The 62,909-nt window shown below is 41.7% G+C and overlaps 3 protein-coding genes across 4 annotated transcripts in view; 1 reads left to right on the top strand and 2 right to left on the bottom strand.

Moving 5' to 3' along the window:
* Positions 1–2,358: 2,358 nt before the first annotated feature.
* Positions 2,359–13,066, bottom strand: LOC115137029 (cytochrome P450 2M1-like). Its single transcript, XM_029673019.2, has 9 exons — positions 12,647–13,066; positions 8,509–8,671; positions 8,208–8,357; positions 4,599–4,759; positions 4,257–4,433; positions 3,856–3,997; positions 3,475–3,659; positions 3,181–3,322; positions 2,359–2,959 (listed from the first exon to the last, which is right to left on the bottom strand). The coding sequence occupies exons 1-9, from the start codon at positions 12,854–12,856 to the stop codon at positions 2,769–2,771; spliced, it is 1,521 nt and encodes a 506-aa protein (XP_029528879.2). The 5' UTR covers positions 12,857–13,066; the 3' UTR covers positions 2,359–2,768.
* Positions 13,067–28,420: 15,354 nt separating this feature from the next.
* LOC115137028 (cytochrome P450 2M1) lies at positions 28,421–36,656 on the bottom strand. Its single transcript, XM_029673018.2, has 9 exons — positions 36,265–36,656; positions 33,428–33,590; positions 31,570–31,719; positions 31,182–31,342; positions 30,844–31,020; positions 30,443–30,584; positions 29,865–30,049; positions 29,581–29,722; positions 28,421–29,205 (listed from the first exon to the last, which is right to left on the bottom strand). Exons 1-9 carry the CDS (start codon positions 36,472–36,474, stop codon positions 29,015–29,017), a joined length of 1,521 nt encoding a protein of 506 aa, XP_029528878.1. The 5' UTR covers positions 36,475–36,656; the 3' UTR covers positions 28,421–29,014.
* Positions 36,657–50,410: 13,754 nt separating this feature from the next.
* The window catches only part of LOC115137026 (CAP-Gly domain-containing linker protein 3-like), a 25,240-nt gene continuing 12,741 nt past the window's right edge, over positions 50,411–62,909 (top strand). For both annotated transcript variants that reach the window (XM_065024616.1, XM_065024615.1), the window contains exons 1-6: positions 50,411–50,540; positions 54,908–55,060; positions 56,072–56,211; positions 59,071–59,164; positions 59,304–59,465; positions 59,864–59,982. In XM_065024616.1, the coding sequence (XP_064880688.1) occupies positions 54,928–55,060; positions 56,072–56,211; positions 59,071–59,164; positions 59,304–59,465; positions 59,864–59,982 (648 nt within the window). In that variant the 5' untranslated portion in view covers positions 50,411–50,540; positions 54,908–54,927. The remainder of the gene's footprint in view (positions 50,541–54,907; positions 55,061–56,071; positions 56,212–59,070; positions 59,165–59,303; positions 59,466–59,863; positions 59,983–62,909) is intronic.

Raw genomic sequence — 62,909 nt, 5'->3', positions numbered from 1 at the left:
TTCAGGGACATTAAAGAGAAGCTGCAAAATTTTCAATCTCTGCCTAGTAAACACTGAGCAATATTTCTTACTGATGATGAGAGCTGATACGAACCCATTGATTCTTGAAGAATATAACTTATAACTGCTTCATGAACTTACAACTTTATTATCCCCTTATAACCCCAAATTAGGCTGGGACTGGGTGACTACTCAGTATCGAGAGGAAGAGGAACGGAGCAAAGTACAGAGAGATCTTTGATAAAAACCTGCTCCAGAGTGCTCAGGACCTCAGACTGGGGAGACGGTTTACCTTCCAACAGGACAACGACCCTAAGCACACAGCCAAGACAACGCAGGATCGGCTTTGGGACATGTCTCTGAATGTCCTTGAGTGGCCCCAATTTGCTTACCGCCCCAATTGGTCCACAGACGACGCAATCGCCATCACACTGCACACTGCCCTAACCCATCTGGACAAGAGGAATACCTATGTAAGAATGCTGTTCTTCGATTAACAGCTCAGCATTTAACACCATAGTACCCTCCAAACTCGTCATTAAGCTCGAGACCCTGGGTCTCGACCCTGCCCTGTGCAACTGGGTCCTGGACTTCCTGACGGGCCACCCCCAGATGGTGAGGGTACGTAACAACATCTCCACCCTACTAATCCCCAACACTGGGTCTCCACAAGGGTGCGTTCTCAGCCCTCTCCTGTACTCCCTGTTCACCCACGACTACGTGGCCATGCACGCCTCCAACTCAATCTTCATCGTTTGCAGACGACACTACAGTGGTAGGCTTGATTACCAACAACGACGAGACGGCCTACAGGGAGGAGGTGAGGGCCCTCGGAGTGTGGTGTCAGGAAAATAACCTCACTCAATGTCAACAAAACAAAGGAGATGATCGTGGACTTCAGGAAACAGCAGAGGGAGCAGCCCCCTATCTACATTGACGGGACAGTAGTGGAGAGGGTGGAAAGTTTTAAGTTCCTTGGCATACACATCACGGACAAACTGAATTGGTACACCCACACAGACAGTGTGGTGAAGAAGGCGCAGCAGCGCCTCTTCAACCTCAGGAGGCTGAAGAAATTTGGCTTGTCACCAAAAACACTCACAAACCTTTACAGATGCACAATCGAGAGCATCCTGTCGAGCTGTATCACCGCCTGGTCCGGCAGCTGCTCAGCCCATAACCGCAAGGCTATCTAGAGGGTAGTGAGGTCTGCACAACACATCACCGGGTGCAAACTACCTGCCCTCCAGGACACCTACACCACCCGATGTCCCAGGAAGGCCAAAAAGATCATCAAGGACAACAACCACCCGAGCAACTGCCTGTTCACCCCGCTATCATCCAGAAGGCAAGGTCAGTACAGGTGAATCAAAGCGCGGACCAAGAAACTGAAAAACAGCTTCTATGTCAAGGCCATCACTAACATTGAGTGGCTGCTGCCAACATACTGACTCAACTTCAGCCACTAATAATGGAAAAATTGATGTAATCAATTTATCACTCGCCACTTTATATAATGCTTACATACCCTACATTACTCATCTGAAATGTATATACTGTACGCTATACCATCTACTGCATCTTGCCATCTTGATGTAATGAAATGTGTCACTAGCCACTTTAAACAATGCCACTTTACATAATGTTTTCATACCCTACATCACTCATCTCATATGTATATACTGTACTCTATACCATCTACTGCATCTTGCCTATGCCGTTTGGGCATCACTCATTCATATATTTTTTATGTAGATATTTGTATTCATTCCTTTACACTTGTGTGTATAAGGTAGTTGTTCAATTGTAAGGTTATATTACTTGTTAGATATTACTGCATGGTCGGAACTAGAAGCACAAGCATTTCGCTACACTCGCATTAACATCTGCTAACCATGTGTATGTGACAAAGACATTTTGATTTGATTTGAGGCTGTAATCGTTGCCAAAGGTGCTTCAACAAAGTACTGAGTAAAGGGTATGAATACTTAGGTAATGTGATAAATAGATTTGCAAAAATGTCTGAAAATCTGTTTTCACTTTGTCATTCTGGGTTATTGTGTGTAATCAATTTTAGAATGAGGCTGTTACGTAAACATTTTCAGAAAAAGTTAAGGGGTCTGAATACTTTCAGAAAGGTTACAAGTCACTATTTTCACAAGTTCGTTGATACATTTCTCTGGTAACCACTAACATTCCAGTAACAGCGTTCTTCTTCTGTCAAACAGATATTATATGTGTACATGGATATGGCTATACTTATGTGTCTACACTTAAGGCCAAAACAACAGTTATATGTGAGCAGGTAATCGGAACACAAAGCTTTCTTTTTAATGACAGGTCTGGACACACAATATATTGTTTGAATCTGGCTGAAGTGTGCAGTACTATTTATTAGTTGAAGCAAAAATGACAACCAAATGTTTTGTTACAACACATCAGCAGAATAGCAAAGTGACCCCCACAGTATACATAGTGTACAGTAACCCTAAGTACTTTGCCAGTATATATATATATAGTCCTAACCACGTAACAACCTACAAAACAAGACCAATTTCAGTTGCTTACAGTTGCTTATTAGCATTAAAATATCAACCTATACTTTAGAGATCCTACCTGAGGATGATAGCAAGAGGCATACAACTCACTAACGCTTATATAGTTGTCTACAAGAAAAAAAAAGGTGGTAAATGTAAGGCTATGGTTACTGTATAATGACAAGCAGCTGACTGTGAAGCTGAGCCTGTGACCTCTCCACAGTAAAGTGGTCACTCATCAGTCCTGAGTTTGATGTAGCAATCATAGGAATGCGGCACGCGGCCAAAGCTGGAGCACGCTGGCTCGATGTTGATCTCCTCTGGAGGTTTGGTGCCGGTGAAAGTGAAGCGCTGCAGGAGGGAGGTAAAGAAGAGAAAGAGCTCCACTCTGGCCAGAGCCTCTCCAGGACACGCCCGCTTCCCTGTTTTTTTTTGTGTGGATAGGATAGAGAGATACAGGAAAGTTATTAGGAGAGTGTGCTGAAAAGCAGCAGGTCAGATTCAAACCAAACCCATGCTGGCAGCGGAACATAGTACCTCCAGAGAGGCAGCAGCTTACTGTCGACTGCAAGACCACCCCAGGCCACTAGGTTTCTTGTTTTTAACTCACATAATCCACAAACTACTTGGACCATGATCTTACCCACTCCAAAAGCAAAGAATCCATCATTTTTCTTAAAGACTCCATTTTCATCCAGGAAGTTCTCTGGGTCAAACTCATCTGGGTTTTTAAACAGTTTGGGATCAACAAGCACAGAGGACAGCAGAGGCAGGACCATGGTACCCTGAAAGAATGACAAAATAACACCCATCACTTGCTATGAAAACTGCATGTTGATCCATAAAATGTAAATCAAAAACAACAGTTCCACCACGTCAAACAAGATACAGTGAGATTGAACATTCAGTGTTTGTACAGTTACACAATTGTGGTCACCTCTGGAATGTGGTAGTTGTAGAACTCTGTATCTCTCATCACTTTGTGGGGTACAGAGGTGGGACTGAGGTCCATGTATCGCTGGACTTCGTGAATGACAGCATCCGTGTAGGGCATTTGAACTCTGTTGTCAACCGTGGGCACTCTTGAGCCAATCACCTCGTCTATCTCCTTCTGAACACTCTCTTAGGATGATTTAAGTCACACTTTACATTTCACTGATACCATGATTTTGTTGTTGGAGTTATAACATGTCACGACATCATAAGAACACATTTGAAACAATTCATAGTCCAGAATGATACTTTTTTGTATTACAATGTTATCTAATAGGTCTAGGTGACTTGGACACAATCGATAAAGACTTGGGTAGTAGGGTACCTTGAATGTGAGGGTACTTTATCATCATCAGAAATGATTGTCTTAGGGTGGATGATGTGGTTTCTGTTCCAGCAGCAAACAGGCTCCATGCAGTCATCACCATATTATCATTGTTGAACTCAGTGTTGGGATCATCTTTCTCCTAAGAGAAGAGAATAAGTCACCATCAGTTATGTAAGTAAACAGCGACATCTGGTGGCTAGTTGTTGCCATCTCCACATACTTATTGCCTCTAAAAATGTTGGAAAACCAGAGTTTGGCCTCTCACTTGTCTATTCACTCATGATAGCCAAACTCACATAAGTGGACATGGAGAGTATCTTAATTCCAGCCACATTCCATATTTTCATAATGTGTAAGAGGTTCAACCTCCAATGTGAGGATCATGCTGTGTTTTCTACCTCCAGCATTTTAACCAGGAAGGCCTCGATGAAGTCCTGAGGTTCAGAGATGTTAAGGGTTTTAAGGCGGATTTCTGCTTGCCCTTGTATGTAATCTTTGGCCTTGTTTACGATAGCAAACATCTCATGGTGTTTGCCTGGAATGCACCAAACGATTCTAGGGAACATGTTGTACATCTTAAAGAAAGGGGATGGAAGGGGAGGGGGTTTTGTAAGTGAAAACAATGCCTTGGTCAGCCCAAGACCATTTTATGCAATTACTGTGATAGACCTTCAGTTTAGCAGGGCGTTGAGAGCAATGGAAGATTCTATGAAAAGAGATGAGCTGAAAAGTTACTGTACCGCTCCAATAGGGCTGCTGAGTACAAGGAAGTAGGCATCAACAGCCTTTTGGATGAGCTGAAACATTGGGTCGTCATTTTCAAACCTGTGCCCAAAGACTATGGAGCAGATCACATTGCCAACACAATTGCAAAGCAATTCTTTGGGATTGACAACTGAATCTAGATTAGAGAAGGAAGGCAAGAACACACAGATACTTTTAAAATACCGGATTGGTTATCCATATATAATATTGTGATGGTGAAACTTTTAGAAATATCTGTGAGAAGCAACAACTACGTTTGAATTAAACACTCGATTTTCCATGTATTTTAACGTAAAATGGTACCTTTCCAATGACATGTTTAGCGTAAAAACCTTGCTGAAGATAATATACTGAGAATAATGTATACAGTTACATGGATTACAGAATAATGTATCACAGTTACACTGATTAGAAAACAAACGTTACCCCTAGGGTCCTGGAGGGACAGGCAGGCCCTGGCAAAGTGCTCTGTCTGGTTTTGTAGTGTGGAGGTTTAACCAATGGTGGAATTACTATTAGGCTCACATCATCAAGGGGCCTCGCTCGTGAGCTGGGCAAAATATTTTTGTTGTTTTAAATAAATAATTTCAAAGCTTGATGCCCCCCCCCATGCGCCACTCGAGGCCCCCCCAACCCGCTGTTGTGTACTGCTCAGCTCGTCGCTCTCATTCTGTCTTGCATCATCAGGTTGGTTCAGAAGCAGGAAAATCTGCAGGAAGCTTTAAGGTTGCAAGGGAAATTGGGAGGGAGGGGGGGGTTTTGCCTGGCCACTGTGCCCAGGTTAATGAGGCCACATTGTTGGGGGGGGGGGGGGGAAGGCTTTGAAAAAAGTAAATTAATCCATCCAATAATAATTCATAGTACACAAATAACTTATTTCCATACATATATTTAATATCAATATAATCAAAGTTTCTCATAATAGTAGAAACTTTTATTAATTTATTTTACCTTTATTTAACTAGGCAAGACAGTTAAGAACAAATTCTTATTTTCAATGACGGCCTAGGAACAGTGGGTTAACTGCCTGTTCAGGGGCAGAATGACAGATTTGTACCTTGTCAGCTCAGGGATTTGAACTTGCAACCTTTCGGTTACTAGTCCAACACTCTACCCACTAGGCTGCCCTGCCGCCCCATTAAGCAACCACGGACAGGTTCATAATAATGGACCATTCCACCCTTACAGAGTTCCCGCAATATTATTGCAAAAGTAACTTATTGAAATTAAGCCGCAGCAAAATGAGGCACTTTCTGAGCAGGGCAGAGAAAAGAAAGGTAATTTCTTGTTCAAATTAAATCTCACATTTATTTGGTAAAAAGGACAGGTGCTGCTGACAATGCCATTGTGGTGGGGTCTGAGGACATGTATGTGTAGCCCATGTATCTGATGCTGTCTGGACAAAAAAGTATGGCATGTCATACCTTTCAGACCCCTTGACTTTTTCCACGTTATGTTATAGCCTTGTTCTAAAATTGATTCAATATTTTTCCCCCTCATCCATCGACACACAATAGCCCATAATGACAAAGCAAAAACAGGTTTAGAAATTTTAGCAAATTTATAAAAATAAAAAACAGAAATATGTAATTTACATACACTACTGTTCAAAGGTTTGAGGTCACTTAGAAATGTCCTTGTTTTTGAAAGAAAAGCAAAAAAGTGTCCATTAAAATAACATAAAATTGTTCAGAAATACAATGTAGACATTGTTAAGTTGTAAATGACTATTGTAGCTGGAAACGGCAGATTTTTTATGGAATATCTACATAGGCGTACAGAGGCCCATTATCAGCAACCATCACTCGTGTTCCAATGAAATCTTGAATTAGCTAACACATATCATTTTCAACGGCTAATTGATCATTAGAAATGTCACGCCCTGACCATAAAGAGCCCTTGCTTCTCTATGGTATAGTAGGTCAGGGCGTCACTAGGGGTTGTTCTAGGTTAATTATTTCTATGTTGGTGCTCTTGGTATGGTTCCCAATTAGAGGCAGCTGAGGTTCGTTGTCTCTAATTGGGGATCATACTTAACGGTTCCCTGTTTCCACCTGCTGTGTGGGATACTGTTTAGAGTTAGTGCATGTAGCACCTCTGATGTCACGGTTCATTGTTTGTTTCTTTTTGTTCGGAAGTTTCGCTTAAATAAATATGTGGAACTTTAATCACGCTGCGCCTTGGTCAGTCTCTCCACACAACCGTAACAAGAAAACCCTTTTGCAAATATGTTAGCACAGCTGAAAACTGTTGTTCTCATTAAAGAAGCAATACAACTGGCCATCTTTAAAGTATCTGGAGCATCAGCATTTGTGGGTTCAATTACAGGCTCAAAATGGCCAGAAACAAAGCACTTTCTTCTGAAACTTGTCAGTCTATTCTTGTTCTGAGAAATTTAGGCTATTCCATGTGAGAAATTGCCTTCACGGAGAGGAGTGGGAGGCCCCGGTGCACAACTGTGCAAGTGTACAAGTACATTAGAGTGTCTAGTATGAGTAATGGATGCCTCACAAGTCCAAAACGGGCAGCTTCATTAAATAGTACCAGCAAAACACCAGTCTCGACGTCAACAGTGAAGAGGCGACTCGGATGCTGGCCTTCTTGGAAGAATCTTGGTGGTTTCAAACTTCTTCAATTAAAACATTTGAGGCCACTGTGTTCTTGGTAAACTTCAATGTTGCAGAAATTATTTGGTACCCTTCCCCAGATCTGTGCCTCGACACAATCCTGTCTCGGAGCTCTACGGACAATTCCTTCGACCTCATGGCTTGATTTTTGCTCTGACATGCACTGTCAACTGTGGGGCCTTATATAGACAGGTGCGTGCCTTTCCAAATCATGTCCAATCAATTGAATTTACCACAGGTGGACTCCAATCAAGTTGTAGAAACATCAAGGATGATTAATGGAAACAGGATGCACCAGTGCTCAATTTTGGGTCTCATAGCAAAGGTGTCTTTTTTATTTGTATACATTTTTAACATTTTCTAAAAACCTGTTTACACTTTGTCATTATGGGGTATTGCGTGTAGACTGATGAGGGAAAAAAGTATTTTATCAATTTTAGAATAGTGCTGTAACGTAACAAAATGTGGAAAGTCAAGGGGTCTGAATAGTGTCCGTGAGACAGAGGGGTGTTGTTTCGCTCGAATGCTTTCTCCGATGAGATAAATTCGCAAGTGGCTGAAACTAAGGAAAGTAAAGTAATGTGAAGAAATGATGGGTTAATAAATGAATAACGGGCAAACATTTGTATTGATTGTTTCATTCTGGGTTATAACAACATTCAACCCACATAATGCATACTGCACTTGTTTAAAAAAATATTTAAACCGTGATTTCTAATCAAAACGACCTCAAACAGCAGCAATCCCTCAGAACTTAAAAAGGTACATGTTTACAGGTAAATTACATGTCTATACTATAAAAAACCTGTACACCCCATGGGTTTTACTGTTACTATATTCTGCAATAAACCATTTATCTTCAGTTTCTTACATTCCAACAACCTGAGTAATATTGCCCATAAAATTATTGTAAAATGTATTTCAAAGGCAAGAAAAATACTAAGAAAAAAAACCTACCTCCATATTCACCGAAGGCTTTCACCAGCATCTTAGCCTCTTCTTGGACACGTTCTTCGATGCTCCTGCGCCCCATCCCAAAGGTTTTAAGGGTCATCAGCGAGAACCTGCGAAGATCTTTTGATCTCTTCCCACTGCTCACCATCACCCCTACAGTAAACAGTATGACAGAAGCACAAAGAGGAAGAATTAGAATAGCATAACATAAACCTAATGTAACGTAATTTCCACACAGACTGACTTTGGCAAGGACAATGACACCTAACCACTCCCATTAAAAAAATATATATAAATCACCCACCATATCCTTTAGAGACTGTCATGATCACGGGGTAGTTGGCTCTGCCGCTGAACTCTTCTCCTTGTGTGACAAAAGCATCCTTGATAGCCTGAAAGCCAGAGATCACCACTACAGGTTTGGAGCCCAGCCATACAGTAAACACTGAGCCATACTTCTTACTGAGCTGAGGAGAGAAGAACCACAGGATTATAGTTAGGGAACCAGGACAGTGATGTCTCAGATCCCAGGTTTATATGGAGCACAGCTGACAGTCCTGGGATGTATGACATGGAAGTGAAATGATTGTGGCCTTGCTATTCCTTTGGAAAAGTGATGGAGAGACACAAGAGAGCAAAAGATGCAGTGGCAAATTGATAGTGTACATTATACTCACTTAGATATAGAAAATGTGTCAAAATAAGTGTATTTATAGCATGTCATTATATGTTCCCAACAGTAGCGGTGTGTGGGTAAAATCACTGAGGAAGTCGAACCCCCCCCAAGCCATATTACAACCTGTGTTGTGATAATTGAATTGTTTGCTGAGCCAATAAGAAGACCATGTCACGCACTGACCTTAGTTATCTTTGTTTTCTTTATTATTTTGGTTAGGGTGTGACAAGGGCTGGTTTGTTGTGTTTTTGTCCTGTCTAGGATTTTTGTATGTTTATGGGGTTGTTAACTAGTCTCGGTGTTTTGTATGTCTACCGTTGCCTAGATTGGTTCTCAATTAGAGGCAGCTGTTTATCGTTGTCTCTGATTGGGAACCATATTTAGACAGCCATATTCCTTGGGTAATTCCTGGGTGATTGTCTATGTATTAGTTGCCTGTACTTATTCTATATAGCTGTCACGGTCGTTTTGTAAGTTTGTTGAAGTGTTCTTTGTTTCATTAAAATAGAAGATGTATTCACATCACACTGTGCCTTGGTCTCATCCATACAACGAGCGTGACGGACCATTCAACCACACCTGAAAGTGAGGACTTGGTGGACTGTATATTCTTTAGGTTAGGTTTACTTTGTATTCCCTCCCGTGTGCTGGTTGTAACATCCACAGTTATTTAGATTGCTTATGTTTATAAGAACTGAGGTAGGGGCGTTTGTATACGTTAGTTTATCTTTACTCAGGAGTATGCTGGTATTACACAGTTCACATGGCATATCACTCCCGCTGTCTGGCTACTGTAAAACATGGAACCGGAATCCTACAGTACCAATACACGGACTGAATTATGGTTTAATGTTCACTACATTACACTGGTAAAGGCACAGATGACAGACAGGTAGGATTCCAGTTGAGGTGGTTTAATAACGGTTAAGATGCACAGAACAGCACCGCACAGTGTATGTAGTATGGATGGGATAAGGCCCTAAGTGGCCTGGCAACTTGCTTCAACCAAAGTGTGTGTGTGTGTGCATGCGTGGTCTGCAAGTAAAGAGATAAATAAAGATACAATAGTAAATGACAGAATACAGTCTCCAAATCACATCTCTTATAAACAATATGCATGGTTTAACCCTGCACTAATATAAATAACATGAGAATATCTACTTCTGCTAAACTTCCCAGTAAAGCAATGAAAACAAGCAAGCATCCAGAAAAGTGCTCAAAATAGCCCACGTTAACATTTGTAGCTTAAGAAACAAAGTTAATGAAATGAATGAAATTGAAACCTACTTGGATAATACCTTTGATACAGTGGTAGCAATACACGGTTATAACATTTACAGACCAGACAGAAATGCGAGTGGTGGAGGTGTTGCTGATTATATTCAGAACCACATTCCTGTAAAGATTAGAGAGGATCTCATGTTAAAGTAATATGGCTACAGGTTCATCTGCCTCACCTAAAGCCCATCCTTGTGAGAAGCTGCTATAGACCACCAAGTGCTAACAGTCAGTATCTGGATAACATTTGTGAAATGCATGTGATATGAACAGAGGTATATTTTCTGGGTGATTTAAATATTGACTGGCTTTCATCGAGCTGTGCACTAGTTCAGGATATCAGTCAACCTACCAGGGTAGTTACAAACAGCACAGGAATGAAATCAACATGTATTGATCAAATCATGACTAATGCTGCAGAAATAGGCTTGAAAGCAGTATCTAGGTCCATTGGATGTAGTGATCACAATATCGTAGCCATATCTAGGAAGATCAACGTTCCAAAGGCTGGGCCTAATATAGTGTATAAGATGTCACATAAAAAGTTGTAGTGATTCCTATGTTGATGTAAAGAATATTTGTTGGTCCGTGGTGTGTAATAAGGAGCAAACAGAAGCCTCACTTGACCAAAAATCTCAAATTTGGACTCATCAACTCTAATGAACTTATCATCTGCAGCAGAGGTAACTCTGGGTCTTCCTTTCCAGTGGCGGTCCTCATGAGAGACAGTTTCATCATAGCGCTTGATGGTTTTTGCGACTGCACTTGAAGAAACTTTCAAAGTTTTTCGGAATGACTGACCTTCATCTCTTAAAGTAATGATAGACTGTCATTTCTCTTGCTTATTTGAGCTGCTCTTGCCATAATATGGATTTTTACCAAATAGGGCTATATTCTGTGTACCACCCCTACCTTGTCACAACTGATTGTCTTAAATACATTAATTAAGAAGGAAATAAATTCCACAAATTAACTTTAAAAACAAGGCACACCTGTTAACTGAAATGCATTCCAGGTGACAACCTCATGAAGCTGGTTGAGAGACTGCCAATATTGTGCAAAGCTGTCATCAAGGCAAAGTGTGGCTTCTTTGAAGAATCTCATATAAAACATATTTAGTTTTGTTTAACACTTTTTTGTTGACTACATGATTCCATGTGTTATTTCATAGTTTTGGTGTCTTCTATTATTCATCAATGTAGAAAATAGTAAAAAATAAAATAAACCCCTGGAATGAGTAGGTGTGTCCAAACTTTTAACTGGTACTGTATATCTTAATTATGGAAGACAAGCATCATCATTTTGAATTCCGCAAAGTGAGGTTGGAACAATGTCATACTCGTTTGGACCAGATAGCATCAAACAGATGGCCAACAACTAGAGAGACAGAAAGTTTTTGGCAACCACAAATCTGTTCAACCAAAAGTTAATCTACAATATCATATATAATATCACATTATACAAAAAGTCCAAATTTGGCAAGGTGTGACGTTAATTGTTAGTATGTACTTCATTTTCATCACTGCATTTTACAGTAGTAGTAGAAAATGCACAAAGGCTGTGGGTTTGAGCATGCAAACCAACACATGCACAAACAAGCAAATACAGTACCAGTCAAAAGTGAACCCTTGAATGAGTAGGTATTTTTCTTTCTTTTTAATTATTTTCTACATAGTAGAATAATAGTGAAGACCTCAAAACTATGAAATAACACATATGGAATCATGTATTAACTAAAAAAGTGTTAAAATCAAAATATATTTCAGATTTTTCAAAGTAACCACCATTTGCCATGATGACAGCTTTGCACACTCTTGGCATTATCTTGACCAGCTTTATGAGATAGTCACCTGGAATGCATTTCAATTAACCGGTGTGCCTTCTTAAAAGATAAGAAGGAAAGAAAATCTACAAATGAATTTGTTTGAGCCAATCAGTTGTATTGTGAAAAGGTAGGGGTGGTATATAGAAGATAACCCTATTTGGTAAAAGACCTAGTCCATATTATGGCAAAATCAACTCAAATAATCAAAAAGAAACGACAGTCCATCATTACTTTAAGACATGAAGGTCAGTCAAAACAGAAAATGTCCTTGTCACAACACAACTGATTGGCTCAAAGAAGGAAAGAAATTCCACAAATTAATTTATGTAATCGGTATATATACACACACACACACACACATTTTTTCAGTTCTCAAATACATGCATGTAGTATACTTTGAATGAATATTGAACCAAGAGGGGCAATTCAATAAAAATGTACAGGCTGGTAACTAAGCAGAACTGCTTTGTTGCTACAGTAATCAACACAGAAAATATTGTAAAACAATAATAATCTAGCCTACATTTAGCTTGTATTAATGCAAATAATCCTTTTTTTGCCAAGTTCTGTGGAAAAGTAATTAAATGGATATCCCATTCTACACCTGATTCTGCATCTTTGACCTAACCTTGCCCACTGATCTAGCTCAAGTATTTGACTGACCTCCATGTAGAGCTTGTATGGCGCTTTCACATCCATTCGTAACAAGTTACCAAGCAGAGGAATCGGTGCAGGACCAGGAGGCAAACGTGAGTTGCTTTGTTTGCCTCGATTCATCCACAATAAAATAATAATGACAAATCCGATTACAATAGACACAAAGTTCGTCTGCAAAATATGAAGTACATCCATCTTCAGTAGAGTCGAGGACATTGATCGCCTACGGAGTTAACAGAACAGCTGATATCGGAAAGCTTTATGCTGTACCGGGTCAGAGCCTTCTACTGCAAAAAGTAGATAGAAGTTGAAGTTGTGCAATAGTTTGTACAGTTGTGAGTTTCATCAGTGATGATCCATTATATTGACAAGAAAGCCAAGTGACTGCGCAAATATTGTGCAGTGTTGCCAACTCCTCAGTAAGGAAAGTAGCTATTGGCTGTCCCAAAAGTCTCTAGTTATAAGTCGCTAAATTACGTCATTGCCTAATTTGCATAATTGCCCATGTGAATGTAATTGTGATGCTATCGGGGAGAGGAATAACATCGTGGGAGAGACTGAGTCAAAAACACCCTAAATATGTTTAGAACTACAAATGAACTTTCTATCGATTCTTGTTTTTTTTAATGTAACAATTCCAACCCTCCTCCTTTATCCGGTCTTGGGATCGGCAAAAGTGACCCAAAAGAGACACTCTGGCGGAGTTACATCGTTTTTCATTTTTTATTTCATTTGGTTTGGTTTTTAACCTTATGGTCCACTTAGGAGCCTACAACAAGTCACAGTAAAACATGAACATTTTTAACCATAACATTTGTTACATTTTTATTTGTATAAAATCTACATTAACAATCTAAATGGACCAAAAAGAGACAATAGAAAAAACTGTCAATGGCAATGTGAGAAAATTATGGTAACTAGTCTGGTCCTAATTCAGGTTAATTGTTTTTTTTAAATGTAAGCCAGGGCGGGATCAGCCAGCAGCAGCTTCCTTCATGCGAGATTCATTTGCATTCTGGACTCGGAGGGTTGAACATCTCCTGCTCTGACTGCAGCGCGAGGACTGGGGTGGGGCCCACGGCAGCACCCGCTGCTCGTTGAGAAGAGTAAGAACTTTCACATCAGTCTCCAATAACACCAGAAAATGTCACGGGCCAGGTGCACGGTGTTTCCTCCGACACATTGGTGCGGCTGGCTTCCGGGTTGGATGGCGCTGTGTTAAGAAGCAGTGTGGCTTGGTTGGGTTGTGTATCGGAGGACGCTAAACATTACCAAACTTCTAGTCTAGCAAAAAATATGAATTATAGACATTGTTCTTCTTGGATTAGGTTTTACGGCGGTTGGCATCCAAATACATAGACTGACCAGGTGAAAGCTATGATCCCTTATTGAAGTAACGTGTTAAATCCACTTCAATCATTGTAGATGAAGGGGAGGAGACAGGGTAAAGAACAATTGAGACATGGATTGTGCATATGTGTCATTGAGAGGGTGAATGGGCAAGACAAAATATTTAAGGGCCTTTGAACGGGCTATGGTAGTAGGTACAAGGCACACCAGATTGAGTGTGTCAAGTACTGCAACGCGGTTTGGTTTTTTACGCTCAACAGTTTCCGTGTATATGAAGAGTGGTCCACCACCAAAAATACATCCAGCCAATTTGACAACTGTGGGAAGCATTGGAGTCTGTAACGATATCCCTCATCTGAGGAAGAGTAAGAAGGATCCAATGTGCAGCGTGGTAAGTGTTCGTCATAATTTAATTGAAAAAACTGAACACTACACAAAATAACAACGAAGAGAAAACTAAACAGTTCTGCCAGGTGAACAGACACTAAACAGAAATTAAACACCCACAATCAAAAATGGGGAAAAACAGGCTACCTAAGTATGATGCTCAATCAGAGACAACGAACGACACCTGCCTCTGATTGAGAACCATACTAGGCCAAACACATAGAAATATAACAACCTAGAAAAAGGACATAAGACTACCCACCCCAACTCACGCCCTGACCAACCTAACACAAAAGACATAAAAAAGGAATTAAGGTCAGAACGTGACAGTCAACATGGGCCAGCATCCCTGTGGAGTTCATGCCCTGACAAAATGAAACTGTTCTGAGGGCAAAGGGGGTTTTGTTGTGGAAAAATATTGACTCAAATACTTCTCAGATACCAGAGCTTGTGAATTCAATTATACTTTATCACAGAGAGCAACAAAGCCGAGTTAGTTCATGAAACAACTGAATCTTTATTCTTAGTGCCTGGTTTTTATACAGTCTTACCCTTGTCATCACCCAATTTTACAAATCTTGTTGTCTTACTTAGTTTCCATTCTCTAATTGGCTCAGACATTGGGGCATATATTCTATTGGTGGCATGACATGCACACCACTTAGCTAATGTTCCTGCCCAAAGGTCTTTACAAGTTCAGACCTACATTATCAATGTATGCTTAACTTATGTGCGTGTCCAGTAGCCTTCACAAGATTAGATATGGCCCAGACCACTCAAGTCTTGTTGGTTTAGCTTGCTGCATCTACACAGATTCTGCTTATGTTCTGTTCTTTACATGTCAAATGGTCAATTCGATGTTGATCTAGCTTGGACACTCATAGGTTTAGCCTTCATTCTGCTTACATATCTCTAATATGTCAGCTTATATTGATTATTCTATCTACTTCAAAGAGAACAGTATAGGTTACTGAAACTCGTCAGATGACTGGAAAATCTCCAACATAACCCTCCCCCCTTTGAAACTCAGTGTCACACACAATTACATTTTCCAGTATAGATGAGAATGGGACCTTCTGAAACTCTATAGAGATAATCAACCTCACATCCATCTTAACAATTTGAGCTCCACTTTCCCATATACACTGGTGAGTCGGGACATACTGTATAGTGTTAAAGCATGTGCATTTCTTAGCCTTACCTGATGTTCTCAGTTGAATACAAGATAAATAAACAATCAAATCAATAAACTAAACATCCTAAACCCTTATATTGTCATTCTCAATATGACACCTAAGCATATTGCCCTTCCTCAAAGACACCTCTCTAACATCTATTTTTGACATAAGTGAAAAACCGGTTAGAAGATTGAGGACAAACCCTATGTCACATACATGTCTAGAACAGATATTCAGAAGGTCTAACAGCATTAATCATTCAGCAACTGTTACATTGAGTACATGGTAATACTTTTTTTCTGGCCCCACTGAGCCCACTTATGCCAGCCATTTGTTAATGCGTTTCTACATTTTTGGTCAATGTTTGATTCTGGGGTAGTTTCTTCATTATGGCTACACCAGTTGGTAACAGATGTCCAGATTTTCTGCATCAACCCACTTTCTTGTGGTTGTCATTGTCTTAGTTGGTGTACTAGTGCATGTGGGAGGTGAGTTTACAATTTCTTCTAGGTTGGTTGCTGTCAAGGCCATTCTACCGTTCTTCATCTGTCCTGGTTTTCACTCTGTTAGAAAGACGTGTGATGGCAGAGAAGTCGATGGTAAGAAAGTCTCCTTCCCATTCTCCTGTCGTTGTTTCTTCGTCCCCTTGAACAGTGCCTCCATCAGGGGTATCTGCCAGAGTAGATATGTCATTAGAAGCAACAGGCATGTCACTCCTCCCTATCCCTGGACACTCTGGATATTCAGAAGATGCTCCTTGATCCGCCTCCCCTTCGGCTTCTTCCTGGCGTGTCGACCTCCTCTGCTCCCGTTCCCTTCGGACACCCACCTGGTGTATCAGCATCCTCATGGCTTGGTGGTCGCCGCCTCCTCCCTGCTAGGACTCTGGTGCAGGGGTTTAGATGGTACCAGATGTTGCTTCCTTTCACCTGGACGACTGTTGGTTTTGCTAGGACCGCTCCGTAGGGACCCTCTCGCCTTGGCTTGTTCCACTTCCTCCGGAACACTCGGATGTAATTCTGGTCCCCTGGGATCACCGGACGTGGAACCTCTGGTCCTGGTTCAGGCTATTTGCTTGAGGTTTTCAAACTCAGAGACTTTATGGCCTCTGTTCTATGATTACACCATCTTATTTCTATCTCTCATCACACAACAAAATGCTATTTCCGGCTGAAGCTGGTGACTTCTTTCACTTCAGCTGAGCTGCTTTTAGTTTCTCCACTTTCTCCTGCTGGCTCCTAAGAGAGTGAGATAGCGTAGGACTTACAAAGCAACGATAAACACAAAACACAACAGTATCATTCATGTGATAAGTTATTCATAAGTATATTCATGAAACCCAAAGTCTGAGACCATGACAATTCCCACTCTCTCTTCACTGGATTCTATGCCTCCAGGATACTTTTCTGCTGGACTCCACAAAAATAAAAGCCCTAAAGTAGCTTACTCATGCTTTCGCCCAGTCTTCCCCTTTTGGCCCCAGGTTCTGAGAGGTGTTCCCAAGCCATGTCATTTAAACTTTTTTATTGCCACTTAATAGGCACATCTCCTGATAGGCAAGTGCGTATCCCTAATCAACGTTACCTCCTCTTGAGGTAACTCAGCACTGTATATGCTTTCACATTAATGCCTTCAACATGTTGTTTAGAGTACAATTACCCTAACATCTATCCTTTTCATATGATGTATTAACCAATAGAACAAGTAGCGCCTAGACTTAACCCATCTGTATGTATGTCTACAGTGGAATCTAGTCTCTCTCTCTTTAGCTCCGCTTCCTCTGTCATGGTGTTTTTAAGCTCACCCATTATGCAGCTGGACCTTACGTCTTGTGAGAATTATGCACCCACCGAAGAGAGACATGACTATCTTTACCACTGCTGTAAGGACTACCGTATGTGTGGACCAGACCAAATCTGTCACAACACCCCCTCCTGGTGTATGTGGATGTTCACTCAATCTCCGGAATTCAGCCCATGCCCTTGATTATTTCTGCTTTCACCTGAGGATATACACTGCAACACATGGGTTATTTTCTGGCACCATAATTTGTGACATTTGAATAACCGCATCCCCTGTACTCCTACCAGTCTCCCAGTTACCAATCCATGTGGGATGAGTCTTCATAAACTGATATCCCAACAATGCTATTTAAGTGACCCCTGCTACTACTAACATGGCCCATGCCTATAATCTCCTTCAATTGCAACTGCTTCAATTCGGCAACTGCTGTGAGAATAACTACTGCCTGTAATCTATCAAGTATTCGCCGGCTGTTAGAAATTGGGAAAGAGATGAATGAGTTGGAAGAATATTCAACCTACATATTGTGAGGATTTATGTCTATGCTCTAGAACCCACTACTATATCACGTAAGATTGAATTGTTTGAACAGCAGTTGTGAAGGACCGAGCAACATGCTGAGACTGCTGCATGTTGCAAAACTAAGAGATAACAGCCCAGCAGATGCTTTGTCCTTGTGTTTGTATGTGACAATATTGAGCACATGCTGTGACTTGCTTTATCTTACAAAGTTGTGATTAATCAGGTACAGGGAGGGGAGGCTCATCACAAGGTTTGATTGTATTAGAAAATACTGAATAACACAATAACAGATAACGGGAACTGAGTAGTTGCAGTAACTAGGGTATGGCACCAGAACAGTGAGAATCTATACATCGACAGAGGGTGGACTCCAAGAAGCGCCAAGAGATTAGGACTAGTCTGAGCGCCTGCGATAGGCTGAGCAAAGTCTAAACCACGCTCAGGATCTAGTGTGATAGACATAGTTCCAACCCGTCTGTTGGCCTATCACAGTATAAGAACAACTGTTTACGTAATCCTGTCAGTTCTCTGTTTGCCCTGCGAGGTGGGACAGAGAGCCCGTATATACGAAAATTGCATTTACCATTTATTGCTTGAATTTATTTAAAGATAATTAACGACAGATTGACTTTTATTCTTCCTGATACCGGATTCAAAAAACGCAACTCTACAATATCCTTCCATCTAACCCATAACACACGTCACTACTCCTAATTTACTACCACAGTTAGAAACATACTTAAAACATTCTCATATCAATTTAGTCAATATACATCAATCCCTCCTTTGGAACAAAGATCACTCTTATGTTCCACAAAACCTAAAAACATATTGACCTAACAAGAAAAGAGAAAAATAAATGTTAAAATAAATCCATGTTTAATAACTTCCCACTACTCGTAATGGAACTAAAACTGGGAAAAACATCATCCGTTACGTGCCCATGTTATGCTGGTCTCCATGTTGTCTCCATCTCCATCGTTGGGTGTCATTACAAAACAGACTATAAACCTTACATGCAATTACTTGTAATCTATCACCCAGACATCTCTATTTATCAATACAATGTAACTTATGACATAATTAAACAAAATAAACAAAAACCTTTTGTTAACCAAAGCTTTCACCCAATAAATTCTAACCCCCCTAGCAAAGGATACTTCGAGATAAGGTTTCCAGGGCTTCCATAGGCCTAATAAATCTAAACAGTTCTATAAGCAAAACATTTGATAAATTATCCAACCCAAATTTAGAATAAAAGTCCTTAGTGCTTATTATAACTCCCATTCAAACTTCTCAATTTAGCACACATCATCCCTATTAAATGTACATTTATAAAAAATGAAATAAGTAATAACTTATCACAGCCCCCTCAGTCCCTGTGATAAGTGGCCAACTAATGAAACACCAGTAACTCAATGCATACTTTAGTCCAAACTGTTGGCCGTGTGTAGACTCAGAAGTGCCAAAAAGTCACTGTTGAATTGCACGCCCTTATTGTCTTTTCTCCAGCCGGTTAGGGAGGGCTTTGAGGTTCACACACATTGTCTGTGGTATAAAAAAAAAATCTACCATGTGTCTTAATGCAATCTGACATCACCTTCTGAGATAACTTGTTTATTCTACTGGCGACCTCTCAGGACAAGTTACAGATCATGGAGTTATTGCCCTAACCCTTCCTAGAATCCCACACTCCATAAATCCCAATCTGGTGAAATCTGTATCAAAACAAAAAATGAAATCATCAATACATGTATCACAATCCATTTGGAGTAACTATCATCCCTTGTTAATATATATTTTCCCTTCTTTATGCAGACTGAACAAAGTACCTTTGCTTATTTACCCAAAGACCATGACCCCAGGGAACTGGTCATTTTCCCTTTGAACACGTGATTCAAAAACAACACGTTAAATAAAAAAGAAACATATTTGAATAACTAGTCAGCTTAGATTACAACTCCTTTATAATTTCATCACGAAATAATAGAATTTCAAAGTAATGGTACAATTTGCATAGACTGGTGTTTTTCATTCATGTTATTGTTTAATCCCACTTTTGATCACTTTCCAATGAGATTGATCAGGTCTCATGGGAAAGTAATCGGCACCATTAAAATATTTCCTCTCCCTCTTCTTTCCCTGACCTTCCCGAAACCATTTAAATACCTTTCAAAAACATTTCCATCCTTCTGTATACCCAATTTGAAACTGAATTGAAAAGACCCCATCCAAAATAAACAATCCCAGAGCCCCTTTTCCAGTAATCCTCTCAGTTTAAACGGTTGCATTAGTTTAGTAAAATACAAAACTGTTGTTTAACAAATGCAGAACCTTCAAAAAGTTGGTGCTGTTTTATCAGCTTGGCAGTTAATAGTTATTTCATTCTGCTTGAATTACTGGACACTGCTCCACGTAATGGAAACATATATTATAATTCCTGCTCAAATTTACTGGAGTTACCTAACTATAAAACCAAGCAACAATATTTAAAAACTGTTAAAGAATGTTTCTCATACTTCTACTTCAAATGTCCCATTACCTGCTTGCTTTCAACCGCAGCTAATCTTTTTTTACATTTCAGGTTCAATCCCTCTACCTACCCTTTAACCTTGTATTGAATTACAAACATATTGCATCGTTAGAGTGCTATAAAAAGATAATAATAACATATTGTAATGAAACAGCAGGGAGCAGGTCTCCAACCCTCGAACCTTCTAGCCCGAGGTCCGGCGCGCTTTCGACTGTGCCGCAAAAGCATGCTCGTGTAACAGTATAACTTTAGACCGTCCCCTCGCCCATACCCGGGGGCGAACCAGGGACCCTCTGCACACAACAACAGTCACCCACGAAGCATCGTTACCCATCGCTCCTCAAAAGCAACGGCTCTTGCAGAGCAAGGGGAACCACTACTTCAAGGTCTCAGAGCAAGTGACGTCACCGATTGAAACGCTATTTAGCACGCACCGCCGCTAACTAAGCTAGCTGTTTCACATCCGTTACAATCACCCCCCTTTTGACTTCCTCCTTTTCCGCAGCAACCAGTGATCCGGGTCACGGCACCAATGTAAGAGTATAACTTTAGACCATCCCCTCGCCCATACCCGGGCGCGAACCAGGGACCCTCTGCACACAGCAACAACAGTCACCCACGAAGCATCGTTACCCATTGCTCCACAAAAGCCGCGGCTCTTGCAGAGCAACGATATTTAGCGCGCACCACCGCTAACTAAGCTAGCCGGTTCACATCCGTTACACTGGTGCGGCAGTCGATTTCCGCGCTTATAAACCCAGGGTCCTTACAATATTACCATTCACATACTGGCAACACTCATCGTCCTTATTAATGACTAACGTTATATTTTTATTACTAACCACGGCTTCATACTCATTAAACATCTATTTTAAGATTGACCTGTAATGTGCCTAATGTAGAAATGACATCAGCCAATTCTTAATCAATACAAATTCTAAATTCTTATTTTCCAAATTACTGTCTTTTGTTACCTTCACTAGTCTACATCTCATCCCTTAATTTAAGAAATGTCTCTTCAATCTCAATTTAACGCCACCTCTCTGTTTGCTAACGTTTGTTACCAGGTGAATTTTACATTTCAATTATAGTCAAAACAAACCTATTTCTACTTTTTACAGGGAGCCCACTTTAATTACTATTATCTCATCACCCCTTACGTCAATTCTATACATTTATAGCGCATTGTTCTCAGAACCCCAAATAGGTCGTCTATCGCCAGTAGTACTTTACCATAGCTATAATTCCTTGGGTTCCTGCTCTATCATATACATATTGTATCAACACAAAATCACCAAATCTAAATATTTTCTGGTCATTTGAATGCGGCGTGATACAAAATTCGACTATTCTTAAACATTACTTAGTCGTGCTCTCGCCCATACGGCCCGTTTTAATGTTACCCAATATTCGTCCTTGATTCTCACAAGGGTTATTCAATCCGAAAATCCGCTAATGAACAGGGTTGATCCAAACTGTCTGAATCATAATTCTTACTATTTCTCTCACATGGCAGTCAAGCACCCAAGCTAACGTTATCTTGCTAAAGTTGGCTAATTTAGCTAACGCTACATTCTGATATAAACAAGAAAATACATCCTTCACTCTCCATTCTACTCACCTAGCAAAAGTGGTTAGGCTCTTGTTTCCTAAAACACGTTGGGGACTAACTGTGCCGTTTGCAATAATTCAAATTACGGTATTTCCCTGACATTCACTGACACCGGCAATGTTCAATCAAACTTCGAGGTTTTGTAAATGCATCAGTTATTCTGCACTCTGGTATATTCAATATAGTGCTTTGAAATCCAACCAAAATAGCCTTAACGACATTACCAAGTACCCCGTTTTACAATATTCATTCTCAAATTAGTCATGTGAGACTAATGATGCTGATAGAACGCTAATTTCAGTATGCCTGTACATTGAGCTTCTTATTCTGGTTTTATGTGTTTGTTCCAATTCATAATTGCCTCCCTGAATTCTTAATTTGATTTGAATTCAACTGTTTCAGGGTAATATTGCCCTACATTATCTAGTTTACTCTTTCATATTCGAGCCGAATTGGTAGAATTTGTGCGCTTCTTTCAGCGAATCCATGGTTTCAAAATAACTATTTTCCAAGGTAGGGCTATCCACTTCCCCGGACAATAATTAATTAGTCACGTCACTTAATACCTTGTATTAGAATCTATTCTATAATGTCTGCACATTTTTTACTGGATAATACAGATGACTTAATGTCTTATTCCAGTATAGCGCCTCAAATATCACTATTATTGATAACCAACATTACCAAAGCCATTCACACTTGTCTTCCTATTTCCACATAAACTTTTCTGGGTTCCTTCCTGGACCTTGCTCAGCCTCCCCTGTCCTTCCCAGGTATTTTTATATTACAGAAGAGGGCACAGAGAGTCTCTTTATTTTCCACCTCTATTTCTCTCTTTATTTCCACAACTCCAGGTTTTGCAAACCATTCCGTCTTCTTTCAGTCTGACTTTTCCTTGTCCTTCTTCAACATTCCTCTAGATTTCTTTATACTTTTCAACAATCCTTCTCCTTCTTTAAACCTTCTCAATATTTATCTTTCTTTCTTGTCCTATTGCTACTGATATCCTTGCTTTCAAATGTTTATTTAATGTCTAGTTATTCTTTTAGCTGCCTATAATATCTGCACTATCTATGCTGTCTTAGTTATTTTTATTGTTATATTCACCTATTTAAAACCAATCCTCTGTTGCTTTAATATATATCCCTGTCCTTCCTGGACTATCTCTTCCTAGTGGTCTGTTAAGTAGTGGATTGCTCGACCATACTCTCATACCTACTGTTATCCACGCTACTTTAATATCTCTAGCTATTGTTGCTACGTGGCGTATCATATGTCCCGTCTTCAGATGTCTATAATCATTATTCCTCCAGTAGTATAGTTTTCCTTTAAATGTTATAATATCCATTTCCCCTATACTGCATATTCCTCCAGCTCACACCCCAGTATACAGTGGGGCAAAAAAAGTATTTAGTCAGCCACCAATTGTGCAAGTTCTCCCACTTAAAAAGATGAGAGGCCTGTAATTGTCATCATAGGTACACTTCAACTATGACAGACAAAATGAGAAAAAAACATCTAGAAAATCACATTGTAGGATTTTTAATGAATTTATTTGCAAATTATGGTGGAAAATAAGTATTTGGTCACCTAAAAACAAGCAAGATTTTTGGCTCTCACAGACCTGTAACTTCTTCTTTAACCTCTTGCTTCTACCCTCTACTTTTTTGAACATTCTGTTAAAAATCGCGCAACATTTCAGCACCCTGCTACTCATGCCAGGAATATAGTATATGCATTTGCTTAGTCTGTGTGGATAGAAAACACTCAGACGTTTATAAAACTGGTTAAATCACTGCTGTGGCTTTACCAGAACAGCATTTACATCGAAAAGCACAGGAAAAACTGATCACTGAAAATGGAAAAATATATTGCTGCGCTACTTGAACCCATTGATAAAGGTGAACCACAATTAATTGGCTGAGGTTGCAGTACCTACAGCTTCCACACGGTGTCTAGAGTCTTGTCATTTGCCTACGAGTTTTTTCTTGGTCAAACACATGCAAGGCAGCGCATTTCTTCAGGTCTAGGACCGGATATTTTGGTTGAGTTTCTAGCCGGACATTTTTCCAGACGGACAGCTAATGATTTTTACATCGCCTCCTGAATAATTTTATCGCTTATTAACGTTTACTAATACCTAAAGTTGCATTACAAAATTATTTCGAAGTGTTTTGTGAAAGTTTATCATCGACTTTTTGAATTTTAAAAAATGACGTTACGTTATGAAACACTGTTTTTTTCGTTTATCACACAGTCTACATATAACGATATCTAGGCTATATATGGACCGATTTAATCGAAAAAAAGACCCAATAGTGTTTATTGGACATCTAGGAGTGCCAACAAAGAAGATGGTGAAAGGTAATGAATGTTTTCTATTTTATTGTGCGGTTTGTGTAGCGCCGAATATGCTAATTATTTTGTTTACATCCCCTGCGGGTCTTTTGTGTTGTAGTGTATTGTTACATGCTATCAGATAATAGCTTCTCATGCTTTCGCCGAAAAGCATTTTAAAAATCTGACTTGTTGCCTGGATTCACAACGAGTGTAGCTTTAATTCAATACCCTGCATGTGTATTTTAATGAACGTTTGAGTTTTAACTAATACTATTAGCATTTAGCGTAGCGCATTTGCATTTCCAGAGCTCTAGTTGAGACGCAAGCGTCCCGAGTAGAAGCAAGAGGTTAAGAGGCTCCTCTGTCCTCCACTCGTTACCTGTATTAATTGAGAACGCACAACAACTACCATTTAGCTAAGCTAAGAATGACTGGAATAATCAAGTCAATAAAAGTTGGGTAGTTAGCCTATAGTTAATATACTGGCAAGTTTGATGTATAAATAGCCAACTAACGTTAGGTAGCTAGCTAACAACATATCAGTACATACTGCTGTAATGATATGGTATGTGGTTCGTAAGGACAGCATAGCTAACCAATTTTCAGCCAACATGACGTGGAAGGTAATTTATTTAAAACGTTTTTACTTTATTACATTTGTGGTAGCAGAATCAGAATTATTTAGGTAACATTGATAAATAAGATGTTTTATGAATTTTTATAGTATGCTTATGTGAGAACTTACTTGGGCCCAGAGAGGGGAGAGGTCGGGTTAGTCTTATCTGTGAATGTGTCTAACTATTCCTAAACCATGTGAAGGGATGGTGTGATTAATGGGGAACCAGTTAGGTGGCTACACAATCTCTATGTGCCAGTCACTTCTCTCTGTAAGCTTGTCCAGGAGGGGTTGTATTTTTTTATGGGAGTATCTAGAAATTGACAATTGATATATATACCATTAGATGAGGTAATGTCTTGGTACTATGTTGTACCAAGAACAAGATTAGAGCTTCGGTTTAGGAGACCAAACTGAATGATTATTCCAGTCATTCTTAGCATACGAAGTGGATGGTGGACATCCACAAATGAATACATACGAAAAGGAGTATTACATACAAAACAATACAAAATGCTCTGAGACCAGGCTGAATTTAGAAGGATCTTCCTAGAAGGATCAGGTTAAACTGTGACAACTTGTTTTCATGTGTGGGATAGTGGTGCGCGGGTCAGCTGTTTGTTCACCCTCCCGAAATGGCTAATAACCCATTGGCAACCGCTAAAGACGGTATCTAACTGAACATTCGCATTCTCTCAAGATGCTGAAAGAAAGAAAGAAATCATGTTTCTCCACTCCTGTTACCGAGTCAACATTTTGCCTACATTTGGTGTATCGTTAGACTGCAAGAAATGCTTAATTCTGCTGGAGTTAAATATCAAGGCCACAGTATGTGAGAGGTTATAGACCTACAGTCAGTGTCAAAATGTCAGTTTCCATTTAACCCATCCTTAAGTAACCTTCTGTCTTATGTAACCATACCAAACTTAACATACTAATTTGCTAACTCATACAATGATGTCAATAGGAGATTTGGCTCTGGTGGCTAGATTTGTATTTTGATAATGTGTAGAGCGGTCCAACATCCAATTCCAGGAATATATCATTGTTCTACCTCCAGTGTGTTAACCAGGAAGACGTCGAAGTAGTCCTGGGGATTAGAGGTATCCAGGTTGTAAAGGCGACGATCTGCTTCCTCTCGTATGTAAGCTTTGTCCTTGTCTATGGCCTTAAACAGCTCATGGTGTTTTCCTGGAAAGCCCTCAACGATTCTGGGGGAAAGGTTGAAGAGGGACAGTATAGGAAACATGGGAAGGAAGGAATGGGTGGTTGTTATATTACAACGGGTTGGTCTAATCTTGAGTGTTTATTCCACAAATTATCACCGGCTAAATCTATGACGTTAAAAAGCCAATTCACTCTGTTCCTTCTGACTGTGCAATCCACTCTCTCATAAGCCCAGCCAAGCAATTTCTAAACTTGATCTCCACTATAAAAAGCATCTTGACATTATCTCACATTTCTTTGAGACTAACATTTAGTTTTAAACAGCAGAGATTTGTATAACTCTTGCAGCCTGTCTCTCTGACATTTGCCACAGTTTCAATATTCAAATTCGATCTCCAGCTGTCCCATAATAATGAACGTGTCAGGAGTCGTGACGAGACAGACAGGCAGGCACCGTTTTTCAGCCAGTCGGAATAATGAATCAGCTGGCATCATTTTTATGGATATATACAAAGAAAATGTCAATTGATGAAAGGTCAAAAGAAATGAAGTACAGCTAGTTTGCAGTCTTTCCAGCTTCAGTTTGAAGTGATTGTGTTTCTGTAGCTGTGTTGTTGGCTAGCTCCTCTGAACAACAGTGTCCTGACGAGTGAGTACATTTTCTAAGCCAGGCGATATCACACCTCATTAGCTCATTGTTATGGATGTATCCAAATAAATGTCACTAGAAAACAGCTTAAACAAATACAAATGCTGAGACTTTGCTGTTATTCTGGATGCACTTTTTGACGTGACTGTAAGTTAGCCGTAGTTGGATAGCTAGCAACAAGAAATCAGGAACTATGCCAGCCAGTATGGCAATGAAACATTTAGAAGGAACGACTGGGTCGCCCGCGTCTCTAGTAACTGAACCGATTGAACGAAACGACCAGCCGGCTTGGGTAGCAACCCTAGATTTGTGTCGGACTATATCTTGTGGAAGGATTAAATAGTATGAATAAATTCATCACAATAACTTTTTTAATGAAACTATGCCAATCATTATTTTAAACATGTTGGTAACCCGTTATATAAAAGTGATAATGCCCTCTAAGCCTGTGTTTGTAGGATATATTGGCACGGTTTGCAACACCCATGTCAATTTCTCCTCCAAACACCAGGTTCTCGGGCATTATGACTTAATGGTAACACACATGTTCTTTTGTCATTTTGGCAGGCAAGCTTACGATGCAAACAAGCCATGCTTTGGAAACAAGCATAAACACGCATGCACACACACACACACACACACACACACAAACCTTACTCTTGGACCCTCTCCTCGAGGCTCTTTCATCCTATTCAGTGGTTTTCCAGGGACATCAAAGAGAAGCTGCAAAGTTTTCAATCTCTGCCTAGTAAACACTGAGCCATATTTCTTACTGAGCCAATGAGAGATAAGACAAACTCATTGATTCTTGAAGAATATAACTTCTTCATGAACTTACAACTTTCTTATCCCCTTATACCCCCAAATAAAGCTGGGACTGGGTGACTACTCAGTATCGAGAGAAAGATGAACGGAGCAAAGTACAGGGAGATCCTTGATAAAAACCTGCTCCAGAGTGCTGAGGACCTCAGACTGGGGAGACGGTTTACCTTCCAACAGGACAACCACCCTAAGCACACAGCCAAAACAACGCAGGATCGGCTTTGGGAAAATTCTCCAAATGTCCTTGAGTGGCCCCGCCAGAGCCTGGACTTGAATCCGATCGAACATCTCTGGAGAGACCTGGAAAATAGATGTGCAGTGTCACTCCCCATCCAACCTGACAGAGCTTGAGAGGATCTGCAGAGAATAGGACAAACTCCTCAAATATAGGTGTGCCAAGCTTGTAGCGTCATACGAAGAAGACTTGAGGCTGTTATCGCTGCCAAAAGGGCTTCTCTTTACTGAGTAAAGGGTATGAATAAAAACCTGTTTTCACTTTGTCATTCTGGGTTATTGTGTGTAATCACTTTTCGAATGAGGCTGTTAAGTAAACATTTTCAGAAAAAGTGAAGGGGTTTGAATACTTTCCGGCCCAAGTCACTATTATCATGAGTTAAATGATACATTTTTCTGGTAACCACTAACATTCCAGTAACAGCGTTCTCCTTCTGTGAAACAGATATTATATGTGGACATGGACATACTTATGTGTCTACACAAGTCTAATATGACAGATATATGTGAGCAGGTAATCCGAACACCAAGCTCACTTTTTAATGACAGGTCTGGACACACAAGATATTGTTTGAATCTAGCTGAAGTGCGCAGTACTATTTATTAGTTGAAGCAAAAGTTACAATCAAATGTTGTGTTACAATACGTCAATCATGTTGAAAACAAAGGCAGAATAACATAGTGACCCCCACAGTATACATAGTGTACAGTACCCCTAAGTGCTTTGCATGTATAGATGTACAGTCCTAACCACGTAGCAACCTACAAAACAAGACCAATTTCAGTTGCTTACATTATAACACCTGAAACTTTTGGTCCTTTCACCATAATGTTTCAATAGAGAATTTAATATGAACCTATAGGCCTATTTTACAAGGGTACAAAGTAGGTGAGTGTGATATACAGCATAGAGATATGGTGACCAACATCTCTGAAGGCAATTCTTGAAACCTGACCAAAAACAAGCTTTAAAAGACATGAATGTAGACCGAAATTAGCCTTGAAATATCAACCCATACCTTAGAGATCCTACCTGAGGATAATAGCAAGATACATACAACAACTCACTAAAAAAGGAGGTAAATATAAGGCTATGGTTACTGTAAATTGACAAGCAGCTGCCTGTGAAGCTGAGCCTGTGACCTCTCCACAGTAAAGTGGTCACTCCTCAGTCCTGAGTTTGATGTAGCAATCATAGGAACGCGGAATGCGGCCAAAGCTGGAGCACACTGGCTCGATGTTGATCTCCTCTGGAGGTTTGGTGCCGGTGAAAGTGAAGCGTTGCAGGAGGGAGGTAAAGAAGAGAAAGAGCTCCACTCTGGCCAGAGCCTCCCCAGGACAAGCCCGCTTCCCTGAGGGAAAAGAGAAATGAGAGCGGTCATTGTCAGTCAGCTGAGCCTATAACTGAATTGAAGTTGACCAGAGGTTGTCAGGTTTCTTGTTAAGTTTTTTTTAAATGAGTGGGGAAATCCAGGCTAGGAAAGGCCCAATCATCTCATATATTTTAATGTTTTTTTTTTGTGGATATGATAGAGAGATACAGGAAAGTTATTAGGAGAGTGTGCTGAAAAGCAGCGGGTCAGATTCAAACCAAACCCATGCTGGCAGCGGAACATAGTACCTCCAGAGAGGCAGCAGCTTACTGTCGACTGCAAGACCACCCCAGGCCACTAGGTTTCTTGTTTTTAACTCACATAATCCACAAACTACTTGGACCATGATCTTACCCACTCCAAAAGCAAAGAATCCATCATTTTTCTTAAAGACTCCATTTTCATCCAGGAAGTTCTCTGGGTCAAACTCATCTGGGTTTTTAAACCATTTGGGATCAGCAAGCACAGAGGACAGCAGAGGCAGGACCATGGTACCCTGAAAGAATGACAAAATAACACCCATCACTTGCTATGAAAACTGCATGTTGATCAGTAAAACAATTTTAACACTTCCACGTCGAACAAAATATGGTGGAATGTAACATTCAGTGTTGGTACAATTACATAATTGTGGTCACCTCTGGAATGTGGTAGTTGTAGAACTCTGTATCTCTGATCACTTTGTGGGGTACAGAGGTGGGACTGAGGTCCATGTATCGCTGGACTTCGTGAATGACAGCATCCGTGTAGGGCATTTTAACTCTGTCGTCAACCGTGGGCACTCTTGAGCCAATCACCTCGTCTATCTCCTTCTGAACACTCTCTTAGGAAGATTTAAGTCACACTTTATAATACGTTGCACTGATACTATGTACGGATTGTTGTTGGAGTTATTACATGTCACATCGTAATAACACATTTTAAACAATTCATAGTCCAGAATGATACTTTTTTGGATAGCAGTGTTATCTAATAGATTTAGGAGACTTGGATGCAGGGTAGCCTAATGGTTAGAGAGTTGGACTAGTAACCGGAAGGTTGCAAGTTCAAATCCCCGAGCTGACAAGGTACAAATCTGTCGTTCTGCCCTTGAACAGGCAGTTAACCCACTGTTCCTAGGCCGTCATTGAAAATAAGATAATTTTTTTTAACTGACTTGCCTGGTTAAATAAAGGTACATTTTTTAAAATTGATAAAGACTTGGGTAGCAGGCTACCTTGAATGTGAGGGTACTTTATCATCATCAGAAATGATTGTCTTAGGGTGGATGATGTGGTTTCTGTTCCAGCAGCAAACAGGCTCCATGCAGTCATCACCATATTATCATTGTTGAACTCAGTGTTGGGATCATCTTTCTCCTAAGAGAAGAGAATAAGTCACCATCAGTTATGTAAGTAAACAGCGACATCTGGTGGCTAGTTGTTGCCATCTCCACATACTTATTGCCACTAAATACGTTTGGAAATCAGAGATTGGCCTCTCACTTGTCTATTCACTCATGATAGCCAAACTCACATAAGTGGACATGGAGAGTATCTTAATTCTAGCCACATTCCATATTTTCATAATGTGTAAGAGGTTCAACCTCCAATGTGAGGATCATGCTGTGTTTTCTACCTCCAGCATTTTGACCAGGAAGGCCTCGATGAAGTCCTGAGGTTCAGAGATGTTAAGGGTTTTAAGGCGGATTTCTGCTTGCCCTTGTATGTAAGCTTTGGCCTTGTTTACGATAGCAAACATCTCATGGTGATTGCCTGGGATGCACCAAACGATTCTAGGGAACATGTTGTACATCTGAAAGGGGATGGAAGGGGAGGGGGTTTTGTTAGTGAAAACAATGGCTTGGTCAGCCCAAGACCATTTTGTGCAATTACTGTGATAGACCTTCAGTTTAGCAGGGCGTTGAGAGCAATGGAAGATTCTATGAAAAGAGATGAGCTGAAAAGTTACTGTACCGCTCCAATAGGGCTGCTGAGTACATGGAAGTAGGCATCAACAGCCTTTTGGATGAGCTGAAACATTGGGTCATCATTTTCAAACCTGTGCCCAAAGACTACGGAGCAGATCACATTGCCAACACAATTGCAAAGCAATTCTTTGGGATTGACAACTGAATCTAGATTAGAGAAGGAAGGCAAGAACACACAGATACTTTTAGAATACCGGATTGGTTATCCATATATAATATTGTGATGGTGAAACTTTTAGAAATAGCTGTGAGAAGCAACAACTACATTTGAATTAAACACTCGATTTTCCATGTATTTTAATGTAAAATGGTACCATTTCAATGAAATGTTTAGTATTAAAATCTTGCTGAAGATAATACTGAAAATAACCTACCTCTATATTCACCGAAGGCTTTCACCAGCATCTTAGCCTCTTCTTGGACACGTTCTTCGATGCTCCTGCGCCCCATCCCAAAGGTTTTAAGGGTCATTAGCGAGAACCTGCGAAGATCTTTTGATCTCTTCCCACTGCTCACCAACACCCCTACAGTAAACAGTATGACAGAAGCACAAAAAGGAAGAATTAGAATAGCATAACAAAAACCTAAAGTAATGGTTTTCTTTTGACTGTGTCAAGGACAATGACACCCACCCACCCACTCCCATTTAAAAAATACACTGCTCAAAAAAATAAAGGGAACACTTAAACAACACAATGTAACTCAAGTCAATCACACTTCTGTGAAATCAAACTGTCCACTTAGGAAGCAACACTGATTGACAATACATTTCACATGCTGTTGTGCAAATGGAATAGACAACAGGTGGAAATTATAGGCATTTAGCAAGACACCCCCAATAAAGGAGTGGTTCTGCAAGTGGTGACCAGACCACTTCTCAGTTCCTATACTTCCTGGCTGATGTTTTGGTCACTTTTGAATGCTGGCGGTGCTTAGACTCTAGTGGTAGCATGAGACGGAGTCTACAACCCACACAAGTGGCTCGGGTAGTGCAGCTCATCCAGGATGGCACATCAATGCGAGCTGTGGCAAGAAGGTTTGCTGTGTCTGTCAGCGTAGTGTCCAGAGCAGGGAGACGCTACCAGGAGACAGGCCAGTACATCAGGAGACGTGGAGGAGGCCGTAGGAGGGCAACAACCCAGCAGCAGGACCGCTACCTCCGCCTTTGTGCAAGGAGGAGCAGGAGGAGCACTGCCAGAGCCCTGCAAAATGACCTCCAGGAGGCCACAAATGTGCATGTATCTGCTGAAACGGTCAGAAACATACTCCATGAGGGTGGTATGAGGGCCCGACGTCCACAGGTGGGGGTTGTGCTTACAGCGCAACACCGTGCAGGACGTTTGGCATTTGCCAGAGAACACCAAGATTGGCAAATTCGCCACCGGCGCTCTGTGCTCTTCACAGATGAAACCAGGTTCACACTGAGCACGTGACAGACGTGAAAAGTCTGGAGACGCCATGGAGAACGTTCTGCTGCCTGCAACATCCTCCAGCATGACTGGTTTGGCGGTGGGTCAGTCATGGTGTTGGGTGGCATTTCTTTGGGGGGCCGCACAGCCCTCCATGTGCTCGCCAGAGGTAGCCTGACTGCCATTAGGTACCGAGATGAAATCCTCAGACCCCTTGTGAGACCATATGCTGGTGCAGTTGGCCCTGGGTTCCTCCTAATGCAAGACAATGCTAGACCTCATGTGGCTGGAGTGTGTCAGCAGTTCCTGCAAGAGGAAGGCATTGATACTATGGACTGGCCCGCCCGTTCCCCAGACCTGAATCCAATTGAGCACATCTGGGACATCATGTCTCGCTCCATCCACCAACAGACTGCACCACAGACTGTCCAGGAGTTTGTGGATGCTTTAGTCCAGGTCTGGGAGGAGATCCCTCAGAAGACCATCCGCCACCTCATCAGGAGCATGCCCAGGCGTTGTAGGGAGGTCATACAGGCATGTGGAGGCCACACACACTACTGAGCCTCATTTTGACTTGTTTTAAGGACATTACATCAAAGTTGGATCAGCCTGTAGTGTGGTTTTCCACTTTAATTTTGAGTGTGACTCCAAATCCAGACCTCCATGGGTTGATAAATTTGATTTTGTGTGATTTTGTTGTCAGCACATTCAACTATGTAAAGAAAAAAGTATATAATACGAATATTTCTTTCATTCAGATCTAGGATGTGTTATTTTAGTGTTCCCTTTATTTTTTTGAGCAGTGTATATATAAATCACCCACCATATCCTTTAGAGACTGTCATGATCACGGGGTAGTTGGCTCTGCCGCTGAACTCTTCTCCTTGTGTGACAAAAGCATCCTTGATAGCCTGAAAGCCAGAGATCACCACTACAGGTTCGGAGCCCAGCCATACAGTAAACACTGAGCCATACTTCTTACTGAGCTGAGGAGAGAAGAACCACAGGATTATAGTTAGGGAACCAGGACAGTGATGTCTCAGATCCCAGGTTTATATGGAGCACAGCTGACAGTCCTGGGATGTATGACATGGAAGTGAAATGATTGTGGCCTTGCTATTCCTTTGGATAAGTGATGGAGAGACACAAGAGAGCAAGAAATGCAGTGGCAAATTGATAGAGTACATTATACTCACTTAGATATAGAAAATGTGTCAAAATAAGTGTATTTATAGCATGTCATTTTATGTTCCCAACAGTAGCGGTGTGTGGGTAAAATCACTGAGGAAGTCGAGCCCCCCCCCCAAGCCATATTACAACCTGTGTTGTGATAATTGAATTGTTTGCTCCATAACCTTTCAATTCATATGCCTTGCGATATATAGGCCTAAAGGCAGAGACAATAAGAAGATCATTCAACCACACCTGTAAGTGAGGACTTGGTGGACTGTATATTCTGTAGGTTAGGTTTACTTTATGTGTTCGCTCCCTTGTGCTGGTTGTAACATCCACAGTTATTTAGATTGCTTATGTTTATAAGAACTGTGTCACGCCCTGGTCTTAGTATTTTGTGTTTTCTTTGTAGTGTAGTATAGTTATCTAGGTAAGTCTATGGTTGCCTAGAGTGGTTCTCAGATTAGAGAAGGAAGGCAGAGCCGCCAGTCTGCAAGGAGCTGCCAGAGCCGCCAGTCTGCAAGGAGCTGCCAGAGCCGCCAGTCTGCAAGGAGCAGCCAGAGCCGCCAGTCTGCAAGGAGAAGCCAGAGCCGCCAGTCTGCAAGGAGCAGCCAGAGCCACCAGTCTGCAAGGAGCAGCCAGAGCCGCCAGTCTGCAAGGAGCAGCCAGAGTCGCTAGTCTGCATGGAGCAGCCAGAGCCGCCAGTCTGCATGGAGCAGCCAGACCCGCCAGTCTGCATGGAGCAGCCAGAGCCGCCAGTCTGCATGGAGCAGCCAGAGCCGCCAGTCTGCATGGAGCAGCCAGAGCCGCCAGTCTGCATGGAGCAGCCAGAGCCGCCAGTCTGCATGGAGCAGCCAGAGCCGCCAGTCTGCAAGGAGCTGCCAAAGCCGCCAGTCTGCAAGGAGCTGCCAGAGCCGCCAGTCTGCAAGGAGCAGCCAGAGCCGCCAGTCTGGACCAGACAGCATCTGACAGATGGCCTACAACTAGAGAGACAGAGGGGCGTTGTTTCGCTCGCTCAGTGCTTTCTCCTGTGAGATGCGTTCAGCCTCTTGTGAATTGAAGGGAAATTATGAAAACACAGAGACAAAAGATTTAAAACAAAATAAATGTGTCAACAATTTTGGGAAGCCTGGGATTCAAGGGTTTTTCTTTATTTGTATTATTTTCTACATTGTAGAATAATAATGAAGACATCAAAACTATGAAATAACACATGGAATCATGTGGTAACCAAAAAAAGTGTTCAATCAAAATATATATTTTAGATTTTTCAAAGTAGCCACCATTTGCCTTGATGACAGCTTTGCACACTCTTGGCATTCTCTAGACAGGTTTATGAGATAGTCACCTGGAATGCATTTCAATTAACCGGTGTGCCTTCTTAAAAGATAAGAAAGAAAGAAATTCTACAAATGAATTAGTTTGAGCCAATCAGTTCTATTGTGACAAGATAGGGGTGGTATTGTAAAGAATTGCTATTATGCAGGAGACCAATCTACTGCTAAATACATGGCTATTGCATTGTTATAACTGAGACAACACATAGCAACGTATTTTCACAGTAAAGCCTGTGGGGTCCCCTACAGGATAGCTCCCACATTACACACATAATCTCCCTTTTAACCGAACACTGTGTGCCCGAAGAAGATTCTACGATGACGGACAGACAACTGAGCCAATGGCGGAAGACTACAGACTACAACCAGCTGAACCAATCCGGAGATCCGATCTTCCTAGAGTCAACCTACTTTCTGTGACGTATATAAGGGCTGTGCTGACTGTTTACTCGCTCTCTGCCTGCTGTTCCAACACGAACTAACGGAAGAGCCGTAATTACGCTGTACTACATATTTTCACTCTGAATAAACTGTTTACTTGTCATAAAATTTACCACTTAGTCTGAATCGATCCTTGACCGGCTCACCCATCTTCATATCCGATTTCTAACAGTATACAGAAGATAACCCTATTTGGTAAAATACCTAGTCCATATTATGGCAAGATCAACTCAAATAATCAAAGAGAAACGACAGTCCATCATTACTTTGAGACATGAAGGTCAGTCAAAACGGAAAATGTCCTTGTCACAACACAACTGATTGGCTCAAACGCATTAAGAAGGAAAGAAATTCCACAAATTAATTTATGTAATCGATATATATACACACACTTTTTCAGTTCTCAAATACATGCATGTAGTATACTTTGAATGAATATTGAACCAAGAGGGGCAATACAATAAAAATGTACAGGCTGGTAACTAAGCAGTCACATGAAAATACTGAACTGCTTTGTTGCTACAGTAATCAACACAGAAAATATTGTAAAACAATAATAATCTAGCCTACATTTAGCTTGTATTAATGCAAATAATCCTTTTTTTCCAAATTCTGTGGAAAAGTAATTAAATGGATATCCCATTCTACACCTGATTCTGCATCTTTGACCTAACCTTGGCCACTGATCTAGCTCAAGTATTTGACTGACCTCCATGTAGAGCTTGTATGGCGCTTTCACATCCATTCGTAACAAGTTACCAAGCAGAGGAATCGGTGCAGGACCAGGAGGCAAACGTGAGTTGCTTTGTTTGCCTCGATTCATCCACAATAATATAATAACGACACATCCGATTACAATAGACACAAAGTTCGTCTGCAAAATATGAAGTACATCCATCTTCAGTAGAGTCGAGGACATTGATCGCCTACGGAGTTAACAGAACAGCTGATATCGGAAAGCTTTATGCTGTACCGGGTCAGAGCCTTCTACTGCAAAAAGTAGATAGAAGTTGAAGTTGTGCAATAGTTTGTACAGTTGTGAGTTTCATCAGTGATGATCCATTATATTGACAAGAAAGCCAAGTGACTGCGCAAATATTGTGCAGTGTTGCCAACTCCTCAGTAAGGAAAGTAGCTATTGGCTGTCCAAAAAGTCTCTAGGTAAGTCGCTTCATTACCTAATTTGCATAATTGCCCATGTGGACACTGTCGGAGAGAGGAATAACATCGTGGGAGAGACAGAAAGTGAGTAAAAAACACCCTAAATATGTTTAGAACGACAAAATGAACTTTCTATCGATTCTTGTTTTTTTTTATGTAAAAATTCCAACCCTCCTCCTTTATCCGGACTTAGGACCAGCAAAAGTGATCCAAAAGAGACACTCTGGCAGAGTTACATCGTTTTTCATTTTTTATTTAATTTGGTTTGGTTTTTAACCTTATGGTCCACTTAGGAGCCTACAACAAGTCACAGTAAAACATGAACATTTTTAACCATAACATTTGTTACATTTTTATTTGTATAAAATCTACATTAACAATCTAAATGGACCAAAAAGAGACAATAGAAAAAACTGTCAATGGCAATGTGAGAAAATGATGGTAACTATTCTGGCTCTAATTCAGGTTAGCTGCTCTGACTGCAGCTGGGAGGGACTGCTGCGCGAGGACTGGGCCGCCTGTGAGTGCTGTGGACACAGGCTGTGGACGGGGGTGGGGCCCATGGCAGCATCCTGTCACGCCCTGGCCATAGAGAGGCTTTTATTCTCTATTTTGGTGAGGCCAGGGTGTGACTAGGGTGGGCATTCTATGTTTCTTTATTCTATGTTTTTTATTTCTTTGTTTTTGGCCGGGTATGGTTCTCAATCAGGGACAGCTGTCTATTGTTGTCTCTGATTGAGAACCATACTTAGGTAGCTCTTGCCCACATGGGTTTTGTTGGTAGTTGTTTTCTGTTGAGTGTTTGTATCTGCACCAGACAGAACTGTTTCGGTTTCGTTCGTTCACTTTGTTGTTTTTTGTATTTTCAGTGATCTATTCCTATTAAACAATATGAACACATACCACGCTGCACCTTGGTCCTCACTTTCTTCCACCAACGGCCGTTACTCACCCACTGCTCGTTGAGAAGAGTAAGAACAATACGTGCTTTCACATCAGTCTCCAATAACACCAGAAAAAATTGCTAGATTTGTCGCTTGTCGCTTTTTTGAAAATGTGTCGCTAGAGGGGTCTTAATACTCACTAAATATAGCAACAACGTCGCTAAGTTGGCAACACTGATATTGGGGGCGTTATATTAAGATGGACCGGTTTGAACCTGGCAATGACCCGGCACATCATGGAGCGAAAGTGGGGAGGGAGGAGCACCTTTCTCAAATCAAAAAGTTATATGTGCCGCTCGGTCATGTTGTCAACAAGGCAGCTAGGAACAAGTAAAAGAAGTCCCGCTATGACCTCTGCAGCGTCACCAAACTAGCTAAAGGACAATATAGGAATAAAGTGGAATCATATTACAGAGGCTCCGACGCCCTACGGTACATTATGGATTACAAAACGAAGACCCAGCCGTGATCTGCCCAATGATGCCTCTCTACCAGACAAATTCAATGTATTTTATGCACGCTTTGATAATAACATCGTTTCGGGTATGAGGGCCGCCACAGACCCAGAAGATTGGGTGATCTCGCTCTCCGAGGCCGATGTGAGTAAAGTCTTTAATCAGGTGAACACCCTCAAGGCCCAATAGTATTCCACGGTGCTTTGTCAGAGAATGCGCAGAACAGCTGGCAGGCATATTTACAGTAATTTCAACCTCCTGGTGTCAATGTCCACAAATTTTAAGATGACCACCATCATTCCTGTTCCCAAGAACTCTAAGGCTTCATGCCACAATGACTAACGCCCTGTAGCACATGAAGTGCTTTGAGTGGCTGGTTATGGCACACATCAACTCCATCATCCTTAGACACCATAGACCCACTCCAATTTGCATACTGCCCCAACAGATGCATAGACGACACAATCTCAATTGCTCTCCACACTGCCCTCACCCACCTAGAATAGATTAATACAGCTCAGTGTTTAACACCATTGTCCCCTCCACGCTATTCACCAAGCTTAGGACACTGGAACTGAACACCACTCTCTGCAACTGGATCCTCGACTTCCCGACGAGCCGACCACGCTGACCCTCAACACGGGGGCCCCACAGGGGGGTGTGCTTAGTCCCCTCCTGTACTCCCTGTTGACCCATAACTGCGTGGCCATGCACAACTCCAACACCATCATCAAGTTTGCTGATGACACGACAGTGGTAGGTCTGATCACCGGCAACGATGAGACAGCCTACAGGTAGGAGGTTGGTGCCCTGGCAGTGTGGTGCCGGAACAACAACCTCTCCCTCACCGTCAGTAAGACCAAGGTGTTGATCATGGACTACAGGAAATGGTGAGGGTTGAGCACGCCCCCATCCACATCGACAGTGCTGCAGTGAAGTGGGTCGAGAGCGTCAAAGTTTGTTGGTGTCCAAATCACTAAAGACTTCTTCACGCACAGTCAGATCTTGGAGTAGACAGATCTTGGTAACAGGTCTGTCCAGTTCTCCTGTTCTAGTTTTCAGTCTCACAGACCGGACCAGACCCTTCTTGTCAGGGTAGGATTCCAACACCTTTCCCATCAGCCACATACCTCTTGGAGCAGTAGGATCCATGATGACTAGTTTTCCCACGGAAAAACATTTCTTATGTTTGTTCCACTTCTGTCTTTCTTGTAACAATGGTAGGTACTCTTTCACCCATTGTTTCCAGTATAGATTACCCAGGTACTGAACTTGTCTCCACCTCCTTCTGGTGTAGAGATCACAGTCTTGAAACAGTCTAGGAGCAAGAAGTGGTTTTCCCCTTCAAAAGCAGTAAGTGGTTTGGAGTGTGTGCATCCAAATCATTTGGATCATCTGAGGGTTTTCTGATGGGACAGTCAATTAGAATTGCCGCTGCTTCACATAAAATGGTATGAATTTAGTATAGCACTTTCCTCACAAGATGAATAAGATGCTCCCACATTCCACATGATGCGAACCAGCAAATCTGTCATCTTCTGTTCACCAACCTTCTGTCTTGTCTTTGGCTATGCAGGATTAAGTGATAAGATATGCTATTCTATAAAATCCTTTCTCTGTAATTAATATTACCTGATTGAGCTAATCGTGTAAATGTAATTAACTAGAAAGTCGGGGCACCATGAAAGAGTGTTTATAGAGCTGTTGTCTTCCAACTAAACTCTGAAAGACCTAGTAATATTTTACATCAATAGCAGTCCATATTAATCGTCACCTTATTTCAGTCTCATCTGAAAGTTGTCTTCACCCTGGCTAACAAGTTGAATCAGCAATACAAAATTGGGTTTAATTATTTATTTACTAAATACCTAACTAATCACACAGAATTACATATACACAGAATGCAAATGATGTCAAACAGAAAATGTTCCTGGTGGACAGAGCCGACATGACGGCTGGTTACACAAAGGAAAGGGGGTTGGGTTTGAGTGAAAGAGCGGGAAGACTGAGGAAAAAAGGGAGAAGCTGTGCTATTGTAAATACAGTATCTTATGCATTCTAAATTACCACCCATTTGGAAAAGGAAAATGCAATAAATATTTACTCTGAGCTGCGCTTCGGTAGGTTGGTCGAAGATGCTGGCGGATTTGGCCAACAGAGATATTCCTGTCCTCGGAAGAATGTCTTTGGTGCTAAATTGAATACGTTGTAGTATCTTTGTTGTGTGTTAGACTGGATACGTTGTCCGTCCTTTCCTAGCCCATAGCTGCTGTTGCTAACTCAACGGCTAGGATGTCTCACTTCTTTAGGGAATAAGAGTTCAAAGTTCATAGCATTCACAACCAAAGCTCACGCTGAGGTTGTCTTAGTTGACATGTTAGTCCTTTTTAACGTATGGACCGTCGTCCTATAGTCCTCGGAACAGAAGGTTACATTTTCGTCAAGGGCTTATATAGTGGAGGGAGAGAAGGGTGTGTTTCATAGTTTATAACCCATGTCTCTTCACAGGGGCGGGCTACTGATTGAGCAGAGCTCTTGTCACGCCCTGACCTTAGAGATCCTTATTTATTCTCTATGTTTGGTTAGGTCAGGGTGTGACTCGGGTGGGAGAATCCATGTTTTCTATTTCTTTGTGGTTTTTGCATAGTGTGGTTCCCAATCAGATGCAGCTGCCTATTGTTGTCTCTGATTGGGGATCATATATAAGTTGTGATTTTCCATTTGGGTTTTGTGGAGAGTTATTTTCTGTTTAGCTGTTTTGTTTGCCTGACAGAATTGTGCGCTTTCGTTTTTCTACTTTGTTATTTTGTTGCGGTGTTCAGTTTTATTAAAAATCATGAACGGCTACCACGCTGCACCTTGGTCTCCTTCTTCAACCCACGAGAGTCGTTACAGCTCTAACCTTTATGAAAACCCAATTCTCTCATTTGGAAGATAAAATTACATTTAATATTTACACAAATAGTTTCATATTCAAACATTTAAATTGCACAACAATTCTATGTGAATCTGATAACTACAATGTGTAGACTTTCCCAGATACAGTTTATGTCATCCGGTCATCAGTCATAATGTCTCAGATGACAACCGAACTGACAACATATTCATTAAGTACCAACGCATATTTTCAACTGGTTCTATTACCGAAATATGGTTCCGTTCCCCCCACTTGTTTGATGTTCCCAGACTCTCTATGTTTAACAAAGGCTATTCAAGAGTCCTTCAGTTGAGTCAAAGAGAGAGGGAAGGGAGAAAGGTATTTATGGGAGGTTCATAAATCTTACCCACAGGCCAACGTCATGACACTTCCCTTGATGACAGTGACAGACTACACAATCAGAAATAACTTTTCTGGAGGCAGAGTTGGAACTTGTGATCCAATACTTCTTTAGAAGTGTAGATAGCGTAACATGTGGTTCCTTCCAGAATCTCCCAGCAGCTTGTGAATGTGCTGTAAGATAAGTGTTGGTACATGTTGATGTTTTGACAATATAACTGGGTGCTTCACCTCTTCAGGCATGGCCCTCTTACTGAGTCTGCCTCCAACCCTTAACAAGCCATCTTCCAGCATAGTTTGAAGATGTCCGTTTCCTTTTATACCACATGTTCAGTTTTCCAATGCAGATATTTCAGCAGGGAATCGTTCCCTCTGACTGAAACAAATGATTGAGGTTTCAGCCCTTGAGAAATCTGTAGTCAAAAGTTAACCACCGAATGCAGCTCTGACCTCCTTCTCAGTTCCTACTTCCACTGACTGTACTTGGGAGTCATCCGCAGAGGCCAGTATTTCTTTACTCTTCTGAGCTCTAGAAGAGCATCTCTGAGTTTAAAAGGCTTTGCAATGACTCAAATCAGAAAAGTAGATGCACTCTCAGAGTCCTTCACAACAACAAAGTTCACCGTCAGGTCACGTTTTTCTCTGGATCACCTGATGAGATTGGAGTGGGATCCAAGAACATTCTTCCTTTGACTTCAAGAGAAAGTCTGGGCCCTCTATTCATCTTTTACAAGCCAAAAAGCTGTCAGCCAACAAACCTCTAGAGGCCTCATCAGCAGGATTCTCATTGATGCTGATATACTGTATCTCCACTGAGAGACTTCTGTGGCTTCTCTTATGGCTGCTACTTGGTTTGCCACGAAAGGTGTGAAATTGTCTCTTCTCACTTTCATTGTACTTCAATATTGTCTTGCCGTTCGCCCAAAAACTTGACTGTCCCAGTTGAAGTGACAACCCTTTCCTCAACATTCTATCAACTCTAACTGCCAACACAGCGGCCATGAGCTCAAGCCTAGGAATGGTAGTCTGCTTCAAGGGAGCAACTCTCGCTTTTCCCAGCATGAATAAAATATGTACTTGTATCTTGTTTACCAGCATTAAGATACAGTTCCATAACCATACTTACTGGCATCTGAAAAGTGATGCATTTCTGCATGCTCTGGCTTTCCAAAGTCTTCGGACTTGAAGCACCTTTTCACCTTGAGTTCTGCCACTTTCCCTAAATGCGACATCCATTCTTGCCATTGCTGTGAGATAGATTGGTGTATGTTGTTATCCCAGCTGATTTTCCTGCTACACAACTCCTATAGCAACAGTTGGAGAAAGAGTCAACTGAAATAGAAAGCCCAAGCGGTCATATATTGAGCTGACCACCGACAAGACTCCACATCTTGTATATGGGCGTTTAACCTGAGGTCTTGAATTGGAACGTGTCAGTCTCAACACACCAGTGCAATCCCAGAGCCCTTTCCACTAGTAAGTCATATTTATCCAAACACAGCTCTCTGGTCGCTTTGGATCTTCTTTCCTCGGGAATAGATAGCAATAAGATCCTTTACCATCTGCATGGCTTCTTCTGAAGGTAGGGATTTCAGACAATCATCCACAAATAAATTATAAAGTACAGTATCAAACACATCAGTCGCAAAGAGAGTCCTGCTGTCCTCCACTGATGCACCAGCATCCTGTTCTCCACTGGGTCCTGTGTAACATTTCCATCAGGCCACCACAAAAAACGTAGAAAGTCTCCGACACTTTCACTTGGTGGAACATGGCTTGTATGTCTGCCATTAAAGCGACAGGTTCCTCTCTAAACCTCGTCAGGACTCCAACGAGAGTATTTGTGGCGGTCTGAACCTTGTAGCAGTTGGCTGTTCATGGATGTTCTGCTGAAAAATTGACTCAAAGTCAAACACCACTCTCAAGCTTTTCTTTTTGGGTGGTACACACCATGATGTGGAATTCTTACCATCGTTGTGGTTAAACTGATGATCTGGCACGACCTCAGCATACCCTTTGTCAATAACATCAGTTAGAGAAGCTGTATATTCTTCATGATACTTCTCAACTTTCTCTTCAAACTCGGCACACACTGCTCAACAATAAGGTGACTGTTAGGCATGGTGATGTCACTCTTGAACAGCAGGACCATACAGTAATGGTCCTCTTGAAGTGAACTGAACAATCCATTATTTCCTTAAACTTCAGGTCCTCTTGATTTCTTCAGTTCTTCCTCTGTGGATTTCTCATTAAAATCATGGTTATATTGTGCCACCAACAACTCTATTATAAACATTTGTATTTATTTTTTATTGAATATTCGAAACATACAATATACTTGCAGTGACGCCGCTCAACAACTACATCATACCAGTCATTCAACAACTACATCATACCAGTCATTCAACAACTACATCATACCAGTCATCCAACAGATTCCCATTCAGAGCGAACCACAGAAGCACACAGGGTCAATGCCCTGCTCAAGGGCATGTTGACCGATCTACCACCAGGCCCAAAAAAAGTGAACCCGAACCCTTCAAGATCCACCCCCACAGTTCCCCAATAGCTGTCCCTCAACCATTCGAGTCCCCTCCCACAGTCCCCCCCCCCCCAGGAATAAAAATACAAATAAAAAATACAATTAATTCCATTCCCCACCCCCAAGAACCGACCCAATGCACCAACAACCAAGAGAATGAACTAAAGAGAAAAAAGGAAAGACAGAAGAAAACAGCAAACTACAATGCAACATTTTCTTTTTTAAATAATAGATCTTAGACAAAGGAAATCAAGGACAACTAAAATCATGACAGCAATACCAACTGTATATGTTTGTGTGCATGTCTGGCACTATTACATGTATGTGTGTGTTCTTGTATGTGCTTATTTGAATGAGAGCGTGTGTATATGCATATGTACAAACACCTGCATGGCATCAGCCTCAGGCAAACCGGCATTAGTTATAAAAAACACCGCCACTTAGTGTCATGCAAATGTACTTTTTATTATGCTTTATTTTGACCTTTTTTTAAAACTTTTTAAAAAACTTTTATCTTTGACCATCATTCTATCTCCCACACAGCAACTCCACTCCCACTTGTCTCCAATTCCACATACCAACCCTCAGCTTCCCTCAGCCCATCCCATCCATCTCTGCTGGCCAGCCACTTCTGGTTTCTACGCAACACATAGCTTTCAACTATGCTGTGATGTTTAACGTACAATTTCAATCTATCTAATCGAATAGAATCCACAGATTGCGAGTTGAAGATAAATACTTTTACTAAGAGTATTAGTATATTAGTAATTGACTGACCCGGTCTCTCCAGATCTCCTAATGCTATGCATTTTCAGCCATTCCTGAACCTGAGACCAGAAACAGGCTATCTGAGGGATATACCAAAATAAATGGTCTATTGATTCTGTATCCTCAAAATCTGCAGAGCTTCAATGATTTTATACCCCAAATATTCAACATTTTGTTGGTGGCAAGAATTCTTTATAATAATTTTAGCTGAAAAGCACAGTCTTGAATCTCTCGTTGTTTTATTTATCAACTTGTACACTGTCAGGAGAATTTTCAATCCCAATGATGATAACAATCGCTATAGCTTTGACCAATTCCCCCTAGGTTGTAAAGGTACGTTGTACTCTTGGATTGAGCAGACCTTCCCTTACAATTCTGATAACTCCATGAAGGACATAACTACCATTCCAATTTACAATATAATTTAAGAACAAAATACCCTTTTCAAACATCTTTCCCATAAATACAGGTATTTTATCAACCAGCACATTTGAGTTCAGCCATAACATTTGTTGTAATATTTGTTCTTTCAGGGGGATGAAATTGAAATTGTAGCCAGCTCTGCAATGCTTGTTTGAAAAAGAGAGATACTTTGAAAAAAGTATAATTTTCAATTAATCGAAAATGAGACATGGCAAAGGCAAAAAGGCCATTTTTAAACAATTGATGAGCGTTTCTTAGTAATCTCCTTGAGAACCAAAGTTCAAACAAAACTTTTGAATGAGTGAAGCTTTTAGAGAGGTTTAGTGCTTTTATATTTAATCATCTCAACCCACCCAATTACTAATTCATTATATAGATAGGCATGTTTTAATTTGTCTGGTTTAGCATCCCAGATAAAGCTAAATATTTTTGCTCATGATTTGAAAAACAAATCATCAGGAGTAGGCAGTGCCATAAGTAAGTGAGTAAACTAATCAGGGCAATTTTTCCATAAATAGACAGGTATCTACCTCTCCGTGGTTGCAGGATCTTATCTATTTTTTACAAGTTTTCTATTGAAATTCATTGTGGAGAGCTTATTTATATCCTTTGTGATATGAATACAGAGTATGTTTACTTCACCATCAGCCCATTTTATAGGTAAACTGCAGGGTAATGTAAAAGTTGTATTTTATAAGGATCTAATACGTAATATTGTACACTTATCATAATTAGGTTTTAGTCCAGAGAGTACCGAAAAGTTATCTAGATCTTCAATGAGACATTGCAGGGATCTAGCTTGGGGACTTAACATAAAACTTGAGTAATCGGCATATATGGACACCTTTGTTTTTAAGCCTTGGATTTCTAATCCTCTAATGTTGTCATTGGATCTGATTTTAATAGCTAGCATTTCGATGGCCATAGCAAATAGATATGGTGACAGCGGACACCCGTGTTTAACTCCTCTTGACAATTTAAAACTCTGAGAAGTAGCCGTTATTTACTATTTTACACCTGGGGTTGCTATACATAATTTTTACCAATTTTATAAGAGAATTACCGAAATTGAAAAAATCCAGGCATTTATAAATAAAATCCAGTCTTTATCAAATGCCTTTTCAAAATCCGCTATAAATACCATTTCTGGCTTCTTATATGTTTCATGATGTTCTATTATTTCTAGTAGTTGTCGTATATTATCTCCAATGTATAGTCCATGTAAAAAACCCGTCTGATCAGGATGAACAATACTTGGTAAAACCCTTTTAATTCTGAATGCTCTGCATTTTGCTAGTAGTTTTGCATCACAACATTGAAGTGTCAGGGGCCTCCAGTTTTTCAGATAGACTGGGTCTTTATATTTGTCATCTGGGTCTTGTTTTAATAATAGAGAAATCAGACCTTCCTGCTGAGTACCTGACCGACTACCATTTCTATAGGAGTAGTTAAAACAATGGAGCTTTTAGTATATCAAAAAATACTCTTTATGTACATTTGTTAATTTTCCATGTTTTATAATATTTGGAAGGAATTCATTACCATAATCTTTATTCAGTGGGAAAGGATGAGACGTTAAAGAGAACATCTGCCTAAAATAATTTGCTTCCTCTTTTAAAATATCATTCGGAGAATCATAGATGACTGTCTTCAGTAACGAGTTTCTGCAAATTCTTTTTGTTAGCGTTCCTGTATTGGAGATTGAGGAAGAATTTTGTCCATTTTTCTCTATATTCCATCCAGTTTGCTTCATTTTTGTAATAGATTATATTAGAATAAGTTCCTCAAGTTCTTTTTGTTTTCCCTCTAACTTATTTTGTGTCTCTGTAGAATCGTTTTTATTGCTATCTACCTGTATTATTAGTTCATGGATTTCCCTTCTTAGTCTTGTCTCTGTAGCCAGAAACAGCTTTTTTAAAATTAATATTGAATTGAATGACCCCTGAAGGTACATTTAAAGGTATCCCAAACAATAAGGGGATTTGCTGAACCTATATTATACTGGAAAAATTCAGTTACTGTACTTTTTTTTAAAAGTAGGAGCGTGGATCAGAAAACCAATCAGTATCTAGCGTGACCACCATTTGCCTCATGCTGCACAGCACATTTCCTTCCCATAGAGTTGATCAGGCTGTTGATTGTGGCCTGTGGAATGTTGTCCCACTCTTCAATGGCTGTGCGAAGTTGGATATTGGCGGGAACTGGAACACGCTGTTGTACACATCAGTTCAGAGCATCCCAAACTTGCTCAATGGGTGATGTCTAGTGAGTATGCAGGCCATGGAAGAACTACCGTTCAAAAGTTTGGGGTCACTTAGAAATGTCCTTTAAAATAACATAAAATTGATCAGAAATACAGTGTAGACAATTAAATAGTACCCACAAAACACCCGTCTCAATGTCAACAGTGAAGAGGCGACTCCAGGATGCTGGCCTTCTAGGCAGAGTTCCTCTGTCCAATGTCTGTGTTCTTTTTCCCATCTATATCTTTTATTTTTATTGGCCAGTCTGAGATATGGCTTTTTCTTTGCAACTGCCTCGAAGGCCAGCATGCCGGAGTTGCCTCTTCACTGTTGAAGTTGAGACTGGTGTTTTGCGGGTACTATTTAATGAAGCTGTCAGTTGAGGACTTGTGGGGCATCTGTTTCTCACACTAGACACTCTAATGTACTTGTCCTCTTGCTCAGTTGTGCACCGGGGCCTCCCACTCATCTTTCTATTCTGGTTAGCGCCAGTGTGTGCTGTTCTGTGAAGGGAGTAGTACACAGTGTTGTACGAGATCTTCAGTTTCTTGGCAATTTCTCGCATGGAATAGCCTTAATTTCTCAGAACCAGAATAGACTGATGAGTTTCAGAAGAAAGGTCTTTGTTTCTAGCTGTTTTGAGCCTGTAATCGAACCCACAAATGTTGATGCTCCAGATACTCAACACGTCTAAAGAAGGCCAGTTTTATTGCCTCTTTAATCAGAACAACAGTTTTCAGCTGTGCTAACATAATTGCAAAAGGGTTTTCTAATGATCAATTAGCCTTTTAAAATTATAAACTTGGATTAGTTAACACAACGTGCCATTGGATCACAGGAGTGATGGTTGCTGATAGGCCTCTGTACGCCTATGTAGATATTCCATAAAAATAAAAATAAATCTGCCGTTTCCAGCTACAGTAGTCATTTACAACATTAACAATGTCTACACTGTATTTCTTATCAATTTGTGTTATATAAATGTACAAAAATTATGATTTTCTTTCAAAAACAAGGACATTTCTAAGTGACCTCAAACTTTTGAACGGTAGTATATATATTTTTTATGTATAAATATATACATATTCACAGCTGTAACAATGATAAATGTCCATTGGGGGGTGGGGGCAGGGTAAATGTTTGTGGGGAGGGGACAGGAAGTCCGGGGGGCAGGAGGGGGACACGGAGAGCAGGTTGCTGCCTAGTGGCTATTCAGCAGCCTGATAGCCTGGGGGTAGAAGCTATTGGCCAATGTGACAGTTTTTGCCATGATACTCGTATACTGCTCACGTCTGAGTGACTGAAGCGGGGAGAACAGGCCATGGCTCAGGTTGCTGAGGTCCTTGATGATCTTCTTGGCCTTCTTGCTACACCTGGTGTTGTACGTGTCCTGGAGGGCAGGCAGTGAGCACCCAATGTTCGGCTGAGCGTACCACCCTCTGTAGAGCCTTGCGGTCAGAGGCAGTGGAGTTGCCGTACCAGGCCGTGATGCAGCCCGACAGTATGCTCTCGATGGTGCTCCTGTAGAACACTGTGAGGGCCCTTGGGGACTGGTCAAATTTCTTCAGCCTCCTGAGGTGGAAGAGTCACTGCCGTGCCTTCTTCACAACAGTGTTCGTGTGCTTTGACCATTTCAGCTCATCAGATATGTGTACGCCGAGGAACTTGACATTTTTTGACTCTCTCTATGGTGGCCCCGTTGATGCGGGTGGAGACGTGCCCAACCTGGTTCCTCCTGAAGTCCACAATCCTCTCCTTTCTTTTCTGACATTGAGGGAGACGTTGTTTACCTGGCACTGCACCATCAGAGTGCCTACCTCCTCTCTGTAGGCCGTCTCGTCGTTATTGGTAATCAGGCTTACTACTGTCTGGTCGTCAGCGATCTTAATAATGTAGTTGGAACTGTGTGAGGCCACGCAGTCTGGGGTATACAGGGAGTACAAGAGGAGACTGAGTACACACCCTTATGGGAACCCGTGTTGAGGATCAGTGTGGAGGAGGTAGTGTTGCCTACCTTCACCACCTGGGGGCGGCCCATCAGGAAGTCCAGGACCCAGTTGCATAGGGAGGAGTTCAGTCCCAGGATCGTGAGTGTAACGATGTGAGCTGTGAGTCTGGAAGCGAGTTCAGGGAGTGAGTGTTTTTAATAAATAAACGCAAAATAAAACAAAACAAGAAACACAAACAACGCACAGACTTAATGCTGGAATATAAACAATAACACCTGGGGAAGGAACCAAAGGGAGTGTCATGTATAGAGAAGGAAATCAGGGAGGTGATGTGTGCACCATAACGAGCTGCCTGGTGACCTAGAGGCCGAAGAGGGAGCCGACGTGACAGTGAGCTTTGTGATGAGCTTATTGAAGACCAAGCTGTAGTCGATGAACAGCATCCTCACATATCAAAGTGTAGGCTATCATTTTCCTCACATAAAGTGTAGGCTATCATTGTCCTCCACTGGACTAAAGATGGATTTACTTCATATTTTGCAGACACACTTTGTGTCTATTGTAATGGGCTTAGTCGTTTATTTAATTTACCATTATTAAACCATTACTATTTATAAACATAGAGCCATTAAATGCACTATCCAGTGAAATAATATGGGGCTAAAAAACTATGTCTAGAATTATTATCAGATTAAAAGTGGGCTAAAGAGTGATATAACAAGGTGCAGACAGGCTATTTCGTGTTGATTTTACTTTTCATACGTTTATGTTTGTCTATATAGGCCTACTCGTTTTATGTGTGTAGGGGATGTTTCTAATGATGGCTTTGTTTGGCATTTTGAAGATGATCGTAACTAGTTACCACAGCCACAAAGTCTGAACCCCGGATATTTCTATATAGAAAAAAATATATATAATTTAACCACACCGTGTGTAACCTTATATCTAACATTAACCTTAAATTAAGATCAAAAATACGTTTTTTTTCATGAATTATTAAGATATAGCACATTTTCTGACTGTGGTATATAGGCGAATTCGTGTGCCTAGGAAGGACACACACAATGGTAGCCAACGTTGTGGTACATGGGCGCTCGCGCCCGTGACGCAGGCACAGAGAAAGACCTTCGCAGCAGTACAGCAGTATCTTCAGCACCATTGCAGTTCTCATCTAGCTGAACAGCGAGGAAAAGCTTGAGACAATCGACAAGGCTTGTTTTGAGGTAAGATGAATACCATTCATGCATATAAGATTCAAATTATTGGATATATTTAGTTTGATTAGATTTATTTGCGTCTGTGTTTTTCACAGCCGGTGTGTTTGTCTTGATACGGAGCCTAGAAAGATGGAGATGCTCTGAAACACTGTTCCATGAACTCTCACGGGCAGATGTTTTTTTTTTGCGCCCATTTTATAATATAAGCGCAAACATAAGACGTCAGCGCATTGTTATTAGATCAAATTAATAGTTGCACATGCCATGTGTATATTCCTCCTCCAGCATCTTTCTCATTGTTTGCCAACGGGGCGTTTTTTTTCCTCGTTGGCTGAGTACACGCCCTCTGCTACGCACAAGTCACGAATTGACACATTTTCTCATATAGGCTTGTCAAGAGCTCTGTTATCATACACGTTGTTGGGCGATGTGATATGCACATTTGCATTATTGCTCATTGCGACACTAATATGTTGTTTTTATTTATCGTCAATAACTCAAAAATACAGCTCTGGCCTATTGTTTTTGTCATTAGTGTGACCCAGCCAAATGATCAAATGCTATTCATTCCATTACAGTGGGGATTGAGTACAATATGAAAATCTGTCAAGTTTGTCGCACCATTTTATTTTTCTCCTATTTTGCTATTTGAATGTATTTGCCTCCAAAAAATGTATACATCTGGTTGACTCATATGAGCACTATTGCATAAGACATAGTTATATACAGTACTCATTTAATTAAACAAATAATGTGCTCATGCTAATTATACATCACGTCTATACCAGGGAAAATGCTGTCTGTGACTGAGACTTCATTCATGAAACACACTACTGTTAGATCAGGGGTAGGAACTAGGAGGAGCCGGTCAACTCGGAGGAGACGATGATGGCTGCCTTTACTGGACTCTGTTAGCAGTATAGTCATAATAGGTGACAGGTACTGCACTGCACAGGTACAGTTATCTGCTAGTCATTGGACGCTATATCATGGATACCCTTTATTTCAACATAATCCTTTTGGGATGTCAGGCAATGTGTTTTATCACCCATTCTGCAGTGGCTATTGATTCAGCAGCAAATGGTGGGAAGCGGTAAAGAAAGTCTATAATTAAAGGAAGAAATAAAAAGACATGTAGGAGCTTGTAGGTAAGGTGACAAACTGCACGGGGACAGTTGCTCCCAAATCACCCAGGCCGTGATCTATCTTGGCTGTGTCACACCCTGACCTTAGTGTTCTTTGTTTCCGTGTCTGTGTTTGTCGCCACACGGTACTGTTTCGGTTTGTTCACGTTTATTGTTTTTGTATTCATAGTGTTTATGTTTTTTAAATAAACAACCATGGACACTTGCCACGCCGCATCTTGGTCCGATCCTTGCTACACCTCCTCTTCTAACGAAGAGGAGGAAAACCTTTACAGAATCACCCACCAACCAAGGACCAAGCGGCGTGGTAACAGGCAGCAGCAGGAGAGGCAGCAGCAGCAGCAATGTCAGGATTCCTGGACATGGGATGACGTTTTGGATGGCAAGGGTTGCTACACATGGGAGGAGATCCTGGCTGGTAGGGATTGCCTACCATGGGAACCAGATGGAGGCAGCGATGAGAGCAGAGGCAGCCGGAGAGAGGAGCCAACGATACGAGGGAACGCAACTGGCAAGGAAGCCAGAGAGGCAGCCCCAAAAATGTATTGGGGTTGGCACACAGAGAGTGTGGCTAAGCCAGGTAGGAGACCTGTGCCAACTTCCTGTGCTTACCGGAGAGCGAGCGGGATCGGGCAGGCACTGTGTTATGCTGTGGAGCGCACGGTGTCTCCAGTGTGGGTGCATAGCCCGGTGCGGTACATTCCAGCTCCTCGTATCGGCCGGGCTAGAGTCGGCATCGAGCCAGGTAAGGTTGGCCAGGCTCGGTGCTTCACGAGCTCCAGTGCACCTGCACGGTCCGGTCTATCCAGTGTCACCTACACGCACCAGCCCTCCGGTGGCAGCCCCCCGCACCAGGCTTCCTGTACATGTCCAGAGCCCAGTACTCCCTGTTCCTCCTCCCCGCACTCGCCCTGAGGTGCGTGTCCTCTGCCCAGTACCACCAGTGCCGGCACCAACCACCCACCAGGCCTACAGTGAGCCTCGTCTGTCCATAGCTGCTAGAGTCTCCCGCCTGTCCAGAGCTGCTAGAGTCTCCCGCCTGTCCAGAGCTGCTAGAGTCTCCCGCCTGTCCAGAGCTGCTAGAGTCTCCCGCCAGTCCAGAGCTGCTAGAGTCTCCCGCCTGTCCAGAGCTGCTAGAGTCTCCCGCCTGTCCAGAGCTGCTAGAGTCTCCCGCCTGTCCAGAGCTGCTAGAGTCTCCCGCCAGTCCAGAGCTGCTAGAGTCTCCCGCCTGTCCAGAGCTGCTAGAGTCTCCCGCCTGTCCAGAGCTGCTAGAGTCTCCCGCCTGTCCAGACCTGCTAGAGTCTCCCGCCTGTCCAGAGCTGCTAGATGCTGCCAGAGCCGTCAACCAGCCTGAGCTATCTCTCGGTCCTGAGCTACCTCTCGGTCCTGAGCTACCCCTCAGTCCTGAGCTGCCCCTCAGTCCTGAGCTGCCCCTCAGTCCTGAGCTGCCCCTCAGTCCGGAGCTGCCCCTCAGTCCAGAGGAGTTTGTTTAGTCCAGTGGGGCCCTTTAGTAGGGTTGCCAGTCCTAGGTTGGCGGCGAGGGTCGCCGTTCCTAGGAGGCCACAAAAACGGACTAAGACTATGGTGGAGTGGGGTCCACGTCCCGCGCCAGAGCCGCCACCGTGGACAGACGCCCACCCAGACCCTCCCCTATGGGTTTAGGTGTGCGGCCGGGAGTCCGCACCTTGGGGGGGTACTGTCACACCCTGACCTTAGTGTTCTTTGTTTCCGTGTCTGTGTTTGTTGCCACACGGTACTGTTTCGGTTTGTTCACGTTTATTGTTTTTGTATTCATAGTGTTCAGTTTATGTTTTTTAAATAAACAACCATGGACACTAACCCGCCGCATCTTGGTCCGATCCTTGCTACACCTCCTCTTCAGACGAAGAGGAGGAAAACCTTTGCAGGCTGTGTATCCATCTTATGTATCCATATCCAAACACGACTAGGAATCCCCCTCAATATGATGCAACTGAAGGCAACAGGCAACTCGTAGAGTGAGTATCAGGAGGGTGGTATCTGCCTGAGTGCGGGTTGTTCATTTGGCTTTGCGTACATGTCTGTATAACAGAAGAATCGGTCTCTGTTAATGTAGTTTCTCTAAGCTTAATGAATACAGCACAGACCAATATTTGGCCTCTGTTTTGCCTCACTGTTTGACCCCATAGTGTTTGGGACAATGAGTTGGTAGACTGATACAGTAGCACAGTTGCGCAACAGGATAAGGCTTTTACTGATTGTGTGATTAGCCCTCTCTCTCTCTCTCTTTCTCCCCTCTCTCTGGACTTTTTCAAAATCCAAAAGGCTTAGCAGAGGCATGGATGGACAATTTAGTCTGTGTATTAGATTACTTGGCAGATGAATCATTTTACATGGGGTGTGCTCACTGTGCAGTCAGACTTTGGAGGAAGAAACCCTTGGACTTGACTAAAAATACCCAGTGAATAATTTCCACTATCATAGACTTTGTTCCCATTTCAATGTTGGGATAAAAAGTGGTTATTGGTTCTGTTCTAAAGGGGTGTTTATTAACACATACACAACTTATTTTCTGACCCTAGATGAGAGTGTGAACATTTATTTTAGGATGGAAATCTAGTCAGGTCTATGAATGTTATAGGCCAAAGGGTCCATTGTGTTGTATACAAAATTGCATTAGCGTTGGTATACTGATACTATAGGGCTTTTAGATAGATGTTTTACAGTTTGTTCAGCAGCACTTTAGAAATTAGTGCTGCAATGTCCAACACATACTGTACAGTACACGCATCCCTGATTTCTCATAGGATGGATGTGCGAGATATGCTGCTGCATATACTATTTGGAAAATATAGCTCAGCCCATTAGCTATTTCCAGTTCAATGATGGACATTAAGAGTTAGCATTAGCATGCACTGAAATGGTACAATAAATTAGCCTGCCTGTTAGTCTGCCTGCTCCCTGAATCTCCTCATCTCTTGTCAGTAAGTGCAGTTATCAGTGAGTCACTAGTGACCGTCTCTCACAGGCCCTAGAGCCAAACATAGAGCCTGTCTGCTCTGGGAGGGGCATCTGCAAGGCATAGACTTGCCAGAGTAGAGAGACTGTCATGGGAACAAGACTCTTATAAGCAACTACTTCATGTGACTCTTGGCTGAGTCACAGACGTATGATAACTGTTCAGAGAAACCTGCGATAGAGCTGTTTGTTTTGTAGCGCCACTCAAGAAATGTTTGTCATCTTTTCCAGGCCTGGCAACATCTAGCAGAATGACTAAAGAGCAGACTGCCGAGGTGGAGGAGGAGGCCCAGCCTGCCTCTGAGTACCAGAGCCCAGTTCATGAGCCCCGGAAGAGGCCCATGGTCCACCCATCTGCACAGGCCCCCCTCCCTAAAGACTATGGTGGGTCCTAGGTGTCAGGCTCCAGGGCCCATATTCACAGGAAGTGTCTCATAGTAGGAGTGCTTTTTATTTCATTTATTTTTATTTATTATTTTATTATTTTATTTGAATTTTACCCCCTTTTTCTCCCGAAATTCGTGGTATCCAATTGTTAGTAGCTACTATCTTGTCTACGATTATATGGACAGGGGTGACCTGATCCTAGATCAGCACCTTGGGATGTTTTGTGAATACAGGCCCCAGGCCCTTTGTTAATGCACCCTACCCAACACTGCTTTATATGTAACAGTGGATTTTGGGCTCTGGGACGTGTGCTACTGTAGCCTCGATCCACAAAGAGCCTTTCACCAAGCACAGACCACTGCCTGGTCAAAACAACCTCTGCAGATTCATAGAAACATAATTAAAATATTTAATGAAATATATATTATCATAAATAAGTGAACAAGGACTTTTATAGCATGTTATTAATTATTTTAGTAGATGGATCTTGGCTTTGGGGCTGTTATATGCAAACAGTATGATACTGCCGGACTTATTCCACTCTATGCCAATGAATGTAAGTGTTTTCTGCAGACTAGTGTGATGTAAAGCTTTTCATTTCAGTTTGCCCACAAGCTTCAACGCATCTATTATGATGGTGTGTTATAAAAACAAAGTAAGAATGATTGTGTTATTTCAGTGCAACGTTTCCACTTTGATAGGGTTTCAATCTACCTCGTGCTGCTTATAGAAACAGTGCTTTCAGACAGGACAGAACGACGTGATGTCCAACAGAGAGAACTCCATAAGTAATTAAATAGAGCGCACTAAGAGGCCTACTGAAAAATACAACTCAAAATACAAATGACATTTTTACAAGATAAAAATATGTATGATATTTAATGTCACACATTCAGAATGAGTCAATATGCTGTCTGGACAAGAACGAAGAATAGCAAGAGAGGCACATTTCATACTGATTTCACGAGGAGGGTAATAATCTTGTTGGCATTTTCCTTACCATTCCAGTCTTCACATTCTTTGACCCAAATGATCCTGCGTGTCTGGAGATCCTGCTGGATCCGCGCACCACCATCCCAGAGCTTTTCGCCATCATCCGTCAGTGGGTCCCACAGGTCCAGCACAAGATCGACCTCATCGGAAACGAGGTGAGTTACTGCCAGTAAGGACTTTAAGCAGACTACAGGCCTGACTACAGCTCACACAACACTGGCAGAAACATACAGATATATGTAGAAATCTGTAGGCCTAGAATAGGGATGGGCAACTTTGATTGGGTGGGGGGCAACAAGAAATCTGAAATCTTCATGTGGGGCGCAGTGGCTCACGGGTCTGCGTTCCCACGTTCATACCCACACATGCCGGCCCTAGCCTTTTGGGGGCCTTAAGCAAAAATATGTAGTTGGGGCCTACCTCCTGAGCGAAACATGTTGCTTCTTGACAGCAGAAAGGAACCTTTTCAGTACATTTCTTGCAATTCTATACATTTTACCATGGGGCGTAGAGAAAATATTGCAGTTACAAAGCAAGTTTGCTGCAATTCTACACATTTTGCCATGGGGCGGATAGAAAAATGCGCAGTTTTACAGCAAATGTCCTGCAATTCTACACATTGTGCCATAAGGTAGAGAGAAATGTTTGCAGTTTTTAGTATGATATCTGAGTGAGAGTGACTAAGAGAATCAGTGGGGGCCCCACAGTCCGTAATTCGGCTATGATTACTACAAGTTTACATAGCTGTTTAGACAAATTTACCAATCTAAAAAATGTTAGCTGACATGGGATAATTGAGTGACTGTCCGACTGATATCTCAGGAGAAAGACTTCTGATGCACGAACCAAATTTGCACCTTGTGTATTGTAATATTCTAACTCTCAACAACAAGATGAGATCCTGACTGGGTTCCTAAAAGTTCTGAGTTTTTTTGTGGAAATTGATCCGCGAGCCTACAAAAGTGGCAGGACACAAGTTGCCCATCCCTGGCCTAAACGTATCAGTATTGGTATCAAATATTCTGAATGTTCCAAACTTGAATTAGGCGTCCCACAAGGCTCAGTGCTTGGAACCAAATACTTTTCTTCTTTATTTCTACTGTGTATATAACAGTCAGATACAGTATATTACTGCATAGTGCACCAAAGATACAGGACTCCAACCAAAATACAATACACACAGGAAACAAAATATAGTGATACAGTGATTAGTTGAAGAGAACATGGAACGGGAGGCTTTGGGTTCAGTTGGAGGCATGACTTACAACCCCATGACTTACAACAAAGTTGAGGCTCTACTAGTGTGCTTTAAAAAAAACACCTAACTATAAGGTCATATAAGGTGTAGTTTATGTTTCAGTTGATTCCCTTTATTTTGCTGTTGCTTAGATGAAAGTGCACATCTTTAGCTCAGGACCAACCATTACTGCAGTGTGAGTAGTGGTAATGTGACCGTGGGAGCGGGAACTCTCATAACCCTGAAGAGGAAGAGTGATGAGGGTGGGTTGTGAATCAACATAAAGTATGCATACTTCAAGTTTCAGATTAATTTCTTAATCCCGCTCTACTGTCTTGGAGAGAGAGAAGATATGCCCCATAAAAACACATGTACACACACACGTATCCACACATACAAATACACACTCTTAGTTAACTCGGTTTCCTCTTATTGATGCAGTTTTAGTGTTAGGACTGATTGTAAAGTCAGCCTCAGTTCCTGGGTGTCCCCCAGGACGCCGTGATGGCTGTGATTGATGGCTGAGATAATAGGTCCTTTCCATTACCCATACGGGCTCTGCACTAAGACAGACTCTAAATCAGACCAGGCTGTCAGATATGGGCAAAGAACCACGTCGCTGCACTGTCAGTAAACAACCTCAGCCCTCTGGCAAATTTTACAGTATTTTTTTAACAGAGATGCATTGACTTATCTACAAAAGGCTGTGTGGGTGTAGGCTTTTGCTCCAATCAAAGTTTTAATGCACCTGATTCAACCTAACAAAGTCCTAAATTAAGTTGAATCAGATGTGTAAGGCTAGCTTCGTGTTAGCACTGCAGCTACGGAGATTAATCTTATAGAATCCATGTTGAATCATGAAAGTGTGCATGGTGGTGTCATCGTTAAGCCTCAGGAGAGGACCTGTCTGATAATATCATGTTCATTCAGTTGGACAACATGTCTCTGTATGAAAAGGCATAATGTCAGGGCTTGAGGAGAGTGTGCTCATTTCGTCTCTCTTGATTGACACTGGTGGATAATGAACTGTCCCGAGATAGTTGCTAGTCTTGTTCAGGAATCCGGATGGGTCCTTTTTCACTTGTCACTCGGCACCCGTCACTGCTGTCTGCTGGCGCCAGAGGAAAGAGCTAATTAACTGGAGTTTCACTGCTTCTTCAATCTAAACCATTGGGAATATGGCTTTGCATTACACTCAGGAAGACTTTGATGGAGGTTAATTCGACATTGTAAAGGCTGCTATGAATAGTTTGCTATTAACTCCTATTTGTACTATTTTCAGTGTACCGAGTACAAGCTTAGATATTCAGCTGAAACAGCGTAGTAAATGAATGTCACCTCCGGTAACGACTGCCATCGTTTCAATATTTGTGTCCCTCAAATGTTTTACCTATCCAAAATGGATGCCAGTTCCTCATGTTGATGTATGCTACTCAGCAATGATAGCCTCTGATGAAATTGCAATGCAGTGAAAATAAACGTAGTGCTTAATTCATGACTCAGCAGGATCTCATGAATCCCCATCATTAGACTTCACAGACATGTGTCGTCTGTGCGAATTGGGTGTGAATGGCTCATCCTGCTAATGTGGCTACGATAAGCAGAGGAAGCATCTCTCAGAGAGATGAGAGGCTATAGCCCTATAGTCTGTATGTGTGGTGTTTTCAGTGTTTCATAGTGTTTAAAAAGGCATATGACACTACTGCTCTCTCTGCCTTTCCCCTAGCATCTCTCTCCCTCTCTCAGTTCACTGAACAGTTCTTGTCTCCTTTTACAGATCTTGAAGCGTGGTTGCCATGTCAATGACCGTGATGGACTGACAGACATGACCTTGCTCCACTACAGTTGCAAAGCCGGAGCCCATGGTGTTGGTGAGACTCTCAAACCTTGAACTGATTGTTCATTTCAAGTGTCTGATTTCTCAATAAAGCTTTCATAAAATAAAGTGTTTTTAGCTTAAGATTCAATGTAGTTTCCTACCAGTTTTGTCCATCTTGTGACCCCATCCAGGTGACCCTGCCGCTGCCCTCAGGCTGTCCAATCAGCTCATTTCCCTGGGGGCAGACGTCAGTCTCCGCAGCCGCTGGACCAACATGAACGCCGTGCACTATGCTGCATACTTCGACGTGCCAGAGCTGATTCGCATTCTCCTCAAGGCCTCCAAACCTAGAGGTGAGTAGCATCAACACAACCCATGTAGTCTACCTAGCCAACTAACAACATAGTCAGTCTTGTCAGTTCTGGCATGCTCCTGTATGTCTGTGTTCCTCCTAACCCTCCCTAGACTTCCAATCAGAACTAACACTCCATCAAGCCTATACCAGCCTTGACCCAAGGCCATTTCATTAACTCCTACATTGATTCTCATTGCTCCTCCACACTGACCATTGATTGGGGCCATTTCGTCTCATTGTTATTATCCTGTCTACGGACCATGTGGCTCAAACACCACACGAGACTCCTAAGAGAAGAAGTTGGTAACGCTTTCAGAATAAAACGAAGATAATAGCTGTCTTTGGAAATCAAATTCAGATTGATTTGATCTGAACCTGGTTGTACTGTCTCTGTAGTACTGAATTCCACCTGCAGTGACTTCCACCATGGCACAGCCCTGCACATTGCTGCCTCCAACCTGTGTCTGGGATCAGTCCAGTGTCTGCTAGAGCATGGAGCCAACCCCACTGTCAGGGTAAGAGCACTATTGACTGTCTAGACCTCTGTTTAGTAGGTTTCTTTCTCATGGTAACTAACTACAGACATACAGTTGAATTCGGAAGTTTACATACACCTTAGTCAAATACAGTTAAACTCAGTTTTTCACACAATTCCTGACATTTAATCCTAGTAAAAATTCCCTGTCTTAGGTCAGTTAGGATAACCACTATTTTAAGAATGTGAAATGTCAGAATAATAGTAGAGAGAATGATTTATTTCAGCTTTTATTTCTTTAATCACATTCCCAGAAGTTTATATACACTCAATTAGTATTTGGTAGCATTGCCTTTAAATTGTTTAAACTTGGGTCAAACGTTTAGGTTGCCTTCCACAAGCTTTCCACAATAAGTTGGGTGAATTTTGGCCCATTCCTCCTGACAAAGCAGGTGTAACTGAGTTAGGTTTGTAGGCCTCCTTGTGTAACGGATGTGAAATGGCTAGCTTAGTTAGCGGTGCGCTCTAAATAGCGTTTCAATCGGTGACGTCACTTGCTCTGAGACCTTGAAGTAGTAGTTCCCCTTGCTCTGCAAGGGCCTCGGCTTTTGTGGAGCGATGGGTAACGATGCTTCGTGGGTGACTGTTGTTGATGTGTGGTTCGCGCCCGGGTATGGGCGAGGGGACGGTCTAAAGTTATGCTGTTACACTTGCTCGCACACGCTTTTTCAGTTCTGCCCACAAATTTTCTATAGGATTGAGGTCAGGGCTTTGCGATGGGCACACAAATACCCTGACTTTGTGGTCCTTAAGCCATTTTGCTACAACTTTGGAAGTATGCTTGGGGTCATTGTACATTTAGAAGACCCATTTGTGACCAAGCTTTAACTTCCTGACTGATGTCTTGAGATGTTGCTTCAATATACAGTATCCACAATTTTCCTACCTCATGATGCTATCTATTTTGTGAAATGCACCAGTCCCTCCTGCAGCAAAGAACCCCCACTTCATGATGCTGCCACCCTCGTGCTTCACGGTTGGGATGGTGTTCTTCGGCTTGCAAGCGTCCCCCTTTTTCCTCCAAACATAACGATGGTCATTATGGCCAAACAGTTCTATTTTTGTTTCAGCAGACCAGAGGGCATTTCTCCAAAAGTACAAGCTTTGTCCCCATGTGCAGTTGCAAACCGTAGTCTGGCTTTTTATGGCGGTTTTGGAGCAGCGGCTTCTTCCTTGCTGAGTGGCCTTTCAGGTTATGTCGATATAGGACTCGTTTTACAGTGGATGTAGATACTTCTGTACCCATTTCCTGCAGCATCTTCACAAGGTCCTTTGCTGTTGTTCTGGGATTGATTTGCACTTTTTGCACCAAAGTACGTTCATCTCTAGGAGACAGAACGCATCTGCTTCCTGAGCGGTATGACGGCTGTGTGGTCCCATGGTGTTTATACTTGCGTACTATTGCTTGTTCAGATGAACGTAGTACCTTCAGGAGTTTGGAAATTGCTCCCAAGGATGAACCAGACTTGTGGAGGTCTACAAATGTTTTTCTGGGGTCTTGGCTGATTGCATGACATCATGGGAAAATCAAAGAGGCACTGAGTTTGAAGGTAGACCTTTAAATACATACACATGTACACCTCCAATTGACTCAAATTATGTCAATTAGTCAATCAGAAGCAACTTAAGCCATCACATAATTTTCTGGAATTTTCCAAGTTGTTTAAAGGCACAGTCAACTTAGTGTTGTTACGTACGCCTCTAGGAAGAGGGAACGCAACACCCTGCTACAACTCAACTCCCCGTGGAGCAAAAGAGTTATGAGACTTTAGGTGCGAGTAAGGATGACGAAGGCAGAGAATTTACTGTTTACTGGGAATTTATTCCGTCAAACTGTAATTCAGGAAAAGGGGCTGAACGGAACCAGCAAGTAAATGTCAAAGCCCCCTCTACCTTACCTGCCTACCCACCTAACTTAGCACCACCTGGTGCGCTAACCAAAACACAGGGGATGGTTCACCCAGGGTTAGGGTTAGGGTTACCCACATACCTTAAAAGCAGTGGCTACAATGTACAAAAACCTGTCTCTCAGCAAAACCCAACACAGGACATACTAATCAGCTCTCTCTCAGCAACAACCAACACAGGACACACTAATCGTCTTTCTCAGCAACAACTAACATAGTACATACCAAATCTCTTTCTGAGAAACAATCAACATATGCTTTAACCCTCAGCTATTTCTAAGAATCAACCTACACAGGCTATCACCCTCAGCTCTCTCCTAACAAAGGAACACTGGCTCATATACAGCTGTAAAGGGGATACAGCTGTATCCTCTGATGAGAAGGCGGGGTCAGCTCCAATTAGCAATGGGGCCGACCAATCAGCTGCTTGGGGGAATTTCAGGAAGCAGAAAGAACACAGAAACTGGGGTACGTAAACAGTATATGTAAACTTTTCACCCACTGGAATTGTGATACAGTGAATTATAAGTGAAATAATCTGTCTGTAAACAATTGTTGGAAAAATTACTTGTGTCATGCACAAAGTAGATGTCCTAACCGACTTGCCAAAACTATAGTTTGTTAACAAGAAATTTGTGGAGTGGTGGAAAAAACGAGTTTTAATGACTAACCTTTGATAGAGGAATGTCGGAGTGGCATTGATAGAGGAATGTCAGAGTGGCATTGATAGAGGAATGTCAGAGTGGCATTTATTGACGAATGCCAGAGTGGCATTGACTAAAATACAGTAGAATAGAATACAGTATATACATATGAGATGAGTAAAGCAGTATGTACCATTATTAACCTCTTGCCTCTACTTGGGACGCTTGCGTCCCAACTAGAGCTCTGGAAATGCAAATGCGCTACGCTAAATGCTAATAGTATTAGTTAAAACTCAAAAGTTCATTAAAATACACATGCAGGGTATCAAATTAAAGCTACACTCGTTGTGAATCCA

The sequence above is a fragment of the Oncorhynchus nerka genome, linkage group LG11, assembly GCF_034236695.1.
Source record: "Oncorhynchus nerka isolate Pitt River linkage group LG11, Oner_Uvic_2.0, whole genome shotgun sequence".
NCBI lineage: Eukaryota > Metazoa > Chordata > Actinopteri > Salmoniformes > Salmonidae > Oncorhynchus > Oncorhynchus nerka.
Note: the sequence above shows the minus strand (reverse complement) of the source record. Positions and strands in the feature narration are given on the sequence as shown.

What these genes read in the sequence shown, in the direction of transcription:
- LOC115137029 (XM_029673019.2), bottom strand. Translation starts at nt 12,856, where the DNA reads ATGTCCTCGACTCTACTGAAGATGGATGTACTTCATATTTTGCAGACG. An exon ending in AGCCTTCGGTGAATATGGAG is followed by an intron (nt 4,760 to 8,207) that starts GTAGGTTTTTTT and finishes TCTCTAATCTAG; the next exon opens with ATTCAGTTGTCAATCCCAAA. An exon ending in ATTCTTTGCTTTTGGAGTGG is followed by an intron (nt 2,960 to 3,180) that starts GTAAGATCATGG and finishes AAAAAAAAACAG; the next exon opens with GGAAGCGGGCGTGTCCTGGA.
- LOC115137028 (XM_029673018.2), bottom strand. Translation starts at nt 36,474, where the DNA reads ATGTCCTCGACTCTACTGAAGATGGATGTACTTCATATTTTGCAGACG. An exon ending in CATACAAGCTCTACATGGAG is followed by an intron (nt 33,591 to 36,264) that starts GTCAGTCAAATA and finishes TTCTCTCCTCAG; the next exon opens with CTCAGTAAGAAGTATGGCTC. An exon ending in TCCTGGTCAAAATGCTGGAG is followed by an intron (nt 30,585 to 30,843) that starts GTAGAAAACACA and finishes CTCTTCTCTTAG; the next exon opens with GAGAAAGATGATCCCAACAC.